The sequence below is a fragment of the Schistocerca gregaria genome, chromosome 1, assembly GCF_023897955.1.
Source record: "Schistocerca gregaria isolate iqSchGreg1 chromosome 1, iqSchGreg1.2, whole genome shotgun sequence".
In the NCBI taxonomy this organism is placed as follows: domain Eukaryota; kingdom Metazoa; phylum Arthropoda; class Insecta; order Orthoptera; family Acrididae; genus Schistocerca; species Schistocerca gregaria.
In genome coordinates, this window is record NC_064920.1 from 70,992,012 (window position 1) to 71,064,100 (window position 72,089).

General features: G+C 41.7%; 1 protein-coding gene across 1 annotated transcript; it reads left to right on the top strand.

The window, feature by feature from the left end:
* Positions 1–7,410: 7,410 nt before the first annotated feature.
* Positions 7,411–33,449, top strand: LOC126331476 (microsomal glutathione S-transferase 1-like). The gene is made up of 3 exons (XM_049996500.1): positions 7,411–7,596; positions 30,917–30,999; positions 32,993–33,449. Exons 1-3 carry the CDS (start codon positions 7,465–7,467, stop codon positions 33,234–33,236), a joined length of 459 nt encoding a protein of 152 aa, XP_049852457.1. The 5' UTR covers positions 7,411–7,464; the 3' UTR covers positions 33,237–33,449.
* Positions 33,450–72,089: the final 38,640 nt, after the last annotated feature.

Sequence of the window (72,089 nt, forward strand, 5' to 3'; positions counted from 1 at the left end):
CCTACGATTCTGCTTCACTTTCATTTTTTTGATATCCAGTGTCTTCCTAATCGGCCAAGTCGTCCGGAACGTCAGACAAGACGACCGCGCATTCATCGCAAATAATCCTATTGTCTCTTCCGTCCGCCATGATGAAAGGGTACAACTACCTATAAAAACAAATAACTTGTTGACGTGTGTAACTTATTGCTAACTAAACAAAACACCAAGAGAATGAAAAAGATACTAATGTGCTGTCGCCGGTCACTGAGCGATACTATGCAGACGACACCACTGTGGTGTCACCAGACGACATAGTGTTTAATCATAAGAGCACCCTTCGAAGACGTAGACAAACGTTCAACTTTCGGATCGTACGATTGATCCAAGTGTCACAAAGACTTAGTTTCGATTCCATGTTGGACACTCAGTGTGAAACTGATACACGTTATAGTCATCGCAGAATATATTTGGTACAGAGTAAAATATTTCATTTTCAACAAGAAAGTCCTGGATGCTGCAAGGTTTCCAGCGTTCAAATTAACTTGGTATTAACCACATTGCCTAATACCAAATAGACGAAACCAGGAAATTTAATGAGAATTCATACCGTGTTCCACATAATCAGCTTCATATCATCATGTAAGTGATTTTATTCTTCATTACGATTCGTGAGATAATCAACTAGCGGCATGACAGACGCACAGCAGTAGCATAAACCAGTTGGCGACGTAAATATGTCTACGCTCATATTAGTTTCAGAGTTTATACAAGACTTTTTCTATGATTGAATTTCTTTTGATTTTCACACTGATTATTAATATTGATAAATTTTAGACATCACAGGGAGAATTCGTTTAGACTCTTTGATTACCTTATAACGGGGAAATACATAATTAAGCTTCTACAAACCATCAGAGTGCGTGCGCAGCTCGCTCATTTTTCTTGGAGATCAGTCCATTTTCACTTCTCTGATTACAAATCTATCTGCTGATGGTAATAATGAAGAACTGAACTAATAACATTTAATCCATAGATATCATAACAACGGATTTATGTATCTGTGAATGTATGTCGAGACATGACGTCATGAACAATGAGATGCTTGAAAAACTGCCGCATCATGCATAACGTTTTAATTTATTACTTTTTTACTACTAAATCTTTTCGCAATAAATTCCTCCGAGAGCCGCTATGTCACGGAACTCCACCTACTTCACGAGATATGACGTTATAAAAAACGATATGTGTGAAAAACTGTCGCGTTGTGAATAACGTTTAAATTTATTACTTATTTGGTACCAACTTTATTCGCAACACATTTTGCCGACAGTATCCAACACATGCCGCTGAATTTACCTATAAAATTACGTCTATGTATGACACACAGTTCAGGAGATATGATGTTATAAACACGGAGATGCGTGAAAAAATTCAGCGTGATGCATGAAGTTTTAACACATTCATTCTTTGCTATTAACGCGCTCCAACAGTTGAGTCGTAAGGAAATGCCGACACCTGGCCTTGCTTTTGACTGCTTTCAGCGGTGAAGCGCAAACGGATGTAAGCGAAAGGAGTAGCCGACTGTAGAGCTTATGAAGCTGCAGAGACGTTTGACACACACACGGAGCAGCTGAGCTCAGCGCACAGAAACTGCCCGAGAGCATCTCATACCGAGTCTACCGCATAATTTCAAAGGTGGTTTCACGAATGCATGAAAATTAAATTTTTTCGAGATTACACTACAAATACAGTCCATTTTTTGCATTCGTTTGGCAAAATGAATACTCGAGCAATGCCGGGTATTTCAGCTAGTTATTCACAAAAATTCGCATTTTTTAGACACAATAAATTAGGTTTTGTAACTAACAAGTAAGTGAAATAAGCTGCTTTCTGCGGCAGCAAAGTTTCAACTCCTTATAGCTGTAAGGAGGTTTTCACCTAAGTTCACAGTATTTCTATTTACAGAAATAACATCTTTAACGATTTTCCGCTGGTTGTAAAAAGCCACATAAAAAATTTCATTGCCTTTGCTTGGTTTCTATGCATATTTTCAGAAGTTGTTCCGCCATTATAAAGACAGTAAAAATGCTGTCCCATTACGCACATCACTGCTAGCACGATAGAAGAGAACTCAACGAGACTAAAGCGTCGCGGTGTGGGATCAAATATTGTTAATCATTGTTTGGGTGTCATTGTCTTCTATTCGCTGGGGAATGAGAGCAGTGAAGCGCCGTGATTTTTTGTTCGCAACACAGTTTGTCCATCACTGATCACTGGCGAAGCGCGCGATATTTTGCTGCGAAGAGCAATTGCAATTTATTAGTCGAAATGCTCCGAGATTTATAACAAAACTAGAAGGATTATACAGTTTACCACGTAGCACGTCGATCTGGTTTCGATTATTGGCGACAGCACCATTTAAACTGATACAGCCCCTCACTGAATTGGCGTCACCTACCTCCAGCCGACGTCACTGCAATTCACACTTAAGTGCGTGGCAGAGGGTTTCTATTTCTCTACCGTTCCACTCTCGAACAACGCACTTAGATCTGTCGGAGCGAGCTCGTGGTTCTCTTATCTTATTGGTTGGTTTGGGGAGAGGGGATCAACAGCGAGGTTGTCGGCTCCATCGGATTAGGGAAGGACAGGGAACGAAGTCGGCCGTGCCCTATCGAAGCAATCATCCTGGCATTCGCCTGAAGAGATTTAGGGAAATCACAGAAAATCTAAATCAGGACGGCCGGACGTGGATTTGAACCGTCGTCCTCCCGAATGAGATTCCAGTGTGCTAACTAGTGCATCATCTCGGTCGGTGAAATTCTAATCAGTTTGCTTTTTTCGGTCATAACGGCCCACACGACACAAAACATGAACTGTGAGAAACTGATAGTTCAGTCGGAAGAGTAGTTTCTGGCATCCTGAGGATGAAAAATATCGTAATCAGGATATATTTCGGAGTCTATGGACTGAAATCGCAGGTGCACTGAAAACCACAAGTAGGCAAAATCTTTATCGGAAATTTTAGATGTAGATTGTAAACTCGAAAATTATTTGTTCAATTGACAGGGACGGTGTATCTTACGAGTAAAGTTACTGTAGTGGATCTTTTTGTGTTCTAGCAGGTGTGAATTAGCTGCCCACAAATTATTGTTAATATTTACTTTCCTTTTATATCAGTAGGCTGTCACATACAGTGGTTTGCAAATGTGGTGTACATAAGTGTTTCCACTGCAGAGTGCTTTAGGTGTCGAAGTATCTTGCTCCAGACTTTGTGTTTGTCTTTCACAGATGCCTGAATGACAGTGATTCAAGGTTAACTGACGTATGTCTGCACAACTTCATGTAAATTCAGCAAAACAGATTTCGAATGCTCGCCTAAGGGTGCGATTTCAGCTCTGTTAAAAAATCCGATACTCACATTAAAGATGCAATCCTGCATCAAGTAAAACTAGTGATACTTCGATATTTGACATCTGATAACTACATCTTTCCAGAGATTTACTGAAAAGTACAGTTTTAGAGTTTTTGTGTGATATGTTAAATGCTACTTACGATGCCCTAAATACTAACTTAAAAGCTAATATTGTCACTCTTGCACCGCAAATACTACGGACTTTTTAATTTATTCTATACCGAGTTTTGCGTTTCGTACAAGTATCCTAAACGACACGGTAATATATGTGATTTTCCTTATTATAAACTACACTGAACCTGAAATAATAGTGCCACCAAAAATCTTGTTACGTCCTTTCTCAAATCCACTGGGCAAGTGTTCAAAACGCAGCGAAGTTTCCTGTACTAGACTCTGATTATCTGAATATATGTACAGCCAGCACTGCACCTGATTTAGAATAAAGTGAGCTGTTGTAAAATCGCAAATCTACTTTTCGTTAATTAAATAATACTTGCTTACTCACACAAGAATTTTGTCCAGTCATCATACAACAGAAACATCTACTTTCACCGCGTAAGTTAAGCGTTATTTTTTGATAACTTCAGTGGTAAAAGCTTTATACACGGAAGTCGCCACTGTATCATATTAAACTATAAACCATACTCTGAACAGCATGTTTTGGAGAGATCCTTAGTGCTGTGTATCACTGACACTACCAGTTCATATTTTCCTGAGACACGGGCATTTCGTAAAAGTTGTCTGGTTATTTCTATAACTGAAGGCAGAGTGTACAGTACTCGACACGTTCTTTTCGAGACAGATTAGCTTATAGGCTCATTTGACACCTACCCGGCAGCCGACACGGCCTACACGGTTGTGAGCGTGAAGACCTCACGGCACTTCTTTACACAGTCACCTGTCCGACTCACGAAGTGGCCGACCGAACGACAGCCGACACTGCGATGACGGCGGGACGCGGCGGCCCCCACTTTGTCGGGGCGAACAGCCGGCGCGCGTACTGGGGAGCGACACGCGACACAAGGTACTCGGCAACAGTCGTCTGCCGGTCTGTTGCGTCTTGCTTTGTTCTGATGGATCGAAGTCTGCACAGAACTGAACAAAGGTTACGGACGGATGTGTGACAAGGATAGACACAACTATGGCAAGTATATATCTTTATTTTTTACATTAAAAACAAATCTTTTTTTCGATCAGTAGCACATTAAATTTTAGATAATTGCCATTTCACAGATCCCTCAGTTGTCATAAAATAGTCCGTCATCACTTTCCGTACACTGTTGTCAGAAATTTCCCCAAGTGCACGTTGTTGTAGCATTAGTGTTTAACAACAAAACTGTGCAACACAACACGCGCTTTAACAACGTCAAGAGCAAAATCGGGTTTTAAATTTACAGCTCTTTGGAAAATCTTCCATTTATTAGCCAGTATCCCAAATGAACACTCAACGCACCTCCGGACTCTAGACAGGCGATAATTGATCACTCTTTTAGTAAATGTTACTTTGTGTCCAGAGACCGGTCTTACAAGACGTTGACGCGGCCCAAACGCTTTACTAGCGACAAATAGAAATAAAGTACTTTCGAACTTAGTCTTCTAGGAAGACACAGGTCTTTAGGAATTACCAGCTTTTTTCCCATCAGTGATTTCCACAAAGAACATTCCACAAAAAACATTCACCCTCTTTGCCATAACTGCCGGTATGTACGTAGATAAAATTACAGTCTGACGCTGCTACAGCCAACAGCACTATTGATGTTCATCCTTTATGCATGGATGAACGTTACGAATGTGCTTTCTCTCTACAGCTCCAATGCAGTGAAGAAAATATATACTCTTTGCTCAAATTTTGTAGCAATGTTTACGAAGTCTTCTTTTGGTGACTAGATGCATACATTCACAACGTAGAGACCAAAAAGCTTGACACGTACATCTGTCTATTTTACTGATGGTGGAAATGCCACTATACACTATAGTGTAAACGTACAGCCACTAGCCAGATAACTGAAAAGAAAAGAGTTTCGGTAATAGTATAATTTCTGTGCAGGTTTCTGGAAAAGTAAAGTGGCCATTGTACGTACCGTAACGTGAACAATACTGGAAAAAATATTTGAACGATCTTACAATAAGCCCAATCGGTGCCCACTGCATTGATCTAAAATCGGAAAAAATTCCCACATGACCATCACGGATTTTGATGAAATTTTGTACGAACTTTTCCCCCCAATGTTCAATGGTAATGTTTTACCTTCACCAAGCAAATACTTATGGTAATATGCTCACTTGTTTGACCCTGTAGTGCAACTTTCCACAGCGCGCCCCTTGTTTTCAACGTTGAGACATATCTCTGGCAATATATTTGTGAAAGAAACAAATCTACGACGTATTGTACAACTTTTTGCGCTTTCTTGCGAAATAATAATAAAATGTCGTTACCAATTTTTAAGTAGATCGTTTGAAGCTAGACCGGCAAAAAAAATTGCCGCTTGAAAAAGTGTGAAGTTTCGCTTTTCACATCTTGGGAAGAAATTGCGCTATAAAACTGTAACTCCGTGTGTAATCAACAATGAAAAATTTCATTTTCCTACTGCTTTCCAATACTTTTCGTATTGTGGACAAAACTAGTTTTCTAAAGACGTTAATTTTGCGCCATTCATGACGCTATTGTTTAAGACAGGTTGAAAGACATGAAAGTCATTTTTGTAATGACATTAGGGTGATTTACCACTTCAGATAGTATTATCAAGAAGTGAGAGAATATTCGCGATTATTTACAAAGAACGTATGTATACAGCCAACAGCTTCAATTTTTGAAGAAAACCACAAAAGAAGCACGTCCGACTGCCGGCAGTTTCTCGCTCATTGAAAATGTTGAGGCTACGGAAAGACCATTTTACCGTGGCATTTGTTGGTCACTGGCGATGCTCAGGATCCAGAAAATGGTTTTGTAAGGGGGCGGTCACAGAGAACGCCCGTAGCTTTGAAACACGGAAATCATGCAGTAATAAGGAAAAGAAGTTTGACCCTGTAGAGGTAGGTCTGATTAACACAGTTTTGAAAATCTGTGGTTAGTTCTATGGGACCAAACTGCCGAGGTCATCGGTCCCTAGGCTTACACACTACTTAACCCATCTTAAACAACTTACGCTAACAATACACACGCCCGTGCCCGAGGGAGGACTCGAACCTCCGACGGGGAGAGCCGCCGAAGCGTGGAAAGGCGCCCTACAGCGCACGGCTACCCCGCGCTGATTAATACACTGCAGAGAAAATCCAATCGCTATACGTCTTTTTTTTTTTTTTTAGCGGTATAGTTCCATCTCTGGGAACATTTGACGACGATGAGGTAGCAGAGTTTCAGTTAAGGATTATGCAGATAAACTTAATACTGCGCTCACCCTAGTACGTCCCATGCGTACGCCTCCTGTTTACCCCGTTATCAGGAACAACCACTTACAGATGCAGAAGTAAACAGACTGCCGACACACAGGGTTACGAACAAGTAGTGGAGCAGTTTTGAGGGACATGTTTTAGGTCCTGTATGCCTTCTCTGAAAATTTATGTATTGGGTCGATAAATTTTTTACTTATGTTTTAATTTTTTAATATAATTGCAAAAATATACACCCTTTAGAATAATACATTTAAAAAATATTTCAACTATTGTTTTTCCCACTAACTTGCCAACATTTGTATCAGTTGGACACATTTTCGGAAGAATGTGTTGCGGTGCTAAGTTGAACTCTTCATTCGTCCATGTAGATCATCAAAAGCCCGTCACCTCACCCGAAAATAATTTAAAAACTTATCTCCATCCCCCTTCAATTCCCCAAAAAGAATAAAGAATACGCCCACTTCGTGTCGTCTGTACAAGAGAAGCCGCGCTAATTTAACTGATGGTGCTCCATTTGTAGTGCGAAGGCAACTGCAGGCGGAAGGACGAGAAGGACGGCCCGACACGGCGAGTGGGATCGGAGTGTCAAGGCCGCACGCGAGACGCCGTGGCTTGGGAGCGTAGACCTGCCTGCCGCAGGAGCGCCCCTGTAGGGAGAAGCGTTTCAGTTGCGAAGCATGGCTGCTGCGGACGCTCTGCTGACCGTCACTAATCCTGTGTTTAAGGCATACCTTTTCCATGTAGCAGTACTTGCGCTGAAGATGCTGATGTTGTCTCCGCTCACAGCACGCCAGCGTTTTAAAAATAAGGTACGATAACGAAACACAAATTTATATCTTTTCTACAACTTCAATTGTTGAGCTTGAGTTTCAAGACGAGAAATGAAATCTATATTCTGCTTAAGAAACTGAGCTGGTTAATGCTGCCGGTACGTAGTTGTGTCTTGCGAATATTTTTTGCGCCCATTGTGGATATTTCCTCACTGTCAGTAGAAAACTACAGACGATCATTAAATTTTTCTGTTATTTAGCTGTGTAGTGTACACAAAAAGGAAGAACTTAATCATTTCTCTTAGAAAAGTACTTGGTGCCAGATTATCCTTTTTCACTTTCTTCTGTAACATACCGCTCAACGGCGCGGCATTCCTTACGGCATTGGCAATTGGACACGCAGGTGCGTAACACATGTCGCAGGAGTGTATGTTTGAAATGAATACTATTTTGCTTCATCATAAATTTGTCTAACATCCTTTCCGCCAAGCTTCTGCCACTGACTGTTAATTATTACTCCATCATTTCTTTTCTAATTCTGACCTCGCAGTTAACATAAAGCTATATGGAAAATACAAAATCATACGGAGGACCGGCAGAGCGCGCTCAGGAAACTTATTGGCAACTTAGCCATTTCTCTTCCGCATTATGCGATTTAATCTGCCAGGAAGAAACCTTGGAGAAATTTTCCCTCCACTTAATCTACACCATAAATTACAAATCGAAAATGTGGGAGCGTATCGGACAAACGTAAAATTTTTCCCATACTCATGCCCAGTTGAAAGCTACACATATTATTTTACCTCAGAAAGACTGGGTGAGTTGCAATAATTAACGGATTTTTAGGTGCGTCCGTGTCACTGATAACTTCTCTATTGCATACTTGCATCAAATTGTTCAACTTGCGGAATTTAATCGTTAATTTCCATGTTGAAACAGTATCATAAGTCCGAAAGCGATTACAGAACGCATTATTCATTACCCTTACATATGACGCTAAATTGAGAAAAGAAATTGGTACATTACTCGCATGAGGCGCTACCACAGTTCTTGTTTCCATTTGCCACTTTCCTTTCATTCGTAACTGGGCGTCGAGTATTGCAAGGAACTTCATATATTTCTTTGTATCGTTGACTAGTTCAAATGGCTCTGAGCACTATGGGACTCAACTTCTAAGGTCATCAGTCCCCTAGAACTTAGAACTACTTACACCTAACTAACCTAAGGACATGACACAACACCCAGCCATCACGATGCAGAGAAAATCCCTGACCCCGCCGGGCGTCGACTAGTCAATGAGAATATTCCATTACTGGCAACAGCGCCGTTACAGTACATACGCAATGCGTAGTGGTAAATTACTATACCCGTTGTTTTTTTTTTGTCTCATTTGATTACATTATGTACAGAGTATGTGCTTGTGACACGGGAGAAATCAAGTGAATCTAATGTGTTACAATATTTAGCATACGTACTACAAACTAAAACATTAAACTGGCAAGTACGACTTCAATGTTGCATGCATTTTCCTTTCGATACACACTAAGGTGACAAAAGCCATGGGAGAACATACTCACACATACAGACAGCGGTAGTATCGCGTACAGAAGGTACAAAAGAACGATGCATTGGCGGAGATGTCATTTGTACTCAAGTGATTCATGTGAGAAGGTTTCCGACGTTATTATGGCCGCACGACGAGAACTGACAGACTTTGAACCCGGAATGGTAACTGGAGCTCGACGCGTGGTGCACACCATTGCGGAAACCGTTAGAGAATTCAGTATTTCGAGATCCACAGTGTCAGAAGTGTGCCGAGAATACCAGATTCCAGGCATTGCCTCTCACCACGTACAACCGAGAGCAGCGGCGTTTGCGAAGAGTTGTCAGCGCTAACAGACAAGCGTCACTGCGTGAAATAAATTGCAGAAATCGATGAAGGACGCACGAGGAAAGTACCCCTTTGGATAGCGCGGCGAAGTTTGGCGTTAATGGGTTATGGCAGCAGACGACCGAATCGAGTGTCTTTGCTAACAGCGCGACATCACCTGCAGTGTCCCTCCTGGGCTCGTGACCATATTCGTCGGATCCGAGACGACTGGAAAACCATGGCCTGGTCAGCGGAGTCCGATTTCAGTTGGTAAGAGCTAATGGTAGGGTTCGAATGTGGTGCAGAGTTCAGGAAGTCATGAATCCAAGTTGTCAACAAGGCACTGTGCAAGCTGGTGGTGGCTCTGTAATGGCGTGGGCTGTGTTTACACGGAATGGACTGGCTCCTGGTTATTTTCAGCTACTTGGAGACCATTTGCAACCATTCATGGACTTCATATTCCCCAACAACGATGGAATTTTTGTGGATGACAATATGCCACATCATTAGGCCATAACTGTTTGTGATTGGATTAAACAACATTCTGGATAATATGAACGGATGATTTGGCCACCCAAATTGCCCGACATGAATCTCATCGAACATTTATGGGACATAATCGAGAGATCAGTTCGTGCACAGCATCCTGCACCGGCAACACTTTCGCAATTATGGACAGCTACAGAGGCAGCACGGCTCACTATTTCTGCAGGAAACTTTTAGCGACTTGTTGAGTCCATGTTACTCCCAGCCGCTGCACTACACTTGGCAAAAGGAGGTCTGATAAGATACCAGGAGGTATCGCATGACTTTTGCCTCCTCTGTGTACATTTGGGTCTTAACCCTTAAGTACTATGGACCATCTCACAGATATCTAAGATTTGTTGTCTCATCACATTTCACACACTTCAGTGAGCAAAGTGGACTCTTCAGTGTACCTTCCTGTTGGATGTCAAGCTACACGCGTCAAAACTCGTGCATTCTTACTGTGCCTTGTTATTTTTAAGCCTAGAGAATTCTCACAGACCTTTCAATTAGTGTTTGCATGCCATATTCTCCTTGCACAGTACATTTCTCCACGACAAGGAAAGTAGGACACGTTATCAACAATTCTGACAATAACATATGGCTTCTGGGCAATCTACCAACACACCTGAGGCAATTGGGTTTCAGTAATTCAAAACTATTCTCCAAAGTTGTGTGTTCAATTAAAGACTCAACAATTAGAAATTTCAGAGAAAATCTTCAGCAGTTAGACTGGGATGGGGTGTACAAGGAACCTGATGCTAATTTAAAATATAACTTATTTCATGATACACTTGTAAGAGAATTTGAAAACTGTTTCCCTAAGAAAGTAGTTAAATCTAGTTATAAGAAACTGTGCAAAAAAACCTTGTCTTACTAAAGGAATAAACATATCTTGTAACCACAAAAGGGAACTGTATCTAACAACAAGAAAGAGTAATGACCCAGAAACAGCCAAATATTATAAAAACTACTGTGCTTCATTAAGAAAGGTTATTAAAAAATCCAGAAGCATGTGCATCATGTGTGAGATTGATACCTCTGATAACAAAATCAAAACAATTTGGAATATTATTACAAGGGAGACAGGACAACCAAGAGTACAGGATGAGGGCATCACCATCAAAGCAAATGGAAACTTGATAAACAACAAGCTGGAAGTCGAAAACATTTTAAATAATCATTTTTTAAATGTTGTAGAGAAAATAGGATCTAAATGTTCATCAGAAGAAGCAAGGCAGTTAATGGAAGAGGCCTTACCCACGCCATTTGATAAATGGAAATTTCACCCACCTCTCCATCTGAAATTAGGAAGATAATAAACTCTCTCAAGAATAAAAGCTCACATGGAATTGATGGCATTTCCAGCAGGATAATAAAAGCTTGTTCCCCAGAAATAAGTGGGATTCTTAGCCACATATGTAATAGCTCTCTGAAGCAGGGTATTTTCCCAGATAGACTGAAGTATGCCATTGTTATACCACTGCATAAAAAAGGGGATACGTCTGATGCCAACAACTACCGCCCAATCTCTCTTCTGACTGCCTTATCCCAAATTCATGAAAAAAATAATGTATTGTAGAGTAGCTTCACACCTTTGTAAAAATAAAGTTTTAACAAAATGTCAGTTTGGTTTCCAGAAGGGTTTTTCAATGGAAAATGCTATATATACTTTCACTAATTAAATATTAAAGGCTCTGAGTAACCGGAAGTCACCCAGTGGGATTTTTTGTGATCTAACAAAGGCTTTTGATTGTGTAACTCATAGAATACTTCTATATAAGCTCCAGTACTGTGGTATGAATGAGACAGTGCTCAAATGGTTTAAATCATACCTAACTGGAAGAGCGCAGAAAGTTGAAATAAACAGTTTGCATAAAATGCAAAAAACTGGTGATTTCTCTAATTGGGGAACAATTAAGAATGGGGTGCTGCAAGGTTCGGTCTTGGGTCCTCTGCTGCTGTTCTTAATATATATTAATGACTTGCCATTCTATATTCATGAAGATGCAAAGCTGGTACTTTTTGCCAAAGATACAAGTATAGCTATCACACCCGACAGACAAGAATTAACTGGTGAAATTGTAAATCATTAAGTGGTTATCTGCAAATGGGCTCTCATTAAACTTTGACAAAACACAGTATATACATTTCCACACAGTAAATGGAATGACCCCATTAATAAATATAGACTTCAATCAGAAATCGGTAGCTAAGGTAGAATATTCAAAATTTCTAGGTGTATGATTGATGATCAGTTGAACTGGAAAAAACACACTGAGGACCTGCTGAAACATTTGAGTTCAGGTACTTATGCTATTAGGGTCATTGCAAATTTTGGAGATATGCATCTGAGTAAATTAGCTTACCATGCCTATTTTCATTCTCTGTTTTCGTATGGCATCATATTCTGGGGTAACTCATCATTGAGTAAAAGAGTGTTCATTGCACAAAAGCGTGTAATCAGAATAATTGCTGGAGCTCATCCAAGATCATTCTGCAGACACTTATTTAAAAAGCTACAAATCTTCACTGTAGCCTCACAATATATATATATTCACTTATGAAATTTGTTATTAACAATCCGAACGAATTCAAAAATAATACTAGTGTACATGGCTACAACACTAGGAGAAAGGATGATCTTCACTACTCAAGGTTAAATCTAACTTTAGCTCAGAAGGGGGTAAATTATGTTGCCGCAAAAGTCTTTGGCCTCTTACCTAACAGCATCAAAAGTCTGACAGATAGACATATAGCATTTAAAAGGAAATTAAAACAGTTTCTTAATGGCAACTCCTTCTACTCATTAGGTGAGTTTTTGGATATAGTCTGAGTGGGTAATTTCCCAACCTCCACAAAATTAAAAAAAATAATAATAATTATTGAGCATCATGTAATATTTTGTCTAATTTAATATCTTGTATAGACACCTTTTATTAACCTGACATGTTCCACATCATTACAAAGTGTCGTATTAATGATCTATGGAACAAATACTAATCTAATCTAATCTTAATTTCAATACCAAGATACAACCCGATGCTGGTCACATGATCGACCATGCCTGTAGGGCATTTGTGTATGGTACAGTCAAGGTCAGTATATAACCTGCAGCTTGTGCAATTCCGTGGCAAAATTGGTGTGAAAATGTAAGTAACCCTCCTCCTCCCCTTTCTATCAGCACCAACAGGAAAACTTTTTCTGGACCGATAGGCATCAAGTTCTCACTCCTTTCACCTTTTTTAATATAAACATCCAGGTGCATGACCCCTGTCATTTAAGCTCAGTACAAGATAGTGAATGGATTGCTGTGAAATGCTAGTAGCAGCAGCAGGGATCATCCAGTACCCTGAGGTAGAATAAGAAGGAGAAGACTGTCAGATTTGAAATTAAGTATTTGTCCATCCATTATTATTATTATTATTATTATTATTATTATTATTAGTAGTAGTAGTAGTAGTAGTAGTAGTATGCATTTATTAATATATTTGTTTATACTTATGTTTTGTTATCTGTTTCCAACAATGCAATGCGCCCCTGATGTTGTACTATCACAACTGCTACACTAGGATACTTGTGTGTTCAACATACCATTGTCTGCATTAACACAGCAGCTTCCTGGTGGTCTTCCTGATTTAATCAGATTATACTGTACTGCCACCATAGCCACAGCAGCAGAAGGTACTGCTGCAACTTCCACAACTCACCAAGCAACTATTTGCCAACACATATAATTTGACTACCAATGGATGTAAATAAGTGAATGTGAGTCTAGCACATAACAGTAACTTTGACATAGAAATTGAAATTGAGAAAGTGTGACATGTAGGTGCTACAGTGCAGTATTTTTGTTAAATCTGGGACTATCTATGCAGTGTGATGGAGTACATGGATAACACAATGATGACTATATGAAGATGGTACCTGTTCCCAGAACAGGTAAGCTTCTACAGAATGAAATGCTAATTAAATCGAAACCCTTAGCTGCTGACAGGTGTTGTTGATATACATCAATGGGGACAGCTGACAATTTATGTTCTGACTGGGACTCGAACTGGGGATCTCCTGCTGACATGACAGATGCCCTATCAATCTGAGCCACTGAGGGCACAGAGGATAGTGTGACTGCAGGTACTTATCCCTTGCACGCTTCCTGTGAGACCCACATTCCCAACTGTCCACAAGCTACATATGTGGTGTTCCTAATAGACATTTGCCCATTCACTCATTACTCGCACCAGATTAAGCTGATGTGTCCTGTAATAGTTCACACAAAGTGTGCACATTCACACAGAAGAAGGTCAATGGCTGGGTAGCCTTTAACTATATGAAGATGGATAGAGCGTCTGCCATGTAAGCAGGAGATCCCCACTTCGAGTCCTGGTCAGGGCATACATTTTCTGCTGTCCCCATTGACGTATATCAACAACACCTGTCAGCAGCTAAGGGTTTCGATTTAACTGTCATTAAAATGATGAATGATTACAGCTCATCCCATACATCTATTGACATCTACATGTTTGAAAGGAAAGTATCAATGGTCGATATGTATGGAGAAGCAATGGTGGAATCAACTTCAGACGTCACGCGCATTCACATGAAATACTGTAATTTTCTTAATTTTCACATCCTATACTGTGCATTAACAATTGTTACAGGCAGAGTGAGCTGATGGCATTGATATGTTAGAGTTGCATACTATGACTTTGTGAACTATCTGTGCGAACATAGTGTAAATATGAAACAATGGGAACAGGTTATAAATGCTTGTGTTCATGTGGAACCAAAGCCTACATATGTAGATCATACAAGTATAAGGCCCATAGAAGCTGAATTTAAGGATGGAGTACCTGCTTGTCTTGTTGCTCCTATAGCGTTGAATGTTATACAAGCCTAATTTAAGGCATATAAAAAGCAATTATTTGCAAAAAAATTGCAGAACAGAATGACTAAAAAATTTTAACTGTTTATATATGCACTTGTAAATAAAAATAGTATTTTCTACTCAACTGTTCTTATTTTCCATTCCACCCCTATTGTGTCATCGAAATGCTTTATAGCCAGTGCTCACTGGAGAGCAATGATATTGATTTTTATCTAAAGAATAAGCATGGGTATGAACTATCACTACTTACCAAGAGTCAGCTCTCACAGCCACGAGTCTCCAGCTGCTGCTGCCATTAACACTATTGCAGCCACAGCAGGTACTCCTGCCACAGCCACCACCAATGTGGACACCAGTGTCCCCCTAGCATATGTATAACAGTGCTCAACCACAGAGAGAAGAAGATACAGGTAAGCGTAACTCTGAAAAATCTGAGTCACAAGGCAGCACTGCCCACGTATGCATACCTTCGGAATGGCCAAGGCGTACCAGTTGCCTCACATTTCAATGAAGCACACACACACACACAGTGACAGTGCTTTTTCATTCTCCAACAGCAGTGAACATTCAAATGTGAAGAACACTACAATGAATTATGTAAAGGTGTGTGTCCCTGAAGCTATTTACAGACTTGCTTCTTCATACATATTAACAAAACACAAGGATAAATGAAGATATTAATAATCCAACCAACTTGCTAAGCTGCCATTGGGGAATGGGTAAGCACTGAAACTGTGAGTGTGTGTGTGTGTGTGTGTGTGTGTGTGTGTGTGTGTGTGTGTGTGTGTGTGTGTGTTTCAAATGTGAAGTGCTACAAAGGTACGCTGACACGGGTGGTGTCACTTCATGAACATTGTCAGCTTATCGATACATAAGCATGGTTGTATCTCTTTCTCTCTAAAGATGGGCACTGCCCCACTTATGTTAGAGAGACACTGGTGGCACTTTGGAGCAGGTGTGGTGGTGGCAGATGTGGACATGCCGGCAATGACTATGGCGAATGCAACAGCATTGTTGGCAGCAGCTGGAGGCTGGTGCATGTGAGTACTGTCTCTCAGTATGTAGAAATAGTTTACATCTGTGCTTATTCTTTGGACAAAAATCAGCATCACTGCTCTCCAGTGAGCTGTAGCTATAAAGCATTTGTATGATACAATAGTGACAGGATGGAAAATAAGAACAATTTTGTTGGAAATATTATTTTTTTTTTATGTATATGTAAATACATTGTCACAATTTTTACAGTCATTATATTCTGCAATATTTTGCAAATAATTACTTTTGATACATCTCAGATTTGGCCTGTATAGTAATGAGTGTTATAGGAGCAACTAGACACACAGGTATTCTATCCATAAAGGTGGCTTCTACAGATTTTATACATACATTTTTAGGCTTTGGTATGGGATGAATACATACATTTATGCACCACTGTAATTAGCTGATATTTACAATATGTTCTAACAAATAGTTCACAAAATCATAGTATGCACGTAAAACATATGGACGCCTGCAGCTCAGTCTGTCTGTAACAATCATTAACACACACTATAGATTATGTAAATTAAGACTGCTACAATGATTTATGTAAATGTGTGTGTTCCTGAAGCTAATTACAGACTTGCTTCTTCATACATATTAACTATTGTTACCTTCCTCCAAAACATATGGATTTCAATAGGTGTATAGGATGGGTCACACTGAGTCTTCAACTTTTCTCAGTGTACTATGTCACACTGCACAGACAGTTCCATTCATACCACAAATACTGCACTCTAGAATCAACATATTTGACATTCTAAATTTTAGTTACCACATCAAAGTCACTGTCAGATGCTAAACCTGCCACTTGCAGTCAAATTATACATATTGTTAAATAGCTCTGTTCTGCTGACACTTAACTGAGTTTCATTGAGTTGAGAAAGTTGCAGCAGTGGCTGCTGCTGCTGTGGCTGTGATGGCAGTGCAGAATAGCTCAGTGAACCGGGAAGACCACCAGGGGACTGTGGTGGTGCAGACAGTGGTAGGTCCAGCACATGAGTATACTGGTAGAGTTCTACTAATACCACATATGGGGCACATTGATTTGTTGGAAATAAATAACAAAACACAAGGATAAATGAATTATTAATAAATGAATAATAATAATTATAATAATAATCCAAAATGAGATTTTAGCTCTGCAACGGAGTGTGCACTCATATGAAACATCCTGGCAGATTAAAACTGTGTGACAGATCAAGGCTCAAACTCGGGACATTTGCCTTTCGCGAGCAAGTGGTCTGCCAACTGAGCTACCCGAGCACAACTCATGCCCCGTCCTCACAGGAGAGCTTCTGTAAAGTTTGGAAGGTAGTCGACGAAGTACTGGCAGAAGTAAAGCTGTCAGTATGGGGCTTGAGTTGTGCTTGAGCAGCTCAGATGGTAGAGCACTTGCCTGAGAAAGGCAAAGATCCTGAGTTCGAGTCTTGGACCAGCACACAAGTTTAATAATAACAATAATAATTTCAAATCTGACAGTCTTCTTCTTATGCTACCTGGGAGTGCTGACTGATCCTTGCTGCTGCTGCTGCTACTGCTGCTGCTTCTGACACTTCATGGCGATCCATTAAATATGGTGTACAGAGCCTGAATGACAAAGTTCAAGGATTTTTATTATAGAAAAGGTGAATGGAGAGGTAACTTATTCCTATTGGTCCAGAAATTTTGAGCCTTTTTTTAAAAAAAAAAAAGAAAGAAAAAAAATTCCTGTTGATCCTGGTAAAACGGTTGGTGGTGAGGGAGAAGTGGGGAGGGGAAGTGGAGGGTAACTTAAGTTTTTCTACCAATTTCATAATTGCCCAAGATGCATTGATGGTGCATCAGGTTACATACCAACCCTAACTGAAACACACGCAGGTACATCATGCCTTATCTTATCACCAGAAGTGACTGTGAGTAAGATCATTATCTGTACTCATACCGGCCATCTCCTGCTTTTCACACCATCTTCTTACAGCTGTCTGGAATGTGACAGATGGCAAAATGTCTCAGAGAAAACCCTCCTGTTTTGGATGTAATGGATGGTGTGGCGACTGCACATTCTAACCTTGTATTCCAGTAACACAACCATTTTGTAGTTGCAATACTTCTTTATTGCTTACACATACACATGAATTCATCAGCATTATCAATCAATTAACAACATTTGCATATCAAGGCCCTATCCACAATTAGTACTTAAAATATTAACCGTTACACTTGTGACAATGGCCCCTTTAGATGCTGGTAACAACAACTAAAATAATAGATGAAATAGATAACCAAATGTTTACAATGTCAGCTATCATCTTTCTCACTCAGTTTTACACTCACTTAAAAAGTAAAATTAATTTGATGCTATCTGACCTGAAGGGTACTATTAATTGTTCTGTTTACATTTAGCATTCTACTACACTCAATGTACAGAAGATTATAGACTTTATGCAAGCTTAAGGCAAAACATCAATTTGATGAACATGTGATGGACGTGAGCAAACATTAATCTATTACCATTTCACAAACACACGATCCAAAGGGTGAACTTATACTCAACAAGGCAGTAGGAAATCTTCTGCCTAAAACAAGCCTCTCGTTGAATGGAATAGAGAAATCACCTGTTAACAGGGTCCAGCAAGACCTGAGTTCAAATTCTGAAATTCCCGTCACACTGCAAGCTCGCGGGGTGAGATTTGCTCGTGTCGACCACTATACACGTTTCTGAAAACAGGAAAATATGAGTGGCAGACACACTGTATTATATACAAATTACAAAGCAATACCTTAATATAAACATATTACAAGTTAACCAGTGAACAGAATTAAGGAGATTAGTTTCATTTGATCCAAAAAAAAAAAAAAAAAATCTAGATACTACGTGAAAAGATGTAAGTCCACACCCAATGACTTAAGGTCCACCTTACAAGATAATATGTCTTTGATGAATGGCTGACACCACATAAATCAAATGTGCAGTACCTAACGTGACAATCAACCTTCAGATAGGTATTTGAAATTGCAATAGAAAACTAATGCCACTTCAATAGGTCGCTAATGCAATAAGCATGGCCCCTATGGCCACAGACCAGAATACACACGGCTGCTATCTCACCATAATGCACAATATGACCTATTTTTATCATGGCTACTTGCCTTCCATACAAACAAGAAATTATTAAGAAATAACAACTACCACTAATTCATAAAACCAGAAAATTCTAAATCTATAACTAAATTAGGAAAAGATGTTCAAGTGAACCAGCTACCTTCAGTGTGCCACTAAGCACCAAATCCAAACTTACAAATGTGAGGCGCTATTTCTAGCCACTTTAGTAACATAATTTCATGGCCATTCCAGAACATAACTCACCTCGCAGCCACTGCAGTGAATGTTTTGCTGGCCACTAGCACGAGCAACTGCAACAGTCAACAATCCTTAAGTACACAATAATATTCACTATATATAGAAGAAGGAACCCACCATGAAAGCTTGGTGATTAATTTTTTCTTCTTCATGTGAAATTCACATGCCATCCATCCACATAGCTCTTGAGGTATTAGCAAATCCTGGTTGCCACTGGCCAGCTGTGTCAATACAACTTTAATACTTTCTGACAGTGGCCCATGCTTCTTCGTTGCTCCAACTCAACTGGTCCTCACGGCATACGGATGTGCCACATGACCTCGAAAGCACGTCATGTCACAGACTGACGAGGCTCATGTGCGCACCCACTCTCCTCGACTTGCGCACGCACACCACCATAAATAGCCTGCATCAAAGACACAAAGAGAACAAGGCACAGGGACAGTGATCAAAGATGGAAGTAAGAATCAATATTGCCTAATGCCCCTAATGCCAGAAACCCACCGGCTCAATGGAATCTGTTTTTTATGCAAGATACTTTAGAAGAAATCATTTTATGAACGTACATGGAAATATCTAAGCTTAGAACACTGTACACTAATGAATCCTGTCTACAAAATATTGATATCACTCAATTGAAGGCACTAACTGGACTACATACAGTACAGTATATGCAGTCATTTTCAGATCAGGAAATGAATTGGTTTACAGCTTGTTGGAAAGGGCTGTGATGCTTTCAGACGCACTGTCAGTAAATAAAGATTTTTATTTTTCTTATCTGCATTGTGGTTTGATAACCAAGACTATTGGGATGAAAAAAAGAGACAAACAGCAAGCAATCACACAAATATTTCTGTATTTCACTGAAAACAGTCAAACTTTATTAATCTGTAGTTCCTAGAGTCTGTGTTGATTAAATGCTTGTACCTTTCTGTGGAATGTGTCACTTTAGAATGTATAAGCTAAACAAACCAGTAAAATATGGCTTGAAAATTCATTGCTTTGTACTGTTATTTTAGTGGCAAATTTTTCTGTGTTCTAGTTGTCCAAGTGTTTTAAATGTTGCAGTGTTTAAAAAGTCCAAAATTTCTATAAAGTCTACTTCCAAGAAGTGTACTAGAGAACAGAAAGTAATGAAAACTTATATTCACCAAAAGAATGGTTTCATACATAAAAAACTAAAAATACAGTATGGGAGACCCCTTCATAGTAATTGTGTTCCTGTCAAGATCCATAGTGCTTAAGGGTAATAAAGACATTCCTCGTTATTTACACATGTACTCCTATGCACTATAAAATTCTTTTCCATAAAACAATTCTTATGAAACTTCCTAGTAGTAAACTTTATGCTGGACCAATATGTGACCTTGAGACCTTCGCCTTTTATGAACAAGTGCGCCACCGGTTGAACTACCCAAGCACGACACATCCACACAGCTTTACTTCTGCCAGTACTTCATCTCCTACCTTCCAAACGTTACAGTCCTCCTGAAAAAATTGCAGGGCTGGCACTCTTGGAAGAAATGATATTGTGGAAATATGACTTAGCCACTGCCTGGGAAATGTTTTCAGAATGCTTTGTAGCTCAGTTTGTAGCATTTGTGTGGAAGGGGGGGAGAGCAAGAGGGGCTACTTGGGTCCTTCTGGAGTCTTCGTACAGCCTTTTTTTCATTACAGGATTCCCTTGAATTTCTAGTAATCATTGTCTGGAATTCCAGATTTAACGCTGCTGACATGGACAAAAAATTTTGCAGTTTTGACGATCACTATAAATTAAGAGTTTTTTCATTGGTCCACTATTCGTGAGGAATATGACAATTCCTTGGTGCTGCTGCTGGTGCAGTTTCAGAGCAAATGTGGAGTCATGAGAACACAAAAGTTTATATAACCATACCAGAATAATGTCTTCAATCCTTTTTTGTTGCTTCCTAGTTCAACACTTAATGGGCTGCAGAAATTAACTGGACTAACACACTGGCAAATAGATTCCACTGCCAATTCCCAACACATAAACACGGCAGCAATACATCCAGCCCAAATTTCCATAATGATGCCCATCCCACTGATGCACAGTGAAATCAAACAAGGAGCTTATCATTTGCTTGATGAAACAGAAAATCCATGATGATGGCTTGCTACATAGCAGACGTCTTGTAGTACAGTCAGGAGATGGTAAACATGGTGTAGGTGTGTACATCCATGGTTAGTCCCAAACACACTAGTAGAAGAAAGGGAAGATCATTCTCCATGCTAGATGAAGGAAAAACTGTATGAAATTTCAAAGCTGAAAAAATGTTCTTACCAGGACTAGAAACTTTTCGAAGTTTATGGGTGCAACAAAGTGCTGTCATTGTCCATAAAATTCTTGAGGAACTTAGCATAATAGACAATGTGGTCACATTCCCTGAAGAATTTTGTGGACTATTGTTCAACTATACCAGTCAGTAATAAAAAATAGTAACCATGAAATCAATACATTAACACTTTGGACACTCAGAATTTAATCATTGAGAGTGTAATTTTCTATCCTAGACTTGAAAAAGGAGGCATCCATATTCATATTAAGAACATAAAAACGTGTACTTGGTATATACTATTGAAATCTGCTTAGGTACCAAAGTGTTGTACCTTAAAAGTACTAAGTAGATAATTATCAGTGTTGTGAGATACAATAAGTTCTTGTCAAATTTAGTTATTGGGGTACAACATGTTTTGAAACTCGCTGAATCAGTTACATCAAAGCAGGCAAGTTTTGAATCTTGCCCCATCCAGAAAAAAATTCTGTGGACACCCTTGGTAGTTAGAACACTTACCCACAAAAGATAAAGGTCTGACACACAGTTTTAACCTGCAAGGAAGTTTCATATCAGTGTACAATCTGCTGCAGAGTGTTCATTCTGAATTCTTAAGGTGTTCCTGCACTGTCTTTTCATTCATGCCATCCTGTAATCATCAGATCAAATCAAACCAAAAAAATTGTAATCCAGTGATGTTTCTTAATTTATTATAGCAATTGGTGTAATGGTTCCTAGTACTTGGTGTTATCTAATAATATGTGGCTAAAATAAGATCACAGTCTCAAGCTATGTGCATCCTTTTGCTGACTGCATTTTCTGCTGTCATATTTCAATCCCAAAAGTGCAAGTGCTTTATGAAAATGACCAGGTTTGTTACAAGTTTTGAAAATGAGTCATCCTGTGAAGTAATGGTAAATTAGACTGTTTATGAAAAATGTTTCAGGAGAAGAAGAAGATGGAAAATTTGTCATTTGCTCTTCCCCAATTAAATGTGGAAAATGATAGTATATATGTGGCACGTAGCAGCTGACATGCCACTAATGATCTGATTGTCAATCATTCAGTCGGGAGGGCACAGTGGAACCTAAAGCGATTTTTTAGTACAAGCTCAAATTAGGGAAGGATGGAGAAGAAATATGGCCATGCCCTCTCAAAGGAACAGTTACAGCATCACTGATGGCAATGATGCATTAAAGGTGCTAGGTGTTCACTCATAAATGATTTACACTGGATGAATGTTGTCTAATATGTGTACAAAGCTAGCATTTTTCATTAAAATACCAAATCAGAATTCTGGATATTTAATGCTCACAGAGTGTTTAACAATATTCCATGTAAAAAAATTATCTCAGCAGCAGTAATGTCCCTAGACAAAATTCTAGACATGCTTAAGTCACAGCATACCAATTGATATTTTGCAGCGTTGGTACTCAGATTCTAGGTATTCCCTAACACCATACTGATTAGCAAAAATTTTTAAAAAGTTGAAATTTAGCTCTCAACTTTCAAATCACGCAATGATCACCATTCAGAGATAAGGGAAATAAGAGCTCGTACTGAGGCATTCAGATAGTCATTTTTCCCTCGCGCGATCTGCGAGTGGAACAGAGGGGGGGAAATGTTACTTTGGCGCAAATTGTGCCCTCCACCACACACCGCTTGGTGGCTAGCAGAGTATATAAGTAGATGTAGATGTAGATGTACTTTCACTCAGAGATTGAGGCAGCTTGCTGGACAGAATTTAACCAACATTTATAGTATTCTTATCCATTAGTTGTATCTGTTCACTATGAGTGTGAACTAACATCATAATGCAGCAAACCCCTTCTGGTAAGGCTGTCGTTAAGGTTTCAGTTCATCATGACATCAGCCCAGGGAGGTCAACTGTTGAGATCATGAAACTTCCTGGCAGATTAAAACTGTGTGCCCGACCAAGACTCGAACTCGGGACCTTTGCCTTCAAAGGTACTGGCAGAAGTAAAGCTGTGAGTATCGGGCGTGAGTCGTGCTTCGGTAGCTCAGTTGGTAGAGCACTTGCCCGTGAAAGGCAAAAGTCCCGAACCGAGCGAGGTGGCGCAGTGGTTAGCACACTGGACTCGCATTCGGGAGGATGACGGTTCAATCCTGTCTCTGGCCATCCTGATTTAGGTTTTCAGTGATTTCCCTAAATCACTTCAGGCAAATGCAGGGATGGTTCCTTTGAAAGGGCATGGCTGATTTCCTTCCCAATCCTTACCTAACCCGAGCTTGCGCTCTGTCTCTAATGACCTCGTTGTCGATGGGACGTTAAACACTAACCACCACCAAAGGTCTTGAGTTCGAGTCTCGGTTGGGCACACAGTTTTAATCTGCCAGGAAGTTTCATATCAGCGTACACTCCGCTGCAGAGTGAAAATCTCATTCTGTTGAGATCATATTCACAGTGATGCAGCTCCAGGGGCACTACTATAAATTTGGGAAAGACCTTGCAAGGCCTTCCTTGTTACAGAAAAGGCAAGTGAAGAAGAAAGAGCTAGGAAGCACTAGAAAAGAAGGGAGCGGAAAAAAGAGTAATAAGCACAGTGATGGTGATACACTGAAGAATTGCTTGAAAGTGGGGAATGAAAGGGCGGATTGATTCCAGCAAAGATGAGATAATAACTAAAGTGGCAGGAAAAACTGTAGAAGACAAGATGAAAGGAATGGTGTGCATGGAGGACTTGATGATCTGGGGAAATAGGGAGGAAGAGACTCAGCAACAACTGAATGCTTGGGGAGAATCTGTGAGACAGTATGGAATCAAATTTAATGTCAACAAATGTGAGATCCTGTCCACAACTAAACTAGAAAGATAGATAGATCAATTAGTAGAGGAAGGCAAACAACTAAAGAAGGTGGAAAGTACAAAATATTGGGAAGGGTGACAGAGGAAAATGGTAGAAATGAGAGAGATCAGTGAATCTGGTAGACAGGCAGAAGTATTCCTGCAAAGTGTCAGGGGCTTGGTTTGGAATGAAGACATTCCACAGAAAATCACGAAGTAATACATAGAAGTTACTACATCTCAGTACTGACCTTTGCATCTGAAATATGAATAGTGAATAAAGAGATGTAAGCAGATTACAGGAATATGAAAAGGAGTTCTTCAGAAGTAGAATGGGAGTAACAAGGGGAGACAGGATAAATAATGAAAGGCTAATGGAAATACTGAAAGAGCAACCACTGCAGAGCAGGATAGAAACATCACAGCTAAGATGATATGGGCACTTAAAAAGAATGGGAAACCAGAGAATCCCAGGAAGATACACAAAATGGAGATGAAAAGGAAATGACCAAGAGGAAGACCAAGTGATGGAGGACTGAGAGGTGTGGAGGGTGTGTTGATAAAAGAGGTGAGAGCTGGACCAGAGTAAAGACAGAAAGATGGTGAGAATACAGGACTATATGACAAGGCTTACGTTCCAAACAGACCCAACCTGGGGCTGGAAGCTGTTCAAGATGATGTTGATGTTGATGATGATGTTGTTGATGCTGATGATGATGATAATGACAATTATCATGTCCATCTCTAGAGAACCCATTAGGGTACTTTGTAAGGAATACGTTCTGCACTCGTCACCCAAATGAGGCATTAAGAATTGAAATATAATTTCTTGCTTTAATATTTTCAGTGTAACAGGACTTAAATGCTTTAACATTCCTTATAATGAAAAACATTTTCTGTCAACATGTGCCTTTAACTTCACCACAGTTTACGAAGATTATTAGCCTGGATAGAAAGTTAACATTTTATGTGTATGATCTGTTTCCTAACAGCAGTTGAACTCGTATGCTATAATTACTTAGGGCCTGGTTCAGGCAATTGTAGAGCTAATCATGGCATTTGATATGAAAGATTCATGGAAGCTGTGGTAAACCAAAATGTAAATGACCTAATTATGAGGTCAGGAAAGAAGGAAGAGGATGAAACCCAGTGTCATTCCCTAGTGTATTCCTCTCAAGGAGCACCAAGGGGCCCATCAAGTTTAGTGTTCCTGTCTGACCAACAGGTTACCTCCAACAATGCAACATGTCCCACATCATGATTTATTCAGAGAGGTGTGGAACTTAATCAAGGACATTGGCACAAAGATTGGTAATCAGAAACTTTAATCCACACGTCTCTTCTCCTTACCAGCCCAGGACTGGTAGTGAAAGTTCATCCACTGCCAGTATTTGAATCGGCTTATCACAGAGTCAAAGGCCGCCACACAGTCATGCATTAGCAACCTCAGCTACTGATGTGGGTATTTCTGGCACTGTTTATGACAGATAGTTGTGAAGATGTTGACTCTTGGGTGAGTTTAAGTTTTGAATTATATGTCAGAGTAATTGTTCTGTCAAAAAGTGGAAGTTGGTTGTAATGTAGCTGTTATCAGATGTAGACGTGCAAAACCATAGCCAAGGTCACAAGCTAGAGCTGCTAGACAAGTCCAAAAAATAACAGAAGCAAATAACACAGCAGGATTATAAACAGACAACTGATATGGCATGTCTCATATCACTTCATCCATTAAATAACAGCTTGCCCATGGTCATGGTGTGATAATATTAAATCATTGAACATATGTGTCATGAGCATTGTGAGCAGGTTGAATTCCAGAGTTGTTAGTCTGTTTTAACACAATCTTTGCTGCTTGTACTGATGTCATCTTCCAACAAGACCTGACTGTTAAGTGATCTGTATGCTTGTTACTGCCTCTGATGTCATGTGTAATTTGTGGTGTGTGAAGCACAATAAATTGCAATAGATAAAAGACACAGGATGACTCTTATTAACATTTAAGAACCCCTGAAGTGCTGTGGATGACACTGAGGTCTGTAATTTGATATAAGACTCATGAAATAGCAAATGTCAGGAAATACCCCAAAAACAGATGACAGATCATGAACATATCACCAAATGATGTACCTCACTGCACGTTCAGTGGTTGTCAATATTACCATTGCTGGTAGGGAGGCAGTGTTACTCATTGCTCCTCTAAGGTACTCTGTATTCATTCTGCATTATCTAATGTGATATGATAGTGCACGTGGTAGTGGTTATCCAGTACTTATAAGAATTGGTTTACATTTACAAAAACAAATAGGTTATTGGAGTAATGTGTAGCTGTGCCCCTACTAGCAAGAATATGATTGATAAGCCCAATTGCTGCATGTGTGATGAGGTAAGTCATCAGGCAATGTCAAATGCTCAACATTTGCTATCCACTTTTGGGGTATTTCTTGAGAATTTGTGACTCCATGTGTCTCACATCAAATTACCCATCTCAGTGTCATTTCTATTGCCACTGTGGTTTTTAAATGTTATCTATTAGAAGGCTGGGGCTGGGTAGGAGCTTGGTCTTATGCCTGGTGGCAGATCAGTTTAGTGGGCTGTTCCAGTCCTGAGTCATTGTTTCTGGCAGAGGATGCTCTCCCTAATGTCATTACCAGAGCTGGTTCCCATGGCAGAGAAGCTGATCATGATGGGCTGCAGCTGAAACAACTGAGGAGCTCTATTGCTACTGATGACATTTTGCATCCACCTGGAGTACTACGGAATGTGCATGTACAGCTGCACTCACATGATGCTCCAGCTCATCTATAATTTGTGGCAAAGTTTATCAAAGTGTTATCAGATCATGTCACTGTTAAAATTTTAATTTGGCTCTTAAAAGAAACATCTGTATAACAGGCACAGCCATTATTTTGGCATACAATGTAACCATCCCAGCTGAATTGATTGCTAAAGCCATGAGGTAGAATATCTTGCTTCTTGTCTTGATCTATGTTGCAGGAAGTAAGGGGAAACTGATGCGATGTCAGCCACAAGTTCTCATTTATTTGGAGACATAGGGCCTCTTGTGTGTGAAAACATTATTGTGTCATATGAGTAAGGAGGCAACGTGCATCTGTAGGCCAACTGAGAGTTGGGCTATTACTGTATACCATAAGGACAATTACTGCACTTCATTGCAGTTGCTGCTTCATTCTCTGTGGAATTTTGGACCAGAAATCAAACACGTTAATTAGAAACTTACGGTCCATAATCGAGTAGGACTTGGTACTATAGAGGTATACACAGAAATTTGTACCCCTATGAATAATAAAGACTCTGGAAATAAGTTTTTGAGGTGCACAAAACTGATTCATTGATGATGTCAGCATCAGACTATTCAAAGATTGTACCTTTTTGATGCTGTTTGTACAATGTATTATCTATTTGGAGATTGTTATGTATAACATTGCCAAAGTACATCACATTATCCAAAAATGACTGCAGTTCTTTTAGAATTTTAAGAGCTGAAAGGCTATCAGTTGCATCTTTGTTTGGCTGTGTTAGGACACATCCTCAGGAAAACACAAGTAAGACTTAATTCTGGAAGATGTGGCATAGAAATTTAATACTAAGCTAAAAAACAACTTCTACATCTGTCCAATCGGATTCATGTACTATTTGATCAGATTCTAAAGAAAAGAGGCTCCACATTTTTCAAGTATCGCTTTCCTGTTGTCCCCATCACTATCATGTCAGCCAAGCAGTTCACACATTGTGGGAATCCTCAGATGAGATGTTCCAAATATTGTAATATGGTTAGTACACTTAATATTCCAAATGCTACCCAATTATGGCTATGCATTCCATAAGGTATGTTTAAGAGCATGGTTTACTGTATTTCCATGTCCAGCGAGTATCCCCTAGGGTGCGACAGCTAATCAGTTAAAGTTATAAAGTCTATAAATGACTCTAAATTCATATTTGGCACTTTATTCCTGCTTGTCCACCTTACAGAAAACTTCATGTGTATCTGCATTGTGAGGTTTATAACATCCTAGCTTCAATAGGAGTGGAGATTGGGCAAAGCCGTGTTTTTTCAGCCCCTGCCAGACTGGCTGCTCTGCTTGACATACATGTTGTGTGGGATTAGTATCAGCCTGCCTTATTGTCATGCTTCACAAGGCAACCTACATGTCAAGGAAGAGAAACGGTTTTACAGCCTATGAATTGTAGGTTGCTTTGTGTGACAGGTGTGTTGTGTTTGATTGGTGTTATTGAACTGCTTTGTATGTCAGTCCGTAAGTCAGGTACAAAAAAGGATTTTTAATCTCCTGATGTGTAGGCTGCCCTGCACAACAGGCATATTGTAAGAATAGTATCAATCTGCTTTATTGATCTATTTTGCTGGGGTCATGAGTGCAGATGGGCATGGCTGTGGGAAGATTGAGGTGGACAGAAAAAATGAGGGGCAAGAGGGAGTGAACAGAGAGAGGAAGCAGGAGTGGGTCGACAGAGAGAGAGGGGTGGGGGCGAGGGAGAGAGAGAGGAGAGGAGGAGGTGGATAAGGAGGGGGGAGGAGTGGGCAGGAATGGATGAAAAGAGAGAGGGAGATGGGAGGGACAGAGAGAGGGAAGGAGGAGGTGGATAGGAAGAGGGGGAGCAGGAGATGAACAGGAAGAGAGAGGGAGGAGGGGATGGACAGATAGAGGTGGAAGTAGGAGATGGAGACACAAAGTGGAAGTAGGAGACAGAGACACAAAGTGGAAGCAGGAGATGGACAAAAAGAGGTGGGAAGATAAGATGGACAGAGAGGCAGGTTGAGAAATAGGTGAACACAGAGAGGGAGGAGGAGATGTGTCTAATATTTATATTGAATGCATTCTCAAGTGAAGCCCTGGGGAAGAGCCTAATGTGTGTGTGTGTGTGTGTGTGTGTGTGTGTGTGTGTGTGTGTGTGTGCGTGTCTGTAGAGCATGTGGAGCAATATCAACCAAATTTGTAACACAAACAGCAAAATTGGTGAGTATCACTACCTTGGGGTCTATAACCTCCTAGTTCCAAGAGGACCAAAGATATGGGCAAAACTTGTTTTTACAGTTCTTTTCATATAGGCTACCTTGCATGACAGGCATTTTGTGTGGGAATGATTTGGCTTGCCTTATCGACTTACTTTACAGAACACTCTACACACCAAGGGCATGTAGGCTATCCTTGCTTATCAGGTATTTGGTGTGGAAGTAGTATCAGCCTGCTTTTTCGCAGGAGCTGTATGTGCAGATGGGCACAGCTGAGCAGAGTGAAGGAGAGGGAGGAGATCAGTAGTGGGAGAAGGGGGAGGAGGAGGAGATGGGTGATGAGAAAGGGAAGAGATTGACCTGACCAGAGAAAGGGGCAAGAGCGGGACATAAAGGACACAAGTGGAAGATGTAGATGGTTAGAGGGGCTGATGGAAAAGGAAGAAGGGGAGGAGGACATGGTCAGAGGGATGGGAGTAAAATATGGTCAGAGACTGGAGATAGAGGACACGCAAAAACAGAGTGGGGAGGAGGAGGAGTAGGAGATACAGAGAGAGTGTGAAGGAGGAAATGGACAGATACAGATGTGAGGATGAGGAGCTGGACAGACTGGTGGAAGTTATAGTAACACTTCTCACACTGGTGTCTGGTCGATAGTATAAACTTAGAAGGTGGCTAAAAACAAGGCAATTACAATTAAATTGACTGACTAAATTAATTGTTGTATCATAAGTATGTCTAAATACCTGAATACTCTCAGTAGTGTGTTGTAAAAGGAAAATGGATGTTTCTCAGTGAGTTCTCCTGTTTATTTACATTACAATCTAATGTGTGTGTGTGTATATGCACTGTCTCCTCAGTATATGGCAATAAAAATTCACAACAAGCTAAAAGGAAAGAATGTTCTGAGTATGAACCTAGAGACACTGAAAACAAAGCTATATGATATACTTGTCAAACGCTGCTACTACACTGTTGAGGAGTTCATGAAGGATGAACTGAACATTTGAGCAGGATAAATTTACATATAGTCTTGTGTGTAAATGTAGCTGTCTTTCACCAAAGGGAGGAAAGAAAAATAAAAGTTTATATTAATGTTAAAATTCTTTGTGCCAATTAGGCCTAAGTTGTGTTATCCATTTTTTGACATGTCTCCTGTACACTGATCATATGATTAGAAACTAGACGAATAAAACACTATTCACTATTTACTATTCACTGTGTGTGTGTGTGTGTGTGTGTGTGTGTGTGTGTGTGTGTGTGTGTGCATGCATGCATCTTTGATTCCATAATGTTTTGCTAATAATGATGGCAAGTATTGCAAAAGGCTAGTGAGCTAAAAGCTTCTGCTAATAAATGGAGCCTGTTATATCATGGAAAGATATTATTCTTAGTTAAAAAAAATTTTAAAAATTGTTGGGACTAAATGCATAACCAAGAAAGGACTGAACAATTTCACAATCTCATATACTCTATTTGTTGCCTTATGAAGTAGTTTCTTTATTTGTAGTTTTCTAGTAACATATGGCATTCCTGTGTTGCATGTCATTGACATAATCTGATATAAAATAATAATTTGCTATTATTGCTTTCATGTTTCATCAGAGTTTCTCAAATCCTGAAGACACTATATTTGTGAAAGGTAGCAAAGTGAAATACGATCAGCCTGATGTTGAACGAGTCAGGAGGTAGGTAGATGAAAGAAAGAAATTTATTTGTGGATAGAAGCCTTCTCAGTTCAGTTCAGAAATGCAAGACAATTTAATTTGAATTTTTTTCTTCTAGCTGATCATCACATAAATATCTAAAATTGCAACAATTATAATAATGTACCTCTGTGAATTTTTGTTGCTTTATGTTATTAACACAAATTACTAAATCATTTGAGTCATGAATAGAGCTACAGTAAAATATGAGATAAAACTCCATCACTTTGAAAGTACATCTTGTGATGTGCTAGTAACATTAACTTTATACGTACATGGATCAGAGTAATAAATGAAACTTCCTGGCAGATAAAAACTGTGTGCCCGACCGAGACTCGAACTCGGGACCTTTGCCTTTCGCAGGCAAGTGCTCTACCAACTGAGCTACCGAATCACGACTCATGTCTGGTACTCACAGCTTTACTTCTGCCAGTATCCGTCTCCTACCTTCCAAACTTTACAGAAGCTCTTATGCGAACCTACCACAGACACGTTGTATTACACAGACAATGGTGAACTGATATCACCCTTTCCATACTCAGTGGTGTTGAAATATTAAACACTTTATTATTCTGATCAAGGTATAAGATAATTCTATTGTGCAAAAACAATTACTTAAAATATCTGACCCCAATTTACAGACTAACTCAGATGATGATTTCATGAAATACCAATTCTTGCATCGAATTTTAGTATTTTTGCAGTATACCTTTCTTTTTTTTACAGAAATAAAGGTGCAGCAAGTGTGTCTTTGATCCTTAATTTGTTATGGAGCTTTATTTCCATATTCTGAAATTTCTGGATAACTTAAAAGACAACTTTTTGACTGAACAGTATGCATGCAACTGCAAGCTGTTTAAAGGGTGCAATTTTCTGCTTTTGGCTGTAGAAGTTTTTATATATAACTTCTACAGCCATAAGTGGAAAATGACATGCTTTAAACAGTTCATACAGACTACAAACCATACTACAAGAAGTTAATTTACAAGAAATGCTCCTTGAGATCCCTTAAGAAAAATACTGCTGTGTGTGGTGTCACATTTCATGTACTCCTAAACTAACTGCATTGTGTGGTTTCGCCACAAATTACTTCTTTGTTATGATGCCCTCAGTACCATTCAAGCTATCCAGCAGTAGCACACAGCTGACTGGAGCACTCAAAATACACAAACTGCCAATGCCCGCAAGTGAAGACAGCAGAAAAATCTCATTTTGCTACATACCTAGACATACAGGAAACATAGGCAATGAGTTATAGTGACATAGTGTTCATTTTCTTTGTGTGCTCCTGTCACAATGTCGGTCAAGTGAGTGTATTTAGTGGTGTGGCCTCATCATCAGGAGATATGAGGTTCAAATCTCTGTTCAGCTGTTCTGATTTACAAGAACAAAGTAGAAGCAGTTTTGTTTGTAATACATTTGTTGCACAGGTTGCATAGCAAAGCTGCACCCTTGCCCTCACTGTTCTTTAGCTGATTTAGTGCTCCATTTCCTTAACTGATACTAAACTCTGTCTACCTTGGTGTTGAAACACTAGTAGAGTGAATGAAGGTGTACAATATGTTATACTTTATCAGATCCATTAGATGACTCATGGATTATTGCCCATCTACTTGTGCCTTCTTAAAAAGGTAAGGAAGTTGCTGGTGTCTGATGCTTATAGAGCTCAGCCAGGTGGCTGAATTTCACATACAAGCATCCAAACTATTCCTCACTAATTTAACATAATTCTCCAGGTCATCACAAATTGCAAAAGCATGTATTTCTACATTACAACCCTAAAAGGACATGATACGTTGAGATGCCTATTTGATCATTGACAGAATGGTTTTTGACTCAGTAGATTTCTGTGGCAATTTCCCTTGCTGTTTATATATTTTTAATGTTTTAAATGTAATGTAATAATTTCAATAGATAAGTATATGTGGTGATTTTTATGGATACTTCTAATCTAAAATTGTAATATTCTTTTCAGGGCTCATTTAAATGACTTGGAGAATATTACAGTGTTCTTTATTGTGGCCTTAGCATATCTACTAACAAAGCCATCTCCAGGCCTTGCCATCAATCTGTTCCGAGCATTTACTGCAGCACGAATTGGCCACACAGTTGTATACTGCATCATACCAATTGCACAACCTTCTCGGTTTTTATTTTTTTTTGTTGGTTGGGCTGTCACAATTTTCATGGCTGGCAGTGTGATACTTTACTGCCTTTGATATGGAAAATAACAAATGTAGTTCTTAATGTCATGGTAAATAGATTTCATTTCAAACAAATTTGTTATTAATTCTATATGAATTGTGGTAAATGATAGTTTTTATCTGACAACTGAGATTTATTTCTATGAATGTTTTGCTCATATTGCCTTGTGTTTTTGCTGTGTCAAGATGTAAACAGACATAAAATAAGAAATAAATGCTGTTTGACAAGCAGTGCAGTTTTCTTTGCTGGCATATTCTGTGATTTTCATTATAAGCAAATCGATATTTAATGCCTTATTTTTTGAAGTATCAAAAGAATTTCCTTGATGTAAACATATTTCATAAAGTGAAAGTTAATTGGATTCCTTGTGCACCTCTGCCCCAAAACCCTTTATCTCTTTGCCCTGTATTGAGATGAAAATTCAGTTGTAGAAATTTACAAGGTTATGTGAAACTTATCACTTGTTTCGCCAATGTACTTTATTTTTTCATATCCTATCACTTTTTCTTCGCATAACTGAATGCATGTGATGTCAAAACCACAGAAGAAAGCTTAGCTTGTGTTATATGTGTACAGTAAGTTACTGAAAAATGCCCTACAACTTGAGTGGCTTCCATATTAGAAGGCTTCTCCTGTCAAAGTGAGTATACCTTCCTTTAATGTTCTACCTGAGAAGCGGATGTCTTACTGTCACCATTTCCATATTTATATAGGTCTTACATCTGACAACTTTTGTAACCCACCATCCAAATTTAGGTGTTGCTATATTGTTCATGTCACATTCCTATATCATTTAAATCAAATATCAGGATTACTCCTTTTAAACGATGAAATTTAGTTCCTTATCCAATTTGAGCTTATACGCTGTCTTTAATCACCTTATAGTTAACTGAAAATAAACCTTAAACTTCTGTCTTTCCTCACAAACCACACCTTTAAAAATGCTGCCATTTGTTCTTCCTAAGTCTAGAATCCAGATCTCACAAACATTCAGTGCCAAACACTAGACATATTTTTATTTATTTATTTACTTAGCATCCTTGTATCTCATCATTATAAAAATGATACAGGAATTGACATACATAGGCTTACACAGAAAATATGACATGAAAAGATTTACAATTATGTGTCCATAAATAAAATATTATTATATATATCATGAAACCATATGCATAACAACATTCATAATGTAATAAATTGGAATAATAAATGAATACAATTTAGTTTTTAGTGAGCATTTTGGGCCATTATGATGAAGGAAATAAGGTACAGTATATTGAATGCTGGTGATTTAAGTATTCCTTGACATTATTAAAAACTCTTGATAATTAATATTTTTTTAAGTTCTTTTTTGAACATTTGGAAATTATGGTATACTTTTGATTTCCTTTTGTAGTGCATTAAATAAAATTTTTGGCTGATAAAGAACACTTCTTTGATACACAGCTTTTGTGTGACTTTCTCTATGAAAGTTGTCTCTATTTCTCATTTTGTAGTTATGAACTTGACTGTTTAGCAAAGAATTTTCCTGGTGTGCCTTCATAACACATATACTTTCATAAATATAGATACATGGTAGAGCCATGATCTGTAGTCCCTTGAAAACTTTTTTTACATGATTCTCTGTGTGTCATATCTCTGATTATCCTTATAGCCCTCTTTTGAAGAACAAGCAAGTATTTGGCCAAACTGGTATTCCCCCAGAATATGATACCATATATTAGTGTGCTAAGTATGAGTACAAAGTATGAACATAACACTGCATCAACACTACAGGAATTTTTTGGTATTCTACGAACATAACAATACCGGCTTAATTTTTTGTTTAACCTTTCTGCGTGTTTCTCCCACATTAAGTATTCATCTAGGCATAATCCTAAAAATTTAGTATGGGGGGTTTGCTCTGTCTTGCACTGCCAAAGTTCTACAGTTAACCAAATCCGAGTATTTGTCGCCGTCAGTTTATTTTTAAATGTGTGCGGAATCTTATGGGACTTAACTGCTAAGGTCATCAGTCCATAAGCTTACACACTACTTAATCTAAATTATCCAAAGGACGAACACACACACCCATCCCCGAGGGAGGACTCGAACCTCCACCGGGCCCAGCCACTCAGGTCGCTCGGCTAATTCCGCGCGGCCGCCATCAGTTAGGCTGCCGCAAAACAAAACTATAGCAGTTGATTCTGTGTTAATCTTTTAAGATAAGATTATGCCTGTCAGTGAGAAAATTACGGTAATATTACAGAATTTTAAATTTGGCCAATAATTTCGGGAAATATTGAAAATCCAATATTTGTTCCCCTACGCTGCAACTGCTGCTGGGTTCAAATATAGCGTTTGAAGAGCATCGTTCAATAAGTAATGCAACACGTTCTTTTTCTCTGGCAGTTTCGGTTGTAAAAATGCGGAATTTGCTGTGGGACATCATGAAATACTCCCCCTTCTGCCCCTATAGTTTCATAACTTCCGATAGGTGACAGCGCCATACGCACCTTCTGTAACGCAGATCCGTTCCAGGAAGAGAGCTGAGGTTGCGTTTCTCTAAACCAGAGCGTCGCAGATGTTCGTGGCCGCTTGAGGAGTGTGTACGGAGACCTGGCGGTGACCGGGAGCAAGGCAAGGTAGCGAGGCGTCTCTCATCGTCGCATCAATGCGGCGCAAATATGCTCCCATCTCCCCCTCCCCCCCCCCCCCCCCCCCTCCCGCTTGGCGGACGGTCACACACAGCTGTGTCACAAAAATGCAAACAGACTTCTCCTCCATGGAAGCCCACTTCTGACTTCCATCTGCTCGGCCAAATGAAGTATGCACTCCGCGGGAAGCAGTAGATGATGGGCAGGTTATGCAGCAAGATGTTAGTCCCGACGTTGAGGAGTAGAATGGTACCACAGGGGCATACAGGCATACACATAAGGTGGCGTTAGCCCGTCACATTAAATGGAGGTTATGTTGAAAAATAGAGTTTTGTAGCGAGAAGACTGCGGAATAATATGGTGTATTTCAGAACTGAAATAAAAAACAACTTGTTTTCCGGAAAAAAGAAAGGTGTTGCATTCGCCCCTCGAAGTAATATAGATAGGACTGTGTTTTACTCTTAGAGTGAGCACCAAATGGCTCTGAGCACTATGGGAGTCAACTTCTGAGGTCATTAGTCCCCTAGAACCTAGAACTAGTTAAAGCTAACTAACCTAAGGACACCACTGACATCACACACACATATATACAGTCTTAGACATAACACCTGGCTGCCAACCAGCTGCCACTAGACTAAGTCCAAATTGTTCACTTAAGGTGCCAATAAAATTGTCCTCACCTCAAAATTCAAAGTATGGCCATATGTATGATCTGGCAACATTGCTGGATGTAGAAGTTCTGGAGTAAGTGCTGTCTTCAATTCGAGCTGTTACAGTGCTGTATTTGCTCCTGGTCTAACAGTAAATATCATGTAATGTTAAAACAAAGATACAAGTTTGAATTCACTCCTTCTTTCATTTTTTAAACTCCATTTCAGCTGTCTGCTAATGGTATTGGTCTGACAGAACCTCAAAGATTATTCACTTCACTTTCTAATCCACCAGTAAGGCAAAAACTTCAAGAAAGAGCTCTACAAAATAACTCATGGCTACATTAAGATCAGAACAGTTTTCACTTGAAAGTTTCATTGGACTTCAACAGCTAACAGCCACACAGTGAGGTGTACCTTGGGTACATTTTAGTTCTTGAACTGGTAAGCATAAAACTGTTTATTATTATAGTTTGACTTTCTGCATCAAATAATTTTGATAAACCACATAAACACCATGCAGTAACACAACATGTGTAAATTGCTTTGAGAGTACTTATCAGTTATCAAACTATAGTACAAGGTGTACAACTTTGCTTCCACCATTTTTTCCCCAACATTTGAGGCTGTAATGAAACAAATTCTTTACACATGTATCACTCAAAGTATTTTCCATCACTGGTCACTACTTTCTTCCTCTTTTGGGCAGTGTACGAATACCGCGTCAAAAAAATTGTTCATCTTTTGAAGCGATCCACAAATCGATCTAATTTGTGACTCCTTCACGAGATCGGAAGTGTTGGTCAGTCAGGCGATGCGCCACTGATCTAAAGAGGGAGCAATGTCTGGAGAATATGGCTGGTGGGGTAGTACTTCCCATTTTAATGTTTACAAGTACGTTTTGACCTCTTTTGAAATGTGGGGTCGATTTTATTAGCAAAAGAACATGTCGTGAGTGGTTTCAACACTTCAAGAACGGTGATTTTAATGTCATAGACTGGCATAATGGTGGAAGAGAGAATGTTTTCGGAAAGGTCTATGACGCTCCAACAAATTATTAATGAAGTCACAAATATCAGTTAAAAGGTTTAATTACCTTGTGACTTGTTGAATAATGAAGTCTGTAACACTGCTTGTAATGTAGCACAAAAAAGGCCCTCATTGGCAAAGTACAAATAATCATAGATAAACTTCACAGTACATAACAAATGCAATTTACAACAACTGGCTGTTCACATCTAAGAGTTCACTAGACAACTTTCCCTCATCCATCACCGAGTGTGCAAGAGCTGCTCTTCTGAGTAGGCTTCTGTACATTGTGATTGGCAGGTTGTACTCGTCCAGCAATTGGCTGAGGTGAAGTAGATATCTTGATCCTCAGCAGTGCCCGTGGCACTGGTGGAGCCAGCACAAGTGGCACGTCTCTACGGCCCCGGCACCAGCTCGCGTCGCGCGCCTTCGGTGCTTTTTCCCTGGCTGTGACTTGTTCAGATGACACAGCACATTGTGTCACCCACATTTCTACTTTCTTATTCATTATTAGACCTACTCTGTGTGCCCCTATTCAATTTTGTTTCAGTAACACTTTACTCACCTAACCTGAAATCCTGTTCTTTTAATGGCACTTTACTGGTTCTAGCTATATTTGATGTCTGTTTTCAAATTCTCCAATCTACCTACAACATTAAGGGATCTAATTTTTCACTCTCCAGCCCACAGAATTTCAAATTTGTCATTTTCTGATGACAACATATTTCTCACACATAAGTGCTTGCAGATGCATACGGGAATCATTGTGCCTGCAGAATATATTATCCAAGAGAATGCTGTTATTATTAAATCATGAAATAGGTCCATTACATCAAGCAATGTGATGTCTGTAGTTTCCCTTGCTTTCAGATGTTCACAGTATCATCATGGAGTGGATATTGACCAAAGTAATCTGCCAATCTCTCAAATTGTTGCTTGTGAAACTAATGAAAATATTGACCCCTCTCTTGATGAATCTTACGTTAGTATTCATTTCCTTTAATTTACTTCTTTGTTTATTACATTGTATCCTGTTGACTAAAATTTGTGTCTGCTGGTTCCCTTGTTGCAGATATGGCTCTCCTTTTCCAAGCAGGCATGGATACAGGATGAAGGTCTGGAAGAGAGAGATCATGGTTCATTACTGCTCCCCCACCCCCTCCCACCAATCCAACTGTAACTTGTATAGCGATGAAAATAATCACTTACTGATAATATAATGGGAATGGATAGAGAAAAAATCTACTCACCAAGCAGCGGGCGGGGAACACACGCACAAAAGGATTTAACTTTTACAAGCTTTTGGAGGCAGTGGCTCCTTCTTCTGGTAGAAGAGTTGAAGAGAAAGGAATAGGGGTGAAGAAAAAGGGCTGGAGAGGTTTGGTGAAAGGGATACAGTTCAGAAAAGTCACCCAGGACCTCTGGTCAGGGGAGACTTACCAAATGGGATGAGAAGGAAGGAAAGAGTCTTTTCTTCCTTCTTGCTGCTGCTTCAATGAGATACTGGCAGAAGCAAACCTGTGAGGACAGGTTGTGAGTCGCGCTTGGATATCTCAGTTGGCAGAGCACTTGCACATGAAAGACAAAGGTCCTCAGTTTTAATCCTAATCCAACACACAGTTTTAATCTGCCAAGAAGTTTCATATCAGTGTACATTCAGGTGCAGAGTGAAGATTCCTTCTGGATGGACAGTCTTATTTCTGATGTTGGAGTGCCACACTGAAAATGAAACACTCCTTAGTAAAAAGGATTTAAATAAGTTTTCACCCACTGCAGAACTATTTTTGTGACAATATTATGGTGCAAAAATTTCTGACCTAGTGGACTTGCAACAATGATTAGAGAAGGGACACACTTATATATCATGTTGTAATATGGCAGTAGAACTTAAAATTTGTTCTGTTTGCTTGTAATAAATGAGATTACTATTCCATTTTCAATGTCAGCACGCCCATATCCTTTTATTGTAAATTATACACAGCAGGCTTATGTTATCAAGATTGCAAGATGGCACATTGCATCTACAATACTTCAAGAAAACATTATTAATGCTTACAGAATATTCCGTTGATATTTTTTTGTGAAGCCAGAGAAGATGTATTGTTTCAACCTCACCATTGTCAATCCAATCTCAGGCATCTTCAGTCTTGTGAATGGGGAATTATTTTGAAATATTGAATCTTCTTGTAGGGGCAAATCTTGTGGCACTGTATGAACACTAGCGCAAACTGGCATCTAAACCCACCTTGAGCAAAGAATCACTTGTTGGATAACATTATAAGTTTTTATTGGTTGGAACACTAAGACTTGTGTTTATAGTGCTGCTGAAGACATCTTCTTGTATTCATCTGATATACCGGGTGATCAAAAAGTCAGTATAAATTTGAAAACTGGATAAATCACAGAATAATGTAGATAGAGAGGTACCAGTTGACACACATGCTTGAAATGACATGGGGTTTTATTACAATCAAAAAAATACAAATGTTAGAAAAATGTACAACTGATGGCGCTTCAACTGATCAGAATAGCAATAATTAGCATAACAAAGTAAGACAAAGCAAAGATGATGTTCTTTACAGGAAATGCTCAATATGTCCACCATCATCCCTCAACAAAAGCTGTAGTTGGGGAATAATGTTCTGAACAGCACTGTAAAGCATGTCCGGAGTTATGGTAAGGCATTGGCGTCGGATGTTGTCTGTCAGAATCCCTAGAGATGTCAGTCGATCACATTACACTTGCAACTTCAGGTAACCGCAAAGCCAATAATCGCACAGACTGAGGTCTGGGGACCTGGGAGGCCAAGCATGACGAAAGTGGCGGCTGAGCAGACGCTCTTTCACGTGTATAGCAATAAGGGGTGGAGCGCCATCCTGCATAAACATCGTACATTCCAGCTGGTGTTTATCAGCGAAGCTGGGGATTATGCAATTCTGTAACAGATTGGCGTACCTCTCACCTGTCACGGTAGCAGTTACAAAACCAGAATCACGCATTTCCTCAAAGAAAAAAGGCCCTATAACTTTGGTTTTGTTTCCCCCTAATAAAACCCCAAGTCATTCCAAGCATGTGTATCAAGTTTTACCTCTCTATCTACATTATTCCGTGGTTTATTAAGTTTACAAATTTATACTGACTTTTTGATCGCCCGGTATAATGGGTCAGACAATATCAGCACTATCGTGAATGTAAGCTTTGTGCAGGTCCTGTCCAACTGTTTTCATTGACACTGTTCTCTAGACACAGTTTAAGTGTAGCCATCACCTTTGTGGTGAAGTGGTCTGGGGGTACCAGACCACTTGTGTATGGGGTTGGCTTTTGGTGGAGTAGCTTTCACAAACTATATCAAACGGCAAAGCGTTTTTTAAACACACATGTGACTACATTCATAGCAAGTCGATGGAGGTGGCAGCCACTCCCTCTCGCTGCACGTGGCAATGACTGAGTGTGACACTGGCAAGTTGAGAACTACCGAGCCGCGATGTTGTCACGTGTGAATGCCGACTCCAGAAGCTTACGCAGAGGCTTGTGGCACTGTTAGCAGAATACAGCCACTTGCCACAATGAAGATTGCTGACTGCTGCAGAGACAGTGACACTGAAGACTGCTGGATTTCTTGCAGGGGATATTGGCCTCCAGTGGTAGACCTCAACCTTGCTAGTGACTGTGAGTGACACCTAGGCATCTAAACCAGCACGGAAAGGTGCACAGCTGTACTGCTCCGGTCCCAAGCCACTTCCCTCCAGGGCAGGGGCCTGGCTGTTGCTGGCGTGGGGCAGGGTGCAGCTGCTGCTGGGGTGGGGCAGGAGGCAGCCCGCTGCCAGAGAAGCACCAAGTCCGAGAGGGAATGAGGGCACTTGGCACTAGCAGAAAGTGCAGCAGTGGAGTCCCAGACTTGTTGCTTGGTCATCCTACGTAGCCCTTTAATCCCTGGAGGTGCTGCTGATGCCTCTGCTAAAATTAACATTTATTCACACTGCTTCATGACCCCACTTGTTGTTTACACTCGTACTAAGGGCGACAAATCCGTGGGCTGGTGGTGTGGAAAGGTCTTGGCCCTTCCTAAAAGAGCTCCATTTTCCTGCTGTGTTGTGTTATTGTTGTGCTTTGCTAGTGTGTGGCGTCCCCGCACTCCAACCGCGTGCTGATATTGTCGACGCCGTAGAGCTGCAACTGCCACAGTTCTCGCAGTGAAGTTGAGACACGATGTGCGATGACGTAGGTCCCTGTTGATGAGCGGGAGACAGAAATGCGAACTCGTATGATGGATGCTTCTTCCGATTTAAGATTGAATGATTCACTGTCCGGATATCCAGTAGTTGTTAAATATTATCTCATCCACATAGTACACACCACTAATTGCGAGGAAACATTGTAATTATCAGTCTTCTCGTACGTTGTTGACTCGTTGCTATGGAGTTGTTGAACCTGTATGAAGCGAGATCCACAGATACTCTTTGATCACGTCTGAGTGAACCTATGCTGTAATGTTAAAAAAAAGTTCAAAAGTTCTCTTTTCAAGTAATGAAGTAGGTATTTTGATATTCAGATTAAATTTTCCCTGCTGAACAGTCGTTGGTTACCTATCATTGATTAAATCACTTAATAATGTAGTCCACGCTTGATATTTCACTTGGAACGAACAGTTTATTGTTCCTTGGCCACTAAATACTTTATAACTTTCGCACCACACGCACACGCAGTTGGTTAGTTAAGTCAGTTCTATTAGAATTAAGTTTCTTGACAATTACGACAACTTGACTCTTCAGCGTAATTGTATTATCTTCGTGAAGTAGTGTAATTGTGTCCTACTCGAGACTAATTGAGTGTAGTCCTTTGATATACTATCCACTCTTCTTTTAGTTCCAGCTATTTGGAAGTCCAGTCGAATATTCACTAGTTTCGCCAGTAAAGTTCAATTAACCCGTTATGCACGGTTAAACGCCTCTATCAGTTCCTGTCTCTGCTTAGATAATCAGTTTCCGAAGTTCGTGAATCACGTCACGCAAGAATCACTTCTGAACGCAAAACAATGTCGTCGCGTTCCGTACTCTCAATAACTAAGATACGAATTGTTCTCGCGCGTCTTTACAGGACGAGAGCCAGCAAGCGACTTCTGTGAAAGAGTATTGTAGGCGCATTGAATTTCTTCGTTGCGCTTACAACTCTCTTCCACATAAAAGTTATCTCTGACTAACATCACTTTGGACTTAGCTTTCAAGATATTAAATGCAATTATCACTTGTATATTTATCCATTAATTAAATCTGAGGTTTCTTCCGCCTCTTTTCATAACAAAAACTCTCAGTGATGTATAGTGTTGTTGTTATCAAAACTTCTTGGTGTTAGCTTATCGGCAAAGATTCCGTATTTGCCAAGATAACTCTTCTCTACTTCATATTATGATATCCTGTCTTAATTGACTTTAAGGGGTCGTTGGGGTGTTATACTAGTCAAGCTCGTGATGCATAAAAAGCATCAAAGCTGTATCTGGTGTGCCAGCATTTTAACGCCCAGCTTCCAGCTGCTGTGTCTGAGCTGCTGGTTTCTGCATATAACATAGTGGCGATGCTACGGCGATATAGATTCGTCACAGTCGTCTCCAACTCCATCCTGTGTTTATAAATGAATTATTACATTTAGTTGATGAATCTTCCCCATGAACCACATACACTGGTGTAACACTAGACACTATACCTCTATATGCCTACAGTAGATTTGCGGTGATTGCCTCCCTTTTACTGACGGTATGCCCTTGTTCAAAGTCTGTTAACTCCAACATTATGGCTTATTAACACCCCCTTGACGTTGACGCGTGCACTGACAGCTACAGGCAGTCACAGGACCAAGTCTGTGCCAAAAAAGGTACTCTAAATTACGCTCCAGAGAAGAGGTATTTACATCATATAATTGGTATCGCCTATTGTCTTACCCATTCTATGTAACTATGCGTGAAACTTCCAGCTTCGTAGCTGTAGCGATTTTGAGCCTGTGAAAAAAATGGATAGATTCAGTCAGCACTATGCACGTGTTTCTCTACTCACTTGTTTGCCAATTATTGCGAGATAGCGCCAGGAACAAGCGTCCTAGTTATTGGCATTTGTACAGTATCTGCAACGTAGTATTAGGTCCAGACCTCAAACGCCACTGATTCCTTACCCAACGTTTTTCAAACAGGCGGCAAACTGAGGCAACAACATTTCCACACCTACGTTAATGGTACCTCCTTTTTCACACAGTCTGTGGCTGACGCAGCCTAGCGTTAATTTTTATAAGTGTATTCTCTTATTTTGTTTTTATTTGAACATAATGAACTACATCAGACAATGATATAACCTCTCACTTCGTTAAGGACATCCTTCCTTAGGTATAGTGCGAAGTCTTTCCTGCGGAACGTTTACTCAAACTGCATAATGCTATGAAGTGGGAACTGACGTGGTAGATGGAGACTGGAAAAGAAAACAGCCACGGTAGATCACGACCGGAGAAGGAAGCAGTCGCCTTATAACGTGAGGAATAACTTGGGAAGTGCCTGACTCGGCGATTCGTACTAGTTACTGGCAGCTACAACGGGAACGGCGTGTTTAGACCCACATTTTCCTGCAGAAGAATCCATAGTCACAAAGCTTGGCTGGTATGCGCGATGTAATAAACCTACGCTAGCATGTGTAGTGTGGAGGAACGTTAAGTTCTGCACACTGAGTGGGATTTTTCCATTCAAAGGTTGCTAATTTAACTTACGAAAAAGGTAACTCTTGTAGCAAAGGAACATGACAACACAAGACTGGAAGCTACAGAATGACTGTTTTGTTTTTAACTCTGTGTAAGTCTGGAATCGTGAAACCTATGACGTTGCAGGTATTAATATCGGACGTAGGAGAACCGTTAGGTGTTCACATTCCAGACTACATGAGCGACCAAATCTGCAGAGATGTCATCGCATTCCTGACGAGTGCTTTCCACTGGAAATAGCCACGACGGGTACGCGACTTAACGCATAGTTAGTTTGCCTGCAAATACGGCGTGCGTTTCGACCGACCTGTGGCACGGCAGCGGGTGGCCCTTAACGACATCGTCTGACGTCATTTGGCCTCGCACCGGCATGAGGGTGCGAAATTCGCGAGTGTTTGACGGGGGTGCGATGCAGTGGTCAGCGCAGCGACCTCGCTGCCAGCGGGCTTAAGCCGATGTGGCGTTTCTGACCCGGCAAATGTCATCAAGTGTGTACAGTTCGATGATGTCGCTAACACGAATTGCAAGGATAAATGTGTCAGCAACCCACTTCATAAATTTGTTCACTGGGTTTCCTATCTGCAGGGGTAAACTAATACAGTGCGACAGTATGGAGCGAATGATTTGTCCACCTGTTCTAGTGAAACTACACAATGGCGCGATTATGAATCGAAACTTGCAGGTGTGCTCTATCCACTGATATTTTTCTGTATGTTTCTGCACAGCCGTCTTCAGAACCCCTTGAGGTACTTAAGGTGTTTGGGAAGAACCTCGCGGTTTGGTCTTCATCCCATCATATCTGCTACAGATGGATCAACTTTTTGTGAATTTGTTGCTTGCTTCTGGCCCTTATTCCTATTGCATTCTGCACTTCATTATGTAAATCGCTGCTCTTTTCTTCGTCTCTGGAAATCAGGTGGAAGCATCACTCTAACATCAGAACTGGCAGCATCAGAACGTAACATCAACGGAATAAGTAGCCTATGTTGCACCGTTTAATACTGGCACTGTATCCCACGACCGGAATTAGGATAGTATTACTGTGCGTTCTTACTGGTCACATTGGTAGTTTTATAATCATACCTGGTTAAGTTAATGTTCCTGCCTCTCGTGCTCATTTCTCCAGTATGTTCTCTCTAACTCGGTCACTCGTCCAAAAGGGTCCCTAGGCATTTAGCGACGGTTTTTCTCCTTGTGGACCTGATGTTTAATTTGATGGGCAGGTTTCTAAAAGGATTCCCTTTTAATGACATGTACGCGGTCTTTTGAGACGCAACAGATGATTCAACTCCTTCGTACCCTTGATGTAATTCTCTAAACACTGTGTTACATCCTCTTACAGATCACATCTGGAGCTTCCCCTCACGAGAAGCACCAAGTCGTCGGCATGCACCACCACTCCTACGACTGCTTCGTTGTCCTGCAGCTTTCTTAATACAGGTCAAGTACCGGATCCCAGAAGACTGGGCAACTTATGTATTCCCATCGGGAGGCTTTGGCAATATCCTTTGTGAGGGTCTCCTCTGAGCACAACAGCGTTACTTCTGTGTTTTGGTAATAGTTCTTAAAACAGTTTATAACGTTCATCGACAGTCGTAGTTCCTCAGGAGGTCAAAAAGTCCTGCCCACCATATGTCATCGATCGCCCTCGCGACACCTACCATTACGACTGCAACGCGTTTACGCGGAGCGCTTTTTTCCCCTCCCAGCTTCATCCCTTTCATTTACGGCATATTATGTTGACTTCCAACTTCTGAACACATATTATTTGGAACACATTTCACGAACAAGTCTTTTTTCTGGAATTTACCGGCTAGTATTTTCCCCAGCACTTATCCCCAGGTGTTGAGAAAGCAAATTGGTCTACAGGACTTTTGAGTCAGAGTTCTTTGTCTTCAACATTTTTCGAGGTAATCACATTTTCTTCTCACCGAATATCTCCTATTCTTTGTAACAATAAAATATCCTACAGTGCTGGCACAAATATGAACCTATACGAATATGAAGGATATGTAAATCGTCAGCAGAGATGCCATCAGGAGCGGGTGATTTATTCCTTTTCAGTTTCAGGACTTACTTTCTCAGATGTTCTTGCCTAGTTGTGTTCGCAACTCTCTGTATTTACGTAATGCAGTTCTTCCAGTGTCGTCTGTGAAGAGAGCGAGCGTCAGTAGTTCTGCTGATGGCTGACAGTTTGCTGTGATGCTGCCGTCGGCTTCTTTTAGATTTGATAACACTATCAGAGATTTAATCTTTAGGCAGGCGACTTTATCAGTCGCCCATGGGTCAAGATGCAGTTTGTGTGCCTCGAAGTCGGCCAGGTTGTCCGCTCTTGCCTGCCTGGGGCGGTCTTCAAATCGCTGCTTAAGCCAACGTGGCCTGCGAGCTCTTTCTTCCAGTGTGCTACCTTCCTGGCAGAATCTCCTTGCCATTCTGACCTCTGGTCTGACTCTCTGAGACCCTCATTCCCTGGCACTCGTAAACTTCCTTAAATACATCCAGGACCTCTGGACAGTGGCAAATATTTCCCAGATGGCTTCAATTGGCTTTCCTTATTTTCTAGAGTGCTTTTAACGTGTTTAATGTATCGTCATCTCTGAGTTCATTTCTACAGGAATCAACTATAAAGTTATAGCGTTTTGGTCGGTCGTGGTTCAGCTTTGCAGAGTCTACATGTGTTGACCGCATGTTGCTTAAATAGTGTAACCTCTACAACGTCTGATCAAAAGTATCCGGACAAACCTGTGTAACGCGTAGTTTCTAGGCGCTCAGTCCGGAACCGCGCGACTGCTGCGGTCGCAGGTTCGAATCCTGCCTCGGGCATGGATGTGTGTGATGTCCTTAGGTTAGTTAGGTTTAAGTAGTTCTAAGTTCTAGGGGACTGATGACCACAGATGTTAAGTCCCATAGTGCTCAGAGCCATTTGAACCATTTGAACGCCTAGTTCACCACTACTTCATGTAACAGAGGTTTAACATGTTTTCTTATTCCATTATTAAATGATGGCATTCGCTTTTCATGTGCTGCTGTCATTTTTTGAAATTACAAAAATACTCCAGGAAATAAAGATTTTTCCAAATGTGAAAATACGTTCCAAGATATATCACGTTCATGTACCTAGGAACAAATATTGCATTGAAATTTAAGAGCGTTGCAGCCGAGAAAACCTCGTCAGTACTATATTTAATTGTCTATCTGTTACACTATTACTCTACTACACGCCAGTAATCAATACGTGAAATCAAATTCAGCAAAAGCATTATCAAAAATTATTTGCAAGTTAAATAGATACTGAAAACTGAATCTACTGGAAAATAGCACAAATTTCCATTTTCAAAACAGGTAAAACTGTTAAGAAGACGCTAAAGAAACAGTTCAGTCGCGAGTATCACAGGTTCTATGGTAACAGAGCTTCTTCTTTTTCAAGATACAAGATGGTGCGGTGTTGCAGGGTACTTGGTACTGAGAAATAACAGTTAAGAGAAAAATTCGTTGCGCCGTTTCCGAGTTAATGGCACTGAAGTTAGCAGTCCAGCCTTCTGCGCGCTGCTGGTCTCATAGTGTAGACGACAGCGCACGAGACTGCTCAGACTTTGCCTCGGGTTCAATCCTTACCGCCGTCCCAAGTACAATTTTTGTATTGCTCTTTTGTTCGGTTTTAGGAAACCAAACGAAGACTAAGTTTAGCGACACCTTCTCTGTCGGACCACTGGAAACTCTACTTGCAACGACCTGATGAACTAACGGATCGATTTTTTTTTCTTAAAAATTATTCCTCAGAACAACCTACCCTCCATCACCCTCACAAGCTTTTCAGACTGTACCCATAATATTCTATACCTCAAAATTTAACAATATATTCGAAACAGATTTTCCACAGTATACGACGCTAAATGTTTACAAATGTTGTACAAAATATAACCGTACAAAATGGCGGAAACTGCTTATGACGGTCTCTAGTGCGCATTCCTTAATGTGATTCTACAGTTAGTCACTAGAATGAAGTACTGCCCAAAAAACATCATGCATTCCTAGGTACTCTATCCCCCAACAAAAGGACACGGGGAGTATTGTGTTGTCAATATACAGTGATCAGCCAGAACATGATGACCACCGATCTAATATCTACATAAATCTGTCCACACAATAGCAGCGTTACCTGGCGAGGAATGACTGCTAGTGCATGAGCGTGCTTTTCGTGTGTAGAATAGGTAAAGCGCGCGATCTGAGTTCGACCAAGGGCAGATAATAATGGCCCAGAGGCTTGGCACGAGCATTTCGGAAACTACACGACTTGTCGAGTGTTTGAGTAGTGCTGTGGTGAATGTCTGCAACGACAGCGAAGCGAACCGAAGTTGAAACCACGTCCAGACGTCGTGGAGTTGGTCGGCCACCCATCATTACAGACGTCTGGCGTCGTAGGCTGGTCAGACTACGTGGAACTTGCATCAGATTTTAATGCCAGGCAGAGTACAAGTGTTTCTCAACACACAGTGGACCGAACACCACTAGCGATGGGCCTCCGCAGCCAATGACCTACGTGTGTGGCAATGTTAACACCATGTCATCAATAACTGCGACTCAAATGGGTATGTGACCATCAGCACTGGCGATGGCACAAAGGCACAGTGATGCAATCCCTATACCTTATTCATGATGCCGACGGAAGGGCGCAAATCCCTGATCTTCCAGGGGAACAGCTCCCTATCACCTGTTCTGTGGGACTGTGACAAACTGGCAGCGGCTCTGGGGACCATTTGGTTGGGCATCTGTGGCTCCAGTGGAGCTCGTGCAGGCACCATGACGGCCAACGAGTATCGTACACTTTGCAGACCACGTACACCCCTTCATGACGCCATGTTTCCCGACGGCAGTGGTATTTTTCAGCGAGGTAATACACCATGTCACAAGGCCAGGAGGGTGATGGAATGATTCCAGGAACACTGTGGAGAGTTTTAGCTGATGTGCTCGCCCCCCCCCCCCCCTCACAACCCTATCCCCACTCGCCAGATCTGAACCTGATCAAATACACGTGGGATGTGACTGAACCACATCATCCACACCCCTCAATTTACGTGAATTGGGTGGCTTATGTGTGCAGATATGGTGCCAGCTTCCTCTAGCGGCCTACCAAGGCCCCAATGCTTCCCTGCCACGACTCTATGACGCTGTTATCTGTGCCAAAGGTGGATATACGAGCTATAGGTGGTCAAAATGTTGTGGCTGATCAGTGTAGAAGCAATAACAACAGAATGGGTCGGTAAGGAAAGCTGAGTGACTTCGAATGTGGACTTGCCATTGGATGTCATCTGAGTAAAAACATCCATAAGGGAAATAGCAGCCTTTCTGCAGCTGCTCAAGTCGACTATTAGTGATATAATTGTGAAAGGAACAAACACACCTAAACCAAGTCGGAGCAGACATCATGTACTCACACAGAAGAACCGTCGATCATTGCAGAGGCTAATTGTAAAAAATCCTGTGAAATCACCAGAAGGAATCGCCCTCAAGTTCCAAACTGTTATCAGCAGTCCATCTAACACAGTGACTGTGTGTGTGGAGTTAAAAAGACTGGGTACGACTGTGCAAGCAGCTCCTGGCAAGCCACACATTTCCGTGGTCAGTGCCTGAGGCGTAAAGAGCGACGTCACTGAACGGTATGTGACTGCAAACGAGTGATCTGGAGTGATGAACCGAGCTATACGCCGTTTAATGGTCTGATCAGACACACCTGTGGAACCTTACCCGTCACCATGCGCAGTACCTGCAATGAAATATGGAGGAGACGGTGTGGTCATGTGGGGGTGTTTTTCGTGGTTTTCATGCGGACCCTCTTATTCCGCTTAAGAAGACATTAAATGGGGAAGGATAGGAACATATTTTACAGCGTTGTGTACATAGAGGAACAAATCGGAGGCGATAATTTGTATCAGCATAAAAATTCACCCTTTTGTAAAGCAGCATCTGTGAGGTAATGGTTTATGGACAATAGCATCCCTGAAATAGACTGGTACTCCCAGAGCCCCAACCTCAACCCAATGGAACAATTTTGGGATCAGTTAGAAAGTAGACTTCACTCGATACCCCAGTGTCCAATATCTGCTTGTGGGTCTTGAGAAGGAATAGACATGCGACCACCTGGTCTTCTTCACTTTTTCCCGGCGCAGTGACTGCTCTATTAAATTTTGTGTGTGGACTTTAGGATATCAGATTCCAGCGCCTTTTTCTCCAAGTTCTCCTTAAATAAATTGGCCACCAAGGGCGATAAGTGACCACCCATGGTGACATTGTTAATCTGTTCACATGAACTGTTATTAAATGAAAAGTATGTTGAGGTCATTACATGTTTGAGCGAAGCTGAAATTTCCTTAGAAAATTTCCACCAGTAAGTGATTTGGATTCTGAAATCGGAATCTTTGTGAATGATGACACCACATTGAAGCCAACTGACAGATCAGAATCGCTCAGTTTCAGTTATTTTATCTAGGCAGCGAATTCCGCAGAGTTGCATATGTGAGGAGCACATTTTCCCATAGGGGGCCTTAATAACGACGCAAACTATTTAGCACAGTCATAGTATCGAGAGCCATTGTTACTCAGTGCTGGACACACAAGGAACATCTTTCTTATTGATTTTCGGAAGTCCATAACGCCTCAGAGAAACCACACCACTTGGTTTCAATCTCTGCACAATTTCTGGTGGTAAGAGAGCATTCAGTAGCGAAACAGTCTTCCTTACCACCTTCTCACTGGGATCTTTACTGATCTTCCAGTACGTGCTATCACTCAGTAAACTGCCCATTTTATGGTCAAGGTCGTCCTGAGACATCAGAACAGTGGTATTAGCTTTATCAGCTAGCAAGACCACCGTATAGGTATCCTGGCGAAGCTTACATAGTTCAGTTCTCTCTGCCACTGATATACACTGAAGAGCCAAAGAGACTGGTACACCTGCCTAGTATCGTCTAGGGCCTCCCGCGAGCACGTAGAAGTGCTACAACACGACGTGGCACGGACTCCACTAAAGTCTGAAGTAGTGCTGGAAGGAATCGATGCCATGAATCCCGCAGGCCTGTCCATAAATCCGTGGGAGCACGAGTGGGAGAGATCTCTTCTTAACAGCACATCGCAAGGAACCCAGATATGCTCAATAATGCTCATTTCTGGGGAGTTTGGTGGTCAGCAGAAGAGTTTAAACTCAGAACAGTGCTCCTGGAGTCACTCTGTTGCAATTCTGGATGTGTGGGATGTCGCATTGTCCTGCTGGAATTGCTCAAGTCAGTTGGAATTCACAATGGACATGAATGGATGCAGGTGTTCAGACAGGATGCTTATGTACGAGTCACCGGTCAGAGCCTTATTCAGAAGCATCAGGGATCCCACATCACTCCTCACACCATTACAGAGCCTCCACCAGTTTGAACAGTCCTCTGCTGGCATGCAGGGTCCACAGATGGTTGATTGAGTTGGGGGAGGGGACCAAACAGAGAGGTCATTGTTCGCATCGGTTTAGGGAATGATGGGTAAGGAAATCGGCCGTGCTCTTTCAAAGGAACCAAACCGGCATTTACCTGAAGCTATTTAGGGAAATCATGGAAAACCTAAATGAAGATGGCCGGATGCAGGTTTGAACCGTCGTCCACCCGAATGCGAGTCCAGTGTGCTAACCACTGCACCACCTCGCTCGTTGCGGTGACCATGGTTTCATGAGGTTGTCTCCACACACGTACACAGCCATCTGCTCGATACAATTTGAAAAGACACTCATCCGACCAGGCAACATGTTTCCAGTCATCAACAGTCCATTGTCGGTGCTGACAGGGCCCAGGCGATGTGTAAAGCTTTGTGTCCTGCAGTCATCAAGGGTACACTTGCTGGCCTTCGGCTACAAAAGCCCATATCGATGATGTTTCTTTGAATGGTACGCACGCTGACACTTGTTGATGGCCCAGCACTGAAACCTGCAGCAGTTTGCGGAAGGGTTGCACTTCTATTACATTGAACGAGTCTCTTCAGTCGTTGTCAGTCCCGTTCTCGCAGGATCTTTCCGGCCACAGCGATGTGGGAAATTTGATGTTTTACCAGATTCCTGATATTCACGGTTCACTCGTGAAATAGGCGTACGTAAAAATCCCCACTTCATCGCTACCTCTGAGATGGTGTGACCCACCGCTCGTGTGCCGACTATAACACACGTTCAAACTCACTTAAATCTTGATAACCTGCCATTGTAGCAGCAGTAATCGATCTGACAACTGCGTCAGACACTTGTTGTCTTATACAGACGTTGCCGACCGCAGCGCAGTATTCTGCCTGTTTACATTGTATTTGAATATTCGGGCTTATACCAGTTTCTTTGGCGCGTCAGTGTATTTTCTTTTGCGGGTGAACCTTCATAATAGCTCAGCAAGTTTCATATCTTGTTTCATCTGCTGAATCCATAGCGAGTGGTCGAACAGCTTCTTCAACAGCGCCAAATGAACCCAGGTATTGGCAAAATCTTCGGCATGGGCGCAATGTTCAATCCTACACTTAAAACCATTATCGTAGCGTCGTCCAAATCTCTACCCGTCATATTTATGATGGAGCGTCGGATAACAGTTTCTTCCTGTGAAGACGTCTCAAGTCGGTTCAACTTTGCAGTCTGTCTCAATGTGACCACCTCGTTAACCCAATCGGATGTAGCCCATGTCGTACCATGTACTCAGTTCCACGAGTTGGTTTTGTTTTGTTTTGCTATCAGGCACAAAAAAGAATTGGGGTCATACGTGCCGAAGTCAAAACTACAGAACACGAAGAAAGAGAGGAGTAAAAAACGACTATACGTCAGTCCCAATTGATAGCTAAAAACAAGCACGTGGAAAAAGGCTAAAAAGGACACCATACAGAAACGGAGGTCCAAAACTAAAAATTAAATGGCCTACGCCATATTGTTTTGGCGAATAAAAAGTAAAACGCGGTCGACAGCCCGCACGTCATTTGCTAAAACGGCCGATAGCTCAGACGGCAAACCCAAGCGGGAAAGTAAACGGTTAAAAAATGAGCATTTCATCAGGAAGCGGCGAACAGTTAAAATGTACGAAGTGGTGGGTAGCGCGAGGTGCAGGGTGACTCCACAGACTTGTTCATGTGCAAGCCTTGAGGTTGTCCGGAAAGCAGGTCCAATTTTTGACGGGTAAATCGGAAACTTCCTTAACAATAGCAGCACCAGCTGTTCTGGAAATCTTCTTCTGGGAAGTCGATTTTGTAAAATGCAATAACCTGTCAAACTTCGGAATTATGCTCTGGTCACGGCACCTTAATAAAAAGCTTGAAGAGGTCAATAATCTCTCTCTCACGTGGCGTAACTTATCCAGTCGTCGAACACTTAAAACCATCTCTTCCTCGAACAGGTACTTGATGTGCATCTTCATGTTTTCGCGGATACACAGCGGCCAGAGACGATCGGTGGCAAAAAAGTACAGTGTGAATGAATCATATCAGTGGCTGCCTAGTAGTTCCATATTGGGATGTCGATGTATCACTCTGAACTCCACTGTCTCGACGTATTTGTAAGTTTATTACAGAAAGTGCCGCATTCAAGCTGAAGCCATTACATCAATTAATTAAATTCGTCAACAAACGAATTGCACAATATTTTGGAGGCATATTGACGACACTTTGTGGCGTGGGCCATGGCGAAGATCAATTACAAGATTTTTAAAGCATAAGAACTGAAAAGGAGAGGTGTATCCCATTTCTGAATGTTTTGGTTCGGCACTAAGATGATGGCACCTTGGGGCATACGATACATTGGAAATCGACGCATGCAGATTTATGTTTACAAGCAAGTAGCTGACACCATCCTTCGCAGACGACGAGTGTTCTCAGAACTTTCTTTCACAGAACACATATCATTGCTGACGAGAGCTGTCAGCATGACGAGCTCCTACACTTGAAAAGAGTTTTTGAAGCCAACAGGTATTGTCCACGACAGATGCACAAGGCGCTACGAGTGAAACCAAAGGTAGGCATAAGCAATGCAGAAGAAAACAAAGAGATTTAAATCCACGTTTTTCCTGCCATATGTGGGAAACCTATCGTTAAAAATAGGAGAAATCCTCAGTAAGCACAAAGAAAAGTGATTTTTCGTCTTCCACCGAAGACAGCAGCACTGTTGGGTTTCGTTAAAGATGATTTGATGCTCCGGAAGGCTGGGGTTTACAAGATGCCCTGCGAATGCGTCCTCTCATACATTGGACAAACGATTCGCACAGTTCATGGAAGACGTACCTAACACTGCAGGTACAGTCGCCTCCTACAGTCACGTAAATCGGCTGTGGCAGAACACTATATTGACACTGGTCATTCTATATTGTACGAAAATGTCGAAATTTTAGCGTCTACATAATCTTTCAGGGAGTCGGTGGTGAAAAAGGCAATTGAAATTCGCTTGGCGACGAATTTAATTACTAGAGATAGGTGCTTCAGCTTGGATAAATCATGGAATCCGGCACTTTCTGTAATAAACTTCCAAACACGCCACGACAGTGCAGCTCAGAGTGACACGTCGACTTCCCAGTGTGGATCGTCTGCCAAGCCACAGATTTAATCCGTGCACACTGTCCTTTGCCGTGTATCAACGTCCCCAGCCCCTGTGTATCTGTGGCTGCGTCCGCACTGGCACGGCCTACGAATCTAAAAGGTTGAAGCGAGAGCTGAAGATGGCTCAACGATATGCAGCTGAAACATTAGAAGAAGAAGCTGAATTTATGCGGCTGCACACCCGAAATTTAATTGAACATTCAAACCTCCAGCGCAGTTCAACCACCATAAGGGCGAAAAGTGGACACAGCCCATATTAATGGCCATTGTTAGGAAACGTACACTTCTGATCTGAAAGGGTATACTGCACTGCACGCCGAGCATACCTTCATTTCTAGAAAGATTTCTGTCACAGTTTACCACTTCCACGCAGAATTACGTTATGGGTCCCTGTAATATTATGCCTCTTTCATCCTTCACTGGACTAAACCGTAAGTGACATGGCATTCCTGTCCTCGGGGAGATTAGTAGCTTCCTTTGGCAAAAATGAGTGACGTCTTTAAATTGCTGTATGTACCGTCTGTGACGCCGCTGAACTTCACATGCATTGAGAAAATAACAGAACTTCCCACGACCATAAGAACCTCTACACAACTTACATGTTTCTTAGAGTGTTGCGCTGTTTTTATAGATGAGATGTTTTTACCACTAAGTAGGTGTAAAGCTGTTACCGCTCTCTGATTATGTGTGATGACGTGCGGTGCAACTGGCGTTCCAGGTCTTTTTCCGCCTTTCGTAAATTGCTTCTGTAAGCATAGAATGTCGATTTCCATTTCCTCAGCTACTTTGTGAATTCCTTTCTTAGCGCTCTGATTTTTGTAGTATTTAGACGCGCTCGCTATGTTTAAACACCTAGTGCTGGGTATAAAATACTATTCTGCCACATGATGTGACGAACTGCTCCGACGGCTCCTCAAAACCATATACTACTCCCACGAAAAACTTGAAGCCGTAATTTCTCCAGAAGTTGAGCGTTAGTTAGCTTTATTGGCTCTCTCATCCCTATTTGCGTGATAACTCGAAACGAGCTGCCCTTCTTTGCACTTTTTCGATGCCCTCCGTCAATCCTACCTGCTAAGGCTCCCATACTGCGAAGCAATATTCCAGCGGAGGACGGACAAGTGTAATATACACTCCTAAAAATGGAAAAAAGAACACATTGACACCGGTGTGTCAGACCCACCATACTTGCTCCGGCCACTGCGAGAGGGCTGTACAAGCAATGATCACACGCACGGCACAGCGGACACACCAGGAACCGCGGTGTTGGCCGTCGAATGGCGCTAGATGCGCAGCATTTGTGCACCGCCGCCGTCAGTTTCAGCGAGTTTGCCGTGGCATACGGAGCTCCATCGCAGTCTTTAACACTGGTAGCATGCCGCGACAGCGTGGACGTGAACCGTATGTGCAGTTGACGGACTTTGAGCGAGGGCGTATAGTGGGCATGCGGGAGGCCGGGTGGACGTACCGCCGAATTGCTCAACACGTGGGGCGTGAGGTCTCCACAGTACATCGATGTTGTCGCCAGTGGTCGGCGGAAGGTGCACGTGCCCGTCGACCTGAGACCGGACCGCAGCGACGCACGGATGCACGCCAAGACCGTAGGATCCTACGCAGTGCCGTAGGGGACCGCACCGCCACTTCCAAGCAAATTAGGGACACTGTTGCTCCTGGGGTATCGGCGAGGACCATTCGCAACCGTCTCCATGAAGCTGGGCTACGGTCCCGCACACCGTTAGGCCGTCTTCCGCTCACGCCCTAACATCGTGCAGCCCGCCTCCAGTGGTGTCGCGACAGGCGTGAATGGAGGGACGAATGGAGACGTGTCGTCTTCAGCGATGAGAGTCGCTTCTGCCTTGGTGCCAATGATGGTCGTATGCGTGTTTGGCGCCGTGCAGGTGAGCGCCACAATCAGGACTGCATACGACCGAGGCACACAGGGCCAACACCCGGCATCATGGTGTGGGGAGCGATCTCCTACACTGGCCGTACACCTCTGGTGATCGTCGAGGGGACACTGAATAGTGCACGGTACATCCAAACCGTCATCGAACCCATCGTTCTACCATTCCTAGACCGGCAAGGGAACTTGCTGTTCCAACAGGACAATGCACGTCCGCATGTATCCCGTGCCACCCAACGTGCTCTAGAAGGTGTAAGTCAACTACCCTGGCCAGCAAGATCTCCGGATCTGTTCCCCATTGAGCATGTTTGGGACTGGATGAAGCGTCGTCTCACGCAGTCTACACGTCCAGCACGAACGCTAGTCCAACTGAGGCGCCAGGTGGAAATGGCATGGTAAGCCGTTCCACAGGACTACATCCAGCATCTCTACGATCGTCTCCATGGGAGAATAGCAGCCTGCATTGCTGCGAAATGTGGATATACGCTGTACTAGTGCCGACATTGTGCATGCTCTGTTGCCTGTGTCTATGTGCCTGTGGTTCTGTCAGTGTGATCATGTGATGTATCTGACCCCAGGAATGTGTCAATAAAGTTTCCCCTTCCTGGGACAATGAATTCACGGTGTTCTTATTTCAATTTCCAGGAGTGTAGAATGTCTCTTTAGTGGGTTTTGTCGTATCTTCTAAGTGTTCTGCCAACAAAGCGCAGTCTCTGTTTCGCCTTCCCCACAACATTATCTATGTGGTATTTCCAATTTAAGTTGCTCGTAACTGTTATTCCAGGGTATTTAGTCGAATTGACAGCCCTTAGATTTGTGCAATTTATCGTACACCCAAAATTTATCGGATTTCTTTTAGTGCCCATGTGGATGACCTCTTACTTTTCTTTGTTTAGTGCCAATTGCCACATTTCGCACCATACCTAAATTCTCTCTAGGTCATTTTGTAATTGAGATTGATCGTCTGATTATTTTAGTAGACGGAAAATTACAGTATCATCTGCAAACAATCTAAGGGGGCTGGTCAGATTATCACCTACATCATTAATGTAAATCGGGAACAGCAGAGGGCCTATGACACTAACTTGCGGAACGCCAGATATCACTTCTGTTCTACTCGATGATTTACCATCTATGACTGTGAACTGTGACCTCTCTGAGAGGTCACACAACTGAGACGATACTCCATATGCACGTAATTTGATTAATAGTCGCTTGTGAGGGACAGTATCAAAACCCTTCTGGAAATCTAGGAATATGGAATCGATCTGAGATCCCTTGCCGACAGCACTCATTACTTCATGGGAATAAAGAGCAAGCTGTGTTGCACAAGAACGATATTTTCTGAATCCGTGTTGGTTATGTATAAATAATTCATTTTCTTCAAGGTCATTCGTAATGTAAGAGTACAGTATATGCTCCAAAATCCTACTGCAAATTGAGGTCAGTGATACAGGTCTGTAATTCAATGGGTTACTCCTATTCCCTTTCTTGAATGTGGGTGTGACCTGTGCTACTTCCCAGTCTTTAGAAACACCTTCCGTCAAGTAAACGGTTGTATATGATTGCTAATAAAGGCGCTGTCGTGTCTGCATACTCTGAAAGGAACCTGATTGGTATACCATCTGGACTGAAATACTTGCCTTTCTTAAGTGATTTGAGTTGTTTCGCAACACCTGAGATATCTACTTTTATGTCACTCATGTTAACGGCTGTTCTGATTTCGAATTCTGGAATATTTACTTCGTCTTCTTTAGTGAAGGAATTACGGAAAACTGTATTTAGTAACTTCGCTTTAGTGGCACCATCATCGGTAACATTTCCATCGCTCTCGCGCAGTGACGGTATTACTGTTTTTTGCCACTTTACATACGACCAAAATCTCTTTGGGTTTTCTACCATATTTTGAGACAATGTTTCATTGCGGAAACTATTAAAAGCATCTCGCATTGACGGCCGCTCTAAATTTAGATCTTCCGTGAAACTTAGCCAGTCTTGGGGATTTTGCGTTCTTCTGAATTTGGCATGCTTTTTTTCGTTGCTTCTGCAACAGTGTTCTGACGTGTTTTGTGTGCCATGGTGGATCAGTCCCGTCTCTTATTAACTTATGCGATATAAATCTGTCTATTGCTGTCGATACTGTATCTTTGAACTTGAGCCATGTCTGGTCTACACTTACATAATTAGCTTGGAAGGAATGGAGACTCTCTCCTAGGAAGGTATCAAGCGAATTTTTATCTGCTGTTTTAAATAGATATATTTTGCGTTTATTTTTAGTGGTCTTGGTTTATATGGTTTTGAGCCTCGTTACAATGACCTTGTGTTCACTAATCCCTGTATCCGTCGTGACAACTTCTATTAGATCAGGATTATTTGTGGCTAAGAGGTAAAGTGTGTTTTCGCAACCATTTACAATTCGTGTGGACTCATGAACTAATTGTTCAAAGTAATTCTCAGAGAAAGCATTTAGTACCATTTCGGAGGATGTTTTCTGTCTCTCACCAGCTTTGAACTTGTATTTTCGCTAACAAATCGAGGGTAGATTGAAGTCTGTATGAGTGGGGTACTTATTTGTAATGAGATTCAAGTTCTCTTTGAACCGTTCAGCTATTATATCATCTGAATCGTGGGGGAGGGGGGATGGGTTCGGTAGAAGGAGCCAGTTATTATTTTGATACGGCTGTTGAGTATAACCTCTACCCCTAGTAATTCGCAGAAACTATATCTTTCAATTTCACTACAAGATAAACTACTACCAACAGACACAAACACACCACCACCTACTTTATTTAATCTATCCTTTGTGAACAAGGTTTGCGCCTCTGTAAAAATTTCGGCAAAATTTATCTCTGGCTTTAGCCATCTTTCTGTTCCTATAACGATTTCAGCTTCAGTGCTTTCTATCAGCGCTTGAAGCCCTGGTACTTTTGCAACACAGCTACGACAGTTTACGACTACAATACCGACTGTTGCTTGGTCGATTCTCGTCGTTTCTTTGCCCTGTACCCTTTGAGACCTGAGCCGTTTTTGATCTTCCCCGAGACTGTCTAACCTAAAAAACCGCCCAGTCCACGCCACACAGCCCCTGCTACATGTATAGCCGCCTCCTGAATGTAGAGGACACCTGACCGATTAAGCGCAACCGGAAAACCCACCACCCTATGGCGCAAGTCGAGGAATCTGGATCCTACACGGTCGCAGAACCTTCTGAGCCTCTGATTCAGACCGTGCACTCGGCTGTGTACCGATGGTCCTCAATCGGTCCTTCCGACGATGCTGCAGATGGTGAGTTCTGCCTTCATCTCGCTAGCAAGATTGGCAGTCTTCACCAACTCAGATAGCCGCCGGAAACCAGAGAGAATTTCCTCAGATCCACAGCGACACACGTCATTAGTGCCGACATGAGCCACCACCTGCAGTTGGGTGCACCCTGAACCCTTCATGGCATCCGGAAGGAACTTTTCGACATCTTGGTTGACTCCCCCCGGTATGCACACGGAGTACCCATTGGCTTTCTTGCCGTCCTTAGCAGCCATATCCCTAAGGGGCTCCATCACCTGCCTAACATTGGAGCTCCCAATGAGAAGCAATCCCACCCTCTGCGCTTGTCCGGACCCATCAGGAAGACCGGCAGCAGTCTGGTAAGATCGGGTTAATCAGTAGAAAAATGTATTTGACAGCAAACTAAAACATATACATAAATCATATATGAACAAAAGAAAAATGCAGTTACAATTAATAATGCGTCCAGTCACAACCAGTGTCCATAATTGCTTGGCATCTCCGATGCACGGTTGAAACCGTGCAAGAGAGCTCCAAATGCATCGAATCTGCGTTGACAGCTGATTCGGAGAGAAGATCTTTCTTCCTTCCGATTTTTTTAGGATTTAAGATTATACATTTTCAAAAGGATTAGCGTCATGCGGCTGCGAGGACCAATTCAGTGCCGCACACATCTCTCCTTTCTCCGGGCGCTGCGAAGCCTCTGCGGTGTTTCGGACCCTTGTCCTCCTGCAGTATTCAGTTTTCATTTTTGGCGATGAACCAACGCATGGCAGTCGGCATCAAACATCACTGGTAAATCGGTGCATTTAAATTGTCAGTAAAGACGAGCAAATCTCAATCGAGAATTCAAGGTATGGATATTGCATGAAGAACAAACGTTTCCTCTAGGGCTAGGGGATTGAGAAGGAACTAAGGCGATATATTTTGCCATCTATGTGTAATGCCGACCACGCTCTTACTTAACAGACTATACCTATTCCTATGCTTCACAGGCTATTTTTGTTGCTCGAATCCCCGTCATATCACGCCATGTTATTAGGTTTTTAGCAATTTGTCTAAATCAATTTGGGGGCGATGTAAGTCGTTGCTTGGAAGTGACCACCAGACACTGCTTCTCACATTCTTACAGTTCTCGGTTACCGAAGATGCCGATTAAAACGATAAGTTGAACTTCACCCCACTGTCTTTTGGCCAGGTTCGTGCAGCCGTAGTGTTGTACGCATCTGTGCGCCGCGAAGTCAGCACCGCCCACGTAATTGGCGCGTTTCGTTAAGACGCGTGGCCTCGGTCCGAGGAGCAGCGAGCAATCTCCTCTCTCCGGCCGCCTCACGGTGACTCGGCCGCTATCTGGCTGTCTCGCGATGACTCGGCCGCCGGTCCCGGTATCCTGCTATCCCACGGTGACTCAGCAAGACGCTGCGATAGGCGGCAGGCCGGCCAGCCTGTACTTGAACTTCTGTATCAGTGCGAGCTGCTGTCTCATCTCCGGGCCGAGCTCTGCACGCGGCCCATCACAGTTCTCTGCCATACGAGTTGCTCGCCGCAAACACCCCGCGCTTTCCAACTATGGCTGTTCAGAAAGCGGGCTAATTGTAGCAGCCTGCTCACGAATTACGTTCACTGCCGTTCTTTTGTAACGCATCCAGTCATGTGCATTCGTAAAAAGGCGATCGACTGTGCAGGGACGTCAACAAAAATATTAAGGTGTGGCTCACTCGATTACTAACCAGTCTGCCGAGAACTACTGTTGCATACTGTGCCGCCTTCACATCATCCAACAATACTCAATTGGTGCTCACTGCCGGCCGAAGTGTCCGTGCGCTTCTAGGCGCTGCAGTCTGGAACCGCGAGACCGCTACGGTCGCAGGTTCGAATCCTGCCTCGAGCATGGATGTGTGTGATGTCCTTAGGTTAGTTAGGTTTAACTAGTTCTAAGTTCTAGGGGACTAATGGCCTCAGAAGTTGACTCCCATAGTGCTCAGAGCCATTTGAGCCATTTGGTGCTCACTCTAAAAGTAAAACACAGTCCTATCTATATTACATCGAGGGGCGAATGCAACACCTTTCTTTTTTCCGGAAAACAAGTTGTTTCTTATTTCAGTTTTGAAATACACCATATTATTCCGCAGTCTCCTCGCTACAAAACTCTATTTTTCAACATAACCTCCGTTCAATGTGACGGGCTAACGCCACCTTATGTGTATGCCTGTATGCCCCCGTGGTACCATTCTACTCCTCAACGTCGGGACTAACGTCTTGCTGCATAACCTGCCCATCATCTACTGCTTCCCGCGGAGTGCATACTTCATTTGGCCGAGCAGATGGAAGTCAGAAGTGGGCTTCCATGGAGGAGAAGTCTGTTTGCATTTTTGTGACACAGCTGTGTGTGACCGTCCACCAAGAGGGAGGGGGGGGGGGGGGGGGAGATGGGAGCACATTTGCGCCACCTTGTTGCGACGATGAGAGACGCCGCGCCACCTTGCCTTGCTCTCGGTCACCGCTAGGTCTCCGTACACACTCCTCAAGCGGCCACGAACATCTGCGACGCTCTGGTTTAGAGAAACGCAACCTCAGCTCTCTTTCTGGAACGGATCTGCGTTACAGAAGGTGCGTATGGCGCCGTCACCTATCGGAAGTTATGAAACTATAGGGGCAGAAGGGGGAGTATTTCACGATGTCCCACAGCAAATTCCGCATTTTTACAACCGAAACTGCCAGAGAAAAAATAACGTGTTGCATTACTTATTGAACGCTGCTCTTCAAACGCTATATTTGAACCCAGCAGCAGTTGCAGCGTAGGGGAACAAATATTGGATTTTCAATATTTCCCGAAATTATTGACCAAATTTAAAATTCTGTAATATTACCATAATTTTCTCACTGACAGGCACAATCTTATCTTAAAAGTTTAACACAGAATCAACTGCCATAGTTTTGTTTTGCGGCAGCCTAACTGACGGCGGCCGCGCGGAATTAGCAGAGCGGTGTGAGCGGCTGGTCCCGGCGGAGGTTCGAGTCCTCCCTCGGGGATGGGTGTCTGTGTTTGTCCTTAGGATAATTTAGATTAAGTAGTGTGTAAGCTTATGTACTGATGACCTTAGCAGTTAAGTCCCATAAGATTTCGCACACATTAAAAAAAAAAAACTGACGGCTACAAATACTCGGATTTGGTTAACCCGGTATTTGAGAATGAGAACATTTATCGACTTCTAACTAAGTTACATGTGTTTGAAACCTTTACGAAACGTTTTTCTCTCCGACATCGCCCACAAAATGATGAAACAACAAAAGTTTTACCGATTACTACATTTTTCGCTATTCGTGCAAACTTCCACATCGGGGAAGACGTTTTAATTTATTACTTCTTTACTACTAACGCCATTCGCAACACAGTTTGCGAAGAGTGTCCACACACACACACCACTGAATCTACCTGGAAAATTATACGATTGTACGACACACAGCTCAGAAGATATGACGTCATAAACATTTCGATGTGTGAAAATCTAGCTTAAAATGGAGCGCAAATTACCCAAAACATACTCATCCAGTTTTAAATAATGAAAGCACTTAGCGGTTTCCAGCAAACTATACAAATAATTTCAAACCTTTACTAAAAATTTTATCTCGTTTAAAGGCTTACAGGCAAATATAGGGTGTTCGCAAATTTCAGTAACAATCTTCTAGAACTTGTAGAGGTGAGTGAGACCATACTGTTTTGAATAGGAACGCACGTCCGGAAGCTTGCCGTTTCCATTTTACGACGGTTTGAGTTGAGTTGTGTAACGCGTTCCAGCCTGCTGAGAGAGACAGAAAAGCCTCGAGTTGTTTGTCGTGGCATGCAGTAGGATGGACGTGGTGAGGAGTACTGCGTCGCACGGTAACCTGTGTGCCTCAACGTCTGCCATGCTGCTCGACGGTCATATGTTTTGTGGGTCTGCTCCTGAAAACTGTAGGGTGGGCCGAATGTAGGGCGTGAGCAGGAGCAGGAAAAGGCGAAATGCTGTGGTTTTACTGAACTTTGGCTGACATGAGCACATAGGTGCGAAGCTGTACATCAACATACAGGGTTACAATTAGTGACTCGCCCACTGTGAAATAGAAACAATGTTGCTTGATCGTCTACTCGGAAGCTGTCGTCGGTGTCTGTCGTAGTTCCAACCTAAGAACTTGTACCTACGCCGTGGCATCATAGCTATTGACACCACAATATGATTGGGCTATACCTCCTTCCACTAAAGCTATCTAGTCCTGCACACTTTATCTTCCTGCAGAACGTATTGTTCCAGTTCCTGCATGTCCGTTTGGAAATGTGGCTTCTGCGTGATGGTACACCAGCTCAATTCTCACGTGCAGTTCTGAGCCATCTCAACGAGGATACGGTGAAAGATGGAAGCGCCGAGGTGGTCCAACCGCGTGGCCGCTGCAATCACCGGTTTTAACTCCTCTGGACTACTTCTTGTGGAGTCGCATGAAAAATTTTATGCACGGAACTCTTGTAGAGACTGAGGAAGACATGCTCCCACGAGTTCTGGCCGCTGCACGAGAAACTGAAGAGACTGTAGGTGGGATGGAGAGTGTGTACCAGAACATTTCCGTAAGCGCAATATCTGTAACAACGTTGATGATCGCCACATCGAGCCGCTTTTGTAATGCATCAGCACTGTTCTGTACCTACAGTATGCTAGGTTCTTTTTTGGATTAGAATAATGTAGACATGTAATTTTGTACATATTTCGACACAACTGTCATCAAGGAGTGTGACTGAATGAAATTTAAAATGTTTATTTGACACCACAAATGGTCATCAAACCACAGTTTCTAAAGCAATAAAATTTTTTAAAGGTTACATTAGTCGTTCCGGAGCACTGAGTCGTCATTTTCAAATGTAATCACAAACCTGGAAAACTGCATTAATGATTGCAACCATACTTCTTTCAAATGTTACGAGAAACGCACTAAAACAAATCAACTGAAGCAAAGGCAACTATTCGGGTCCGGAGTCACAAGATGTCATGACAATTTTTCGTTCATCAGCATTTCACATCTTAATGCAGTGTAGGTGAAAACTGCATCGGGATGAAAGATATTATACACTCTTGCATTACGTCCTGTACTGATTCCACGCTCATTTTGCAAACAAAGACTCACACGTCATAATCTTATAACGTGCAGCAAGCCCAAAACTAGAACACAGCACAAAACCGTACTGTGTTCTGCTAATGAAATCTTAGAAAGACGATTCCCTCCCATTTGGGACTAACACAAGATCTGTTTAGTCCTGTGTTTAGTCTTGTATTAGCCCCAAATGGGAGTGAATCGTCTGATTTCTCTTATTTTGTTACAATGATCATTTCTCCCTTTGTAAGCATGCGCAAACAAAATATTTTTGCATTAGCAGAAGAAAGTTGGTGATTGAAATTTCACGAGACGATCCTGCGACAAGTAAAAAGTTAAAGTAAATGAAAAGCACCAGTTTGCTTTTGTTCTAAAATATTACTTTTATTGTTAACCTGTTTTCGGCTTACAAGGCCATCTCCAGAAATGTCTGAAGATGGCATTGTAAGCCGAAAACCGGTTAACAATAAAAGTAATGTATTATAACCGAGACATCCTCTCCCCATTTCTCGATAATACAAAACGAGTTGCCCTTCTTTGAACTTTTTCGATGCCCTCCTGTCTAATGTGGATCCCACACAGTGCAACAGTACCCTAGAAGAGGGCGGGCAAGCGCAGTGTAGGCAGTCTCGTAACTGTAATCCCGAAGTATTTAGTTGAATTCACTCCCTTTAGATTTGAGTGATTTACATTTAATGTTATATAATGGAACACGAAAACAGGAGAGAGCGAGTAAAGAGGTTGCCATTTACATACGTAAGATATGGGAAGAGAGAATAATAGAGTACAGTTAGATAAATGAAAGAACTATAGTTCTAGCTGTCAAAGAAGAGAGACATAACTGGACTATCATTGTAGCTCAAGGGGAAAAAAGGGACGTCCTTAGATCCCTATGGCAAACTGCAATCGGTTTTGGACAAGTATGACAACAAGCGTCAAGTAATATTGACAGGAGATTTAGACCTAAGGGGAGCGAATAAATCTATTCCAAAGATCACGGGGACGATGGAAGAAAACGTCATAAATAACAACGGAACATTGCTTAGAGATTTTGCTTCTATTAATAAGTTAAAGGTAACGAATACATTCTCCCGCAAAATAGATACGCATAAATTTATGTGGCCAGCTCTAGAATTTCAGTCTCACATTGACCACATTACCATTAAAGAAAAACTAGAAAACAAAGGAAGAGGCACAAGAGTGTACAGGGTATATGACATAGGTTTTCGTAATTTCTTGATGATATCTCGAACAGATATGTACATGCCACGAGGTAACAACAGAAAGTCGGCAGAAGAAAAGATGAAGGAAGGAATCTACAAAACCTATTAAACGAACAAAGCGTACGAGATTTTTATCAGAAGAGACTTGATCAAGAACTACATAAGAAAGAATAAACGGAAGAAATAGAGAAGGAAATGAAAAATATAGAAACGGCAGTTAAGAAAGCTGCTGAAGAAGGCTTAGGAAAAAAAAGATAAGAAGAAATGGTTAAAAATTTGGGCAACAGAGTTAGATAGAGTCATAAGGAAAAAACAAGGCGTTTGTCTTAAGTATCTCAATCAACGGAGGAGAAGGAACAAATTTAGAAAAAAGAGAAAAGTGCAAGAAATCGATGAGTGAAACCAGTTCGTCAATAATCCTGTGAAAGGTTTACAAGCTTAATAGAAGGCGATATTCACTGAAGGCAAATGATAGCTTACAAAACAATGAAAATATTCAATCAAACAGGAAAGGAAGTTGTTCAAATAAAGAACATCAAACAAGCAAAATGGGCAGAACATTATAAGAATTAGGGGTATGAAGAAACGTGCTCCACACAGAATATAGAGTATGAAACTGAAATACAGTGTTTACACGATTTATGTGTAGGTGAATTCAGAGAAGCCCTCAATTCTGCAAACAACAGAAAAGCTACTGGCATGGATGATAAGAAATGCTGAACTGCTAAAATATGGAGGCATCCTACAACAAAAGAGATTACTAAATTCTTTAATATGTGCTGGAGAAAGTGAGCTATTCTAGAAGCACGGTCACAGGCAGAGGTGGTATCACTAAAAAAGGAGATAGCAATAACTGCAAGAACTATAGAAGACTCAGCTTACTTGACACCGCATACAAAGTTTGTGCAAGAATAGTGAACAAGATGTAGCTGAGAGTTTATTAGGCGAAGAACAAATGGGATTTCAGACTTGCAGATCGACAACAGAAGTAATATTTACAAGCAAACAAATAATCGAAAAACAGAGAGGGTATATTAGGATAACCCGTTTAGCGTTCATTGATTTTATTAACACTTTCGATAATGTTGATAGAAAAATAACTTTGGAGAATTGTGAGGAAAAGAGGATATTCACAACAGCTAATAACAGTCTGTACACGCACGCGACTGTAATTTTAGATATAAATGGTACTGTAACACAGTCTGCAGGGTGAGTCAGTAACTATTGCCACCTAGAATAACTCAGAAAGTATGATAGCAGCTAAAGTTTGTAGGACGAATGTTGCGTAGGACAACGGAGGCCATAATATGACGTTGGTTTTTTGTTGCCAGGTAGGGTCGCGACAGAGATATGAAAGTCAATTTTTTTTTTTAATGGGATGCTATAGTTTGGTACTTATTTTCTGTTAGCGGTTATCAAGACGAATCCAATGATTTGTAAAATTAATGTCTTCGAATGTTAACGAAGGTCAAAAAGGTGGCATGAACGCCCATTTACAGAAGGAGTTCTAAGTGATGACCAGTGGTATCAATGCAGTGCAGCAATCTTCTTATCATGGACTGAGTGGTACTCCTTATCACTTCGGCACTTATCGAAGCACATGCTCTGACAATTCTCTCTCGTATAACGTGCAAATAGTAAATATTCGAGGAATATGGCGTATCCATCCAACGTGCCATTGACATGTAAACACCATTCGACCGTTTCGCAATACAACGCTAAGAGGAACGGTAATACTAGTATCGTAGAGTGAAGCGAATGTGAATGAAGTATTCCTTTTAAGAACAAGTCGATATGCTTCTCATTTACGGAGAATGCCAACGAAATTCTGTGAGAGCTAGAGACTTATACGCTGAAAGATATCGTCAACTTACTCACCCTACACATCGTACATTTAAATGTGTGAATGATAAATTGAGAACAATTGGATCTTTAACGCATCGGGAACATATCCGGCAAAGGAAAGTTACTAACGAGGAAACGAAAATTGGTCCTCTTGTCACTGTGATTCGAGATCCTTGTGTTAGTTCGCGTCAAATCGTAAGGGAATCTGGCATGAGCCAGAGTAGTGTTGTTTGTGTCCTTCATCGCCATAAATATCATCCTTACCATATCAGTCTCCACCAAGAATTAACTGGTACGGATTGTATGCGTCGCATTGAATTCCGCCGATAGGGTCAACTTCAGATTCAGAGGGATGACACATTTAATTGATTTGATTTTATTCGATGACGAGGATACATTCACGAACCACGGAAATGTTAATTTGCATAACATGCATTACTGGGCGACTGAAAATCCATGTTGGCTGCGGCAAGTTGCACACCAAAAACCGTAGTAAGTGAATGGTGTGGGATTCTGGAGGATAGAATTATAGGCACCTATTTCATCGAAGGAAATCTTAATGGTAGGAATTACACCACATTTCTGCAAGAAACATTAGGTCTGTTATTCAAAGAAATATCTTTAGGAACAAGGAACAGAATGTGGTATCAACACGATGGGTGTCCGGCACATGTTTCGCTGACGGCTCGAAATGAGTTGCAGAGACAATTCCCAAATCGTTGGATTGGATGCGGAGATGTGTCGCGGCCGGCTCGTTCGCCAGAATTGAGGCCTCTGGATTTTTTCTTGTTCCAACTACACCTAAAGACATGTGAGAGAGAACTGTCAGATCATGTGCTTCGATAAGTGCCTATATGATAAGGAATACCACTCAATCCATGGCTGGTTCAAATGGCTCTGAGCACTATGGGACTTAACATCTGAGGTCATCAGTCCCCTAGAACTTAGAACTACTTAAACCTAACTAACCTAAGGACATCACACACATCCATGCCCAAGGCAGGATTCGAACCTGCGACCGTAGCAGCAGCGCGGTTCCGGACTGAAGCGGCTAAAACAGCACGGCCACACCGGCCGGCTGCTCAATCTATGATAAGAAGATTGTTGCACTGCATTGATACCAATGGTCATCACTTCGAGCACCTTCTGTAAATGTACGTACATGCCACCTTTGACATTCGTTGACCTTTAAAGAGCTTAGTGTGACACATCATTGGATTTGTCTCGATGTCCTCTATCAGAAAATAAGTACCAAACTACAGCAACAGCTTAAAAAAAAAAAGTTGACCTTCATATCTCTGAAGCGACCCCAGCTAGCAACAAAAAGCCAACGTCGTATTATGGCCCCCGTTGTCCTATGCAACTTTTGTCCCACAAACTTTTCAGCTCCCATCATACTTTCGGAGTTCTTCTTGGTGGCAATAGATAGTGACTCACTCTGTATAATACATATAATAATTATATGTTATATAGAAATCCTGGTCGTATGTAAGGCCGTTAGTGGCACCAAAGTTAGTGTCCAGTTCCTGGCGAATCACACAGGAATGAAATTTAGGCTAGCAAAGCGAAACCTGAAACGCTTAACTCCGCTTTCAAATGTGCATTAACAAAGAAAACCCAGGAGAATTGCCCCAATTTAATCCTCGTACAACTGAAAAGGTGAACGAAGTAAGCAATAGTGTCAGTGGTGTTGAGAAACAGCTCCAATCGATAAAACTGAATTAAGCCGATGGAGGGTCTGAATCAGAGGCTGAAACGGTTCTGCGACCGTGTGGGCTGCAGATTCCTCGACTTGCGCCATAGGGTGGTGGGGTTTCGGGTTCCGCTGGATAGGTCAGGAGTCCACTACACGCAACAAGCGGCTACACGGGTAGCAGGGGTTGTGTGGCGTGGTCTGGGCGGTTTTTTTGATTAGATGGCCTCGGGCAAGTAAGGAAAGGGCAACAGCCTCAAAGGGTGCGGGGCAAAGTCAGGACATGCGGGGACCAAGCAGCATTCGGTATTGTAATTGTAAACTGTCGAAGCTGCATTGGTAAAATACCAGAACTTCAAGCGCTGATAGAAAGCACCGAAGCTGAAATCGTTATAGGTACAGAAAGCTGGCTAAAGCCAGAGATAAATTCTGCCGAAATTTTTACAAAGGCACAGACGGTGTTTAGAAAGGATAGATTGCATGCAACCGGTGGTGGAGTGTTCGTCGCTGTTAGTAGTAGTTTATCCTGTAGTGAAGTAGAAGTGGATAGTTCCTGTAAATTATTATGGGTGGAGGTTACACTCAACAACCGAGCTAGGTTAATAATTGGCTCCTTTTACCGACCTCCCGACTCAGCAGCATTAGTGGCAGAACAACTGAGAGAAAATTTGGAATACATTTCACATAAATTTTCTCAGCATGTTATAGTCTTAGGTGTAGATTTCAATTTACCAGATATAGACTGGGACACTCAGATGATTAGGACGGGTGGTAGGGACAGAGCATCGAGTGACATTATACTGAGTGTACTATCCGAAAATTACCTCGAGCAATTAAACAGAGAACCGACTCGTGGAGATAACATCTTGGACCTACTGATAACAAACAGACCCGAACTTTTCGACTCTGTATGTGCAGAACAGGGAATCAGTGATCATAAGGCCGTTGCAGCATCCCTGAATATGGAAGTTAATAGGAATATAAAAAAGGGAGGAAGGTTTATCTCTTTAGCAAGAGTAACAGAAGGCAGATTTCAGACTACCTAACAGATCAAAACGAAAATTTCTGTTCCGACACTGACAATGTTGAGTGTTTATGGAAAAAGTTCAAGGCAATCGTAAAATGCGTTTTAGACAGGTACGTGCCGAGTAAACCAGTTAAGGACGGGAAAAACCCACCGTGGTACAACATAAAGTTAGGAAACTACAGCGAAAGCAAAGAGAGCTTCACTCCAAGTTTAAACGCAGCCAAAACCTCTCAGACAAACAGAAGCTAAACGATGTCAAAGTTAGCGTAAGGAAGGCTATGCGTGAAGCGTTCAGTGAATTCGAAAGTAAAGTTCTATGTACCGACTTGACAGAAAACGCTAGGAAGTTCTGGTCTTACATTAAATCAGTAACAGAGGATGACACGCGTAAAGCTGAAATACTAAACACCTTTTTCCAAAGCTGTTTCACAGAGGAAGACCGCACTGCAGTTCCTTCTCTAAATCCTCGCACAAACGAAAAAATGGCTGACATCGAAATAAGTGTCCAAGGAATAGAAAAGCAACTGGAATCACTCAACAGAGGAAAGTCCACTGGACCTGACGGGATACCAATTCAATTCTACACAGAGTACGCGAAAGAACTTGCCCCCCCCTTCTAACAGCCGTGTACCGCAAGTCTCTAGAGGAACGGAAGGTTCCAAATGATTGTAAAAGAGCACAGGTAGTCCCAGTCTTCAAGAAGGGTCGTCGAGAAGATGCGCAAAACTATAGAACTACATCTCTGACGTCGATCTGTTATAGAATTTTAGAACATGTTTTTTGCTCGAGTATCATGTCGGTTTTGGAAACCCAGAATCTACTCTGTAGGAATCAACATGGATTCCGGAAACAGCGATCGTGTGAGACCCAACTCGCTTTATTTGTTCATGAGACCCAGAAAATATTACATACAGGATCCCAGGTAGATGCTATTTTGCTTGACTTCCGGAAGGCGTTCGATACAGTTCCACACTGTCGCCTGATAAACAAAGTAAGAGCCTACGGAATATCAGACCAGCTGTGTGGCTGGATTGAAGAGTTTTTAGCAAACAGAACACAGCATGTTGTTATCAATGGAGAGACGTCTACAGACGTTAAAGTAACCTCTGGCGTACCACAGGGGAGTGTTATTGGACCAT

Bases quoted from the DNA above. Each gene is read 5' to 3' on its own strand.
- LOC126331476 (XM_049996500.1), top strand. From the start codon at position 7,465: ATGGCTGCTGCGGACGCTCTGCTGACCGTCACTAATCCTGTGTTTAAG. The intron at 7,597-30,916 runs GTACGATAACGA...ATGTTTCATCAG, and splicing joins GCCAGCGTTTTAAAAATAAG to AGTTTCTCAAATCCTGAAGA. The intron at 31,000-32,992 runs GTAGGTAGATGA...TATTCTTTTCAG, and splicing joins GATGTTGAACGAGTCAGGAG to GGCTCATTTAAATGACTTGG.